At 42.5% G+C, this 68,344-nt stretch overlaps 7 protein-coding genes across 8 annotated transcripts in view; 2 read left to right on the forward strand and 5 right to left on the reverse strand.

Moving 5' to 3' along the window:
* Window positions 1-732: 732 nt before the first annotated feature.
* On the reverse strand, window positions 733-24,396 carry creb3l1 (cAMP responsive element binding protein 3-like 1). The gene is made up of 13 exons (XM_070855769.1): window positions 24,025-24,396; window positions 14,424-14,556; window positions 13,311-13,397; window positions 7,986-8,140; window positions 7,802-7,883; window positions 7,309-7,517; window positions 6,599-6,745; window positions 6,207-6,265; window positions 4,051-4,119; window positions 2,207-2,309; window positions 1,909-2,065; window positions 1,447-1,612; window positions 733-1,356 (listed from the first exon to the last, which is right to left on the reverse strand). Exons 1-13 carry the CDS (start codon window positions 24,133-24,135, stop codon window positions 1,320-1,322), a joined length of 1,515 nt encoding a protein of 504 aa, XP_070711870.1. The 5' UTR covers window positions 24,136-24,396; the 3' UTR covers window positions 733-1,319.
* Window positions 24,397-29,333: 4,937 nt separating this feature from the next.
* On the reverse strand, window positions 29,334-32,547 carry LOC139223867 (ras-related and estrogen-regulated growth inhibitor). Its single transcript, XM_070855872.1, has 8 exons — window positions 32,440-32,547; window positions 32,178-32,279; window positions 31,303-31,359; window positions 31,143-31,216; window positions 30,711-30,849; window positions 30,134-30,227; window positions 29,875-29,946; window positions 29,334-29,525 (listed from the first exon to the last, which is right to left on the reverse strand). The coding sequence occupies exons 2-8, from the start codon at window positions 32,227-32,229 to the stop codon at window positions 29,417-29,419; spliced, it is 597 nt and encodes a 198-aa protein (XP_070711973.1). The 5' UTR covers window positions 32,230-32,279; window positions 32,440-32,547; the 3' UTR covers window positions 29,334-29,416.
* Window positions 32,548-33,372: 825 nt separating this feature from the next.
* On the reverse strand, window positions 33,373-39,228 carry LOC139223745 (NADH-ubiquinone oxidoreductase 75 kDa subunit, mitochondrial-like). The gene is made up of 19 exons (XM_070855732.1): window positions 39,156-39,228; window positions 38,134-38,210; window positions 37,595-37,686; window positions 37,269-37,376; window positions 37,097-37,173; window positions 36,924-37,005; window positions 36,594-36,724; window positions 36,298-36,483; window positions 36,081-36,215; window positions 35,869-35,983; window positions 35,634-35,779; window positions 35,410-35,538; window positions 35,001-35,130; window positions 34,722-34,882; window positions 34,468-34,622; window positions 34,210-34,385; window positions 33,980-34,114; window positions 33,775-33,847; window positions 33,373-33,672 (listed from the first exon to the last, which is right to left on the reverse strand). The coding sequence occupies exons 2-19, from the start codon at window positions 38,204-38,206 to the stop codon at window positions 33,581-33,583; spliced, it is 2,196 nt and encodes a 731-aa protein (XP_070711833.1). The 5' UTR covers window positions 38,207-38,210; window positions 39,156-39,228; the 3' UTR covers window positions 33,373-33,580.
* A 753-nt stretch (window positions 39,229-39,981) lies between these two features.
* Window positions 39,982-43,580, forward strand: unc50 (unc-50 homolog (C. elegans)). The gene is made up of 6 exons (XM_070855712.1): window positions 39,982-40,067; window positions 41,251-41,522; window positions 41,701-41,821; window positions 41,926-42,065; window positions 42,285-42,392; window positions 42,974-43,580. The coding sequence occupies exons 2-6, from the start codon at window positions 41,255-41,257 to the stop codon at window positions 43,108-43,110; spliced, it is 774 nt and encodes a 257-aa protein (XP_070711813.1). The 5' UTR covers window positions 39,982-40,067; window positions 41,251-41,254; the 3' UTR covers window positions 43,111-43,580.
* Window positions 43,581-45,018: 1,438 nt separating this feature from the next.
* LOC139223808 (inosine-uridine preferring nucleoside hydrolase-like) lies at window positions 45,019-47,153 on the reverse strand. The gene is made up of 8 exons (XM_070855808.1): window positions 47,103-47,153; window positions 46,570-46,759; window positions 46,318-46,497; window positions 46,123-46,234; window positions 45,895-46,031; window positions 45,715-45,792; window positions 45,346-45,462; window positions 45,019-45,270 (listed from the first exon to the last, which is right to left on the reverse strand). The coding sequence occupies exons 2-8, from the start codon at window positions 46,753-46,755 to the stop codon at window positions 45,118-45,120; spliced, it is 963 nt and encodes a 320-aa protein (XP_070711909.1). The 5' UTR covers window positions 46,756-46,759; window positions 47,103-47,153; the 3' UTR covers window positions 45,019-45,117.
* A 628-nt stretch (window positions 47,154-47,781) lies between these two features.
* LOC139223753 (protein-tyrosine kinase 2-beta-like) lies at window positions 47,782-57,674 on the reverse strand. Of its 2 annotated transcripts, XM_070855742.1 has the most exons (30): window positions 57,654-57,674; window positions 57,214-57,562; window positions 56,136-56,314; window positions 55,959-56,046; window positions 55,771-55,850; window positions 55,599-55,661; window positions 55,411-55,465; window positions 55,175-55,315; window positions 55,013-55,084; window positions 54,736-54,837; window positions 54,314-54,431; window positions 54,065-54,104; window positions 53,736-53,767; window positions 53,595-53,642; window positions 52,760-52,854; window positions 52,586-52,667; window positions 51,772-51,872; window positions 51,565-51,680; window positions 51,263-51,363; window positions 50,910-50,999; window positions 50,606-50,810; window positions 50,402-50,507; window positions 50,059-50,106; window positions 49,627-49,743; window positions 49,445-49,477; window positions 49,048-49,072; window positions 48,841-48,881; window positions 48,572-48,706; window positions 48,392-48,472; window positions 47,782-48,308 (listed from the first exon to the last, which is right to left on the reverse strand). In XM_070855742.1, exons 2-30 carry the CDS (start codon window positions 57,415-57,417, stop codon window positions 48,066-48,068), a joined length of 2,841 nt encoding a protein of 946 aa, XP_070711843.1. In that variant the 5' UTR covers window positions 57,418-57,562; window positions 57,654-57,674; the 3' UTR covers window positions 47,782-48,065. The 2 variants fall into 2 exon arrangements, with proteins under 2 accessions (XP_070711843.1, XP_070711842.1); XM_070855741.1 differs by lacking the exon at window positions 57,654-57,674 and having other exon boundaries at window positions 57,214-57,410.
* A 3,027-nt stretch (window positions 57,675-60,701) lies between these two features.
* Window positions 60,702-68,344, forward strand: part of LOC139223754 (rho guanine nucleotide exchange factor 7-like) — a 13,378-nt gene continuing 5,735 nt past the window's right edge. The window contains exons 1-6 of the mRNA XM_070855743.1: window positions 60,702-60,866; window positions 62,118-62,201; window positions 65,444-65,528; window positions 65,790-65,914; window positions 66,107-66,311; window positions 67,428-67,519. Of these exons, the coding sequence (XP_070711844.1) occupies window positions 60,702-60,866; window positions 62,118-62,201; window positions 65,444-65,528; window positions 65,790-65,914; window positions 66,107-66,311; window positions 67,428-67,519 (756 nt within the window). The remainder of the gene's footprint in view (window positions 60,867-62,117; window positions 62,202-65,443; window positions 65,529-65,789; window positions 65,915-66,106; window positions 66,312-67,427; window positions 67,520-68,344) is intronic.

Below are 68,344 nucleotides of genomic sequence, written 5' to 3' on the forward strand. Positions count from 1 at the left end.
CAGAATATATTATACGCTGTATTTTTGTGTTATTTTTGTAAACATTATTTAGAAAAACAAGACAAAACTAACTTTAAAAACAAGCTCAGTATTTTTTTTTTGTTGCATAAATTAAATATGCTCTTTTTTGATGCTGCAAATATATTACATATACCATTATTAATTAAAAAAAAAGACATTTATATCATGTTTCCTGACCTCCAATCGGGACCCCTTTATAGTCCCTTGATAAGAAAATATGGTTCCCCCCCTAAAGTGATGCAGAATATTGGACAGAAAGTTAAATACTGACTTCAGAGATTAATTCAAAAAGTGGACAATAAAACATCTTTCACTGGAATCTTGACTGTAAACTGTGTGTGTGGGCTTTAGGTGTAAGGCCGAGTTGGTCATATTTGAGTGAAGTAGGTGGAAGGCACTTTAATAAATGGCAGAGCTTCCTTTTAAAAAGGACACCAGCATGTCTAGTTTTGTTATATACCGTTATAAACATAGAGCTGAAATGATTAGAGTTCATCAGCAACAATCAATTAATGACCCAAGTCAGCTATCAAGCACTTTTTCTCTGGTTCCAGCTTCTCTAAGGCTGCTTTTTTGTTTTATATCATCATGAAATAAATAGTTTTTAAGTTGTGGGCTGTTTGTCATCTGGCAAGTTGGTTGATTAATCAAACAAATCACCGATAGTTTAACCGAAAATAATCAGAATTTGCAGCCCTATATCTATATATGGTAGGTAACACTGATCTGATAAAGTGCATCTAAAACGTTAACAGTGGAGGTCCATCAAGTTTCCGTATGCATTCATGTGCGTGAGCTCTTAAAGGTGCAACATTAAGACCACATTTCCCATAAGGCTCTTTGTTTTACTCTTTGAAAAGGGATGCTACTTTGCCTCTTATTGGTGAGATTGGGCTGACTAGTTAGTGGTGCTAAATTATTTTTTGCTGAGATGCATGAAAAGTTATAATTAATACTAATTAATTAATTAATAGATTTGTTTGGCATTTAAAATGATGCTATATTTCAATGCATAAATTGCAATAAGATGGTGCTTTTGAAGTCAAGGCGTAGCAGAATGTGTTAAAGCAGAGAAGTGAAGCACCATAGACAGGTGTTACACCAGCTGTAGGCGGTGGGGGGGGGGGCCTCAGGGTCTGAAGTCTTAAAGCTTGACAAAAGATAATGGTGAGGTGACTGACTGACTTTGGTCCACTTGGATGTTGATATGAAGCCCGCTGAGTTCAGGAATCTGCAGGTTTGGGCTTTTTAGGGGTCAGAGGTGAGGAGTCATGGGAGTGGGGGGGGGGCAAGCTGTGTCAGAAGAACTCTGTGACTCCGTCTGGTTTTGTTTCTCTGAGGAGAGAAGACGCACTCAGTTAATATTGATTTAAGACAATAAAAGGTTTCAGACATTAAAATTAAACATTAAAATACTTTTCCAACCTCTGGTCTAACTTGGGCCCAGATGTGTGGTTGCTGTGTGCCTCCGCTGTGTATCGGCTTGTCTGGATGTGGGAATGGCCCTCTGACTGTAGCCTCTCCCCCTCTGTCTCTGCTCGCTCCTCCAGTGGAGCCTCTTCATTGTAGAAGAGGAGGCTTCGGGAACGGACTGCAACACAAACACAGTCATTTGTACTGCGGTGACTTGTAGAGGCTTTCCAAACACTAGAAATATCAAACTGATGCACACGTTGCTAAGAAATTGTCCAATAACTGTATTTTATTAGTCATGTTTTAGGTTGTAATGAACATTGAAGCCTCTAGGGGCCCCCAGCTGTGAAGAATTTGCCCCCAATTTGCCACTCAGAGGCAGAAAGATGTTTGAGGGAAATAACTTTGCAAAAAAGCTTTTTATTTTGGATTATAGATCGATAATAGATCGTTTTCACATATTCGTACGCCTACCCTGACTGGTGGTGTAGAGGTCCGCTGGCGGAGGAGAGGAAGAGGGATGGGAGGATGAGGGGGATGAGGACAAAGAGGAGGTGTCGGCGAGGAAGGAGAGGGGAGAGAGGCAGGGAGAGAAGGAGCCCAACACCAGGACAAAACATAAGGCCATCATCTGCACAGAGGGAGAAACAAAACACCCCCGTTAATGAATAATCACTATACAGCTGAAGGACAAAACAGAGAGGAGTAAGATTCCATTCATAACCTTTAAACAACTTCCACAATCTCATTTAGAACAGAAAACACCATTTACCATGAGGCATGTCCCTGTTTGAGTTGAGGCCATTTTACAAGAACGGGGGACGACTTTCCCCGAAATCAGTGACTGAAGCTTCTGGAGCTGCTGTAGGAGAGACCTAAAGAGAGAGAGAGAGAGAGAGAGAGAGAGAGAGAGGAATTAAAGATCAGCACACAGGAAGACAAGATTCAGGGCAAAACCATGTTTGGTTGAGGATCTTTTCTTCTTATTCTGCTCACCCTGTGTATTTCAATATTGTCTTATAGTTGGGAGTCAAGACTATGAAGACCCTGATGGATTTACTTCTTGTGTGGTTCTCTATATTGGGTTAACTATGCTTTAAAGTCAACTTCATCCACCTGATTTACTGTTGCTTTGTCAATCAGCCACAGTAGGTAAAGAGAACAGCAGAGCTGGGCAGAGAACACCGGGACAACCGCTAGATTACAGTACATCAGAGGGATCTGGAGAGCAGGGTGCTGATGGTATGAGCCCTCGGTGGCTGTGAGGACACACTGTGACCACTAAGCGGAGACAGAGAACCAGTTACCGGACAGCAAACGGGCCAATCAGGCAGTCAGATATTCAGGTGGAAAACTAAACAGTCTGTCTGTTGGTACATCTAAAGTTTCAAATTTAAGTCACGCACCAGAATGAAGCATTTAACTGCCAGTTGTACTTAACTTATATGGGATGATACTGACCTGCATCACTCACACAGGACTTTCATGTAAAACCTGCTACAGTTCTTGCTACTTTAAATATGCAGCGCTTCCAAAGGTCACGCTTGGCGGCTGGGCGAACAGCTGCGTGTCTAAATATTCAGCATTCAGCAATACGCTTTTTTGTTTTACCTGGAGGTGAAATAGGCAACTAGTGCTTGTGCTAAACATCCTCTATCCACACTGGACAGAGGTGAAATTATTAGCAATCTTCTCTGGCCGAGATCACATATAAACATCTGCGGAAAAAGTCCGGCTTGTGCAACCAATAAACCAACAACAGTAGTTCTGCATGAATCAAAGTGGACCTGAAAAGAAGAGCAGCCATCGCCCAGAGAACAAAATAACCACTAATAACTGCATTCGGGCATTTTTAGGAACGACAAGCTTAAATTTAGCTCATTCGTTTTGCAAACTTTTTTTTAGACCTGCACGTACTCTGCACTTGTGTGAGAGTGAGCGTGCTGACTCATGTCTCCCAGTTTGTGCCAACTCATTGTTCCTCTGTGCGGTGGTTTAACATTCATCAGTATGTGTGTGTGTGTGTGTGTGTGTGTGGTGAGAAGAGAGGGGGTTGCCTTCCATGATGAAAGCTACTGTTAAGTCACAGCTTTAATGACAGGCTAAGGCCACCACAGACAGACAAACATAGAGACAGACCCCCACCACCACCACTCGACCCTCAGCCCTCTATCCCACCCACTCAAAGGATAATAGCAGATTGGTTTCATATTGTTATAATAACAGTGGAGACAAACTGAGCTGGGCGAGTCTACACTCCTAACATACAGGGCAGAAAGACTGGTGCTGCATCTCAGTCAAAGCTTTTCCTATTCAAAGTTATAATAATTATTATTTGAACGATTAAAGGAAAATGGCACCAGAGTCTCCGGCCCTGCTGCAGATCGTTCAGCTCTCATCTAATCAAGCTGCATTCTTCGTCCTCTTGTTTCTGCTTTCAGTGATGATAATCCAAACATCATTACAAGAATGCTGGGGCTGTGTTATTAGAGTCTGGAGCCGGCGCACAACAGCTTCAGTCTGTTCCCAGTCACAACGGCAACGCTGCTGTCAGCCAGTGTGTGTGTGTGTGTGTGTGTGTGCGTGCGTGTGTGCGTGTGTGTGTGTGAGCCTCACCTGTTGGCGGTCTCCAGGTTTTCTACTTTTCTCCACAGGTCGCTGTTTTCCGACGTGTAGCTCTCCACCCTGACGCGAACACAGACAGACGAACGTGGTCAACAGGAGCTTCAGTGCGTGTTAACGAGCTTTTACTCTGACCAGAAATAATATCGCTCATCAAGGCAACTGCCACAGGGCCCCAGACCGCCTCTCTGCCCAAGGGCTTCACTGTGTGTCAGTTAGATTCACATCACTCGATTCATTTCAGTTTATGGGAACGTGCACCACTGAAGTTCGATATGAAACAAGCCGTTTCAGTTAAATACCGGTCTCTGATATTCCCTCTGTCCATTTATGTTTGATCAAATAGCACAAAAGGACTGAGCCAGGTAGCACTGGTTGGTTTATGGGTCGCTGGGTATTAAATGAAGCTCCCATGTGTAATTTGCTGTGTGCACTGAACTTTACTGGGGTCAACAGAGGGCCACCCGCAATGTTTTCGCCTCGTAACAGGTTCATCTGGCCACTTTTTTCATTTGCGGACCCTCTCGCAAAAAAAAGGAGAATCAGAGTTTGTGGCTGGTTTGACTTTTACAGCGCTGATTTACATTGATTAGTCATGAATGCACAATTCTTCCCCTTCAACTAGTATGAGTCATATTTAATGCTTTTCATTGTTTGCATGGACCAATATGTGAATTTTGTTCATTATGACAGATTCACTTTGACATTTGAATTCCTCTATAGATCATTGTTGCACAAAATACACAAATGCAGGATGAATGTTCTTCTCTTCATTCGCTTCTTTTCTATTTTTCTCCCTCCATCATCCCCTGCTAATCCTGCTGATCTCTATTATCAATTGAACATCTTGTTAATCTTGCGCTCTGTTGCTCATAATCCTCCTGATCTCCTCCTAGGTTTGGTTTGAATACGGCTCATTCATGCACATTCCTTTCAGCAAGTCATCCCGCTGTTTTCTTTCTGAGGGATCCTGCAATAATCCCATCCTTAGGTCCAAAAACGAAACATAAACACAAAGAGGATACGAAGAGAAGGATTTCTTGTTACTTCTCTGTTGTCAAAGAAGTTAAAAGAACTTGCACGGGGACACATCTCTCTATCAGGAATTATGTTACCACTTGTATGTATTGTAATATCTGACAACACCGATGTAGTTTTTGCCAATGAAAACACGAGCAGGCCCGTAGTTTCACCTCTCCTTCACTCTCCCTGCCAATGACTCTGACCCATGTGTTCAGCAGGTTATTGGAGTCCGGCCATAGCGAGGGATGGTCAGAATAACAAAGGAAAGAAGAGAGGATGGAGTGTCTGTTAACATTTTATGATGAAATACATTCTGTAAGTATTATGTGTTCATCTGGATATTTGTAACTGACCCCACAAGGACCTGAGAGTTTTTGCTGATGTGCAGTTAAATCCCCTGCAGAGCTCCTGTGTCTGTTACTCCAAAGCACCTCTAAATGGGTTTTTTTTTTCTGTGCCAAAATACAGAGCTCATAATTATGTACAGCTCAGAGAAGAGGAGGAGAAATGACTCCATGATTTAGTTCTAATTCAACGAGGACTGGCTGGTAATATTGTACAATTTTGTTATTGTTCAAAAACGATTAAAAACATATTTATGAGCCACGGGGTCACACTGGCTGACATTTCCCATCATTATGATGAACACACTGTAGTTAAGTTCCAGGCAATCCCACAAACGCCACCTTGCTGCTGTAAGTACTCACTAGAGCGCCGAATGTGTATCAATCTGCATCTTAAAATAGTCCCTGACAAATAAACTGTTTTCTCCCGTTTGAGGAGTATTTGCTGAAAACTACAGCACCCAGCTGTGTAAGGAAAAGTAACTATATATGTTTGTGTTTTTATAGATTTATGTCTTCAGTGGGAACTTTAGAGTCACAGACAGAGTAGGGAAGTCAGAAAGTAAAAAGTATAAAAGCATAAATCTGTTCACCAATAATGTTGATTTGTTCCAAACAATGAAGAGCTCTAAATATTCTGTGAATCTGAGTTGACAGCTCTGATTGAACTAAATAGTTATGGCCAATGGGCCAATGGTTTGGACATCACCAAACAACAGAGAGATAAAAAGGTAAACCAAAAGGAATGGAAAAGAAATGGAAAGTGGTTTCTCCGAGTCTTACTTTTTCTCCAGACATTCCACGTACTCTTTCTTCTTCCTCCGACTCTCCTGAGCTGAGATCTAAAAAAAAAAAAAAGAAGAGAAAAATATTCTTCTTAAGTTGCTGAGATGTTTGTGTAGTGATTTCTATTTCTTAGTGTCAGGCACATAAATATATTTGCTCGAATGGAGATGATTTGCAGCCTTGGTAAATGCTTTGAATCCTGTTTGCTCGTCAATAATTGTATTTCTGAATCATCATTATTTTCATTTCTTGTCCAAGCTGCTGATAAGCCAGACAAATGCCAAAACTCAACAGATGTTTTTTAGCTGTTCTTCACTCTCAACTCAACAGAGAGTGTCTGAGTCACAAATTTTTTGTTTCAAGTCATATGTACAAAACGAAGCATTCACCTTATTTTTAATCTTCCGCCGGACCCTCTTTAGTGCCTTCTCTTCGCTCTTAGTGAGAGGAAGTTTGTTAGGTACTGGGTAGCCCTCAGCAACCAGAGTCCTCTTCTCTTCTTCCGTCAGCATGAGGGGTCCTGAACCCTGCAGCTTCTGCACAATGAAACAAGCAGCGCTGTTTACATCCATTATCAACAGTTTATGTTGAAATAAAGGAGCAAGACATGAGAACGATTTGGTAAAATTCCTGCTATGATTTTAAAGCAGTTCAGTTGTTCCAATGTATGATTACCAAGTCAAATATTTTTGCTGGAATTGGACAATTCAAGGCATTACATTATGGCTTTAGTACAAATGTGATTCATTTGTTCAGCGAAAAGCTGCTGAATCAGACAGACGACGGCCAGAAATTCAATCAATAGGCCCCATTTTGTCGACAAATTGTCTGACTGATTTAACTCCATGATACCAGCTGGTTCACACACCGATTCCCCACTATACACTCATTAGCAGCGAGGAAAAAACTACTTATCTACTTTCACAGACATGTAAAGAAAGAATGTATGCAACAGCCTCCCCTTAACATCACAACCCAGATTTCAAGCTTAACATGGTGATGAAAAATTGATACCTTTAACCACTTGTCACATCAGTTTGGGGAAAAAAAGAGTTAAGAAGAGGAGCAGAAAGACGTGAAGTGGTGTCCTCTTACTCACATGTGGCGCAGTGAGGAGAGGGGAAGAAGAGATGGCCGTGGAGGAGGAGGAGGAGGAGGAGGAAGAGGAGGAGGCACGACCTCCCGGCCTCTGTTGAGGTTGAGGGGAGGACGGTGGCAGAGGGAGGTGAGGGGAGGAAGGAGGGAGGGATCCGTCACTGTCGCCATGGTTACTGCTGGGAGGGGTGGGCGGGAGCTGGAGCGCGTCGTCTGAAGAAGAGGAGGGCGTTGAGTGAGTGCTTCTGCTTTAAACTGAGATATGTAAAGTGGGTTTTATTCATCCTCGGCTTGCGACACATGTATTTTAAATGGAAAAGGTGCGGATTGGTTGATTTGGCCATATCTTTTTTTTTTTTATTTTGCAGAAATTAGACAAAAAGTACAAGCTTTGTGATGATGGATACATTTGCGTCACTTCCTATGACTAAGACAAAGTGTCGCTGAATTGAATTGTGACACCATGGCAACATGTGGGTGTGTTTGTGCATCTGTACCACTGGGCAAGCTGAGGTACTGTCCAATCTCTCTGGGTTCATCTTTTATGGCTACTGGCTTCACTTCGTCTTGACTGCACTCCTACAGAAACACATGAGACGGCAGCAATGGCGATGAGCACTGCTTTTGAACAATAACATTTTTACAGTACAATAACAGATGATGATTACAGGTGATGCTAACCATGTGTTTCCATGGCGATCCTCTGTGTGGGGGGGCAGGGCTTAATATGAGGGACGGGCCTTCCAGAGGCTGAGGATCTAACCTTTGACCCACATCAGGCTCCTCCTGTTTCACCAAGATGGCAGAAAGGTCCTGACTGAAGCTCCATTCAAATTCTAATGGAAAGACAAAATACAACATCAAATCATCATACGTTTACTTTTGAAGTCAGTTCCTAAAACTAACCCTATTTAACAGTTTGTTTTCAAGGTCAGGAATAAACTTAGAACTTAAGAATAGAGATAACAATATCTCACATTCATATTACAGTAAAAAACACCTTAACTTCAGCCGAGCATAATGAATAAACAGTGAAACTTTATTCCTCTTCAGGGAGGCTTTGCTGTAGGTCCTCCAATGGGAAGTAACTAGTAGCTTATAAATCACACTTTCAAAGAGCTTCCCCAAAACATTTGAGCACTTCCTGACAAAGCTAGTCATTATAGACTGCAGGACAACGTCGCTCTGGCAACTCTGGTGCATAATTTGTCTCCAGCGAGTGTGTATCTACCCTGAAATAAAAGATGGGCTGAACCAGCAACTCGTCCTCAGTGTCCTCCCTGTGAGAAGAAACGGTTTAAGCGCAAATTACTCAAAATTATGTGATCCAACGATGAGGTCAAAGTACCGTTTCACGAAAACACAATGAGGATATATTTCTTAAGAGCATCTCACAGGTGCTGTATTGTTTAGTCTACTGTGAGCTGCAGAACGTATTTTTAGGGATATAAGTGCCACTGCAGGAACGTTAGTCACTCCTGGTATATTCGATGTCCTAGTGGGCAAGATGATGAAGAAGCTCCGGTCCTCCCTGCCAGCACCAGCTCTGACAAATCAAACCAAAACAAGCAGCACAGCCCCTTGTGTTGCTTTAGTGCACAGCCTGTCTCTGAGCTCCAGATTTGGTTATCTCCAGGTTTGACTCCACACCCTCGCAGCTAACTTGATTCCTCTTTGTGAAACAGGATCCAGATGCCGCGATCAACAGAGTTGCATATTCAGAAGTTACCTGAAGTTACCGTCTGCCAGCTCAACTCTGATCTTCCCATTGGATGTCTCATTATGTGACTTTAAAGGAGCAGTCCACCAATTTGAACCCTGATCAGTTTACTTTTTTCATTTTCTGCTTTATTTGATAGAACAGTAGAGAGAGAGAGACGGGAAAGGGCCGGTCCAGGCTGCTGCAGTAAGGACTCAGCCTTTGTGGTACACACTCTGAAAGGTGAGCTACCGGAGCGCCCCTAATTGTCCAATTTTAATGTAGAATAGAAAGCTGGGGAAGTAGAGTTTGAAAAATGTGGAGGTTTATCAGGTAGGCAATTTAGTGTCATTCTGGGAACTGTAGGAGTTTCTTCTTGGCCCTTACTTAAAAAATACATTATCTTATCTTACATTATCTGCCTCTTGCATGTCTGCCAACCTCTTGAAAGTGAAATTCTAAATTGCTACTGTAAAGTTAATAATTAACAATTAAAACACTGTCCTCCGCCAACATTGTTTTTTATGGCGGCCCCAATACATCAAAATGAAAATGTTTCTTCTAGACCTGCTAATGGGGCTGCCAGCATTGATTGTCAAATATGCATGCTTTCAATTAAGGCCCTTTTAAAGGTGAGCTGATTAGCCAATGTTCCTCAGGGAACCTTATTAGGCAAAAGTCTGAGTCTGCATGAAAGTTCTTTAACTTTACATTTAACTTAAAATTGAAAAATAAAACTATTTTCTGGGCCATGACATAACTTTGAAGAGGCAAAGAGAAACAAAAATATCTACAGGTAGTGAAGGAGGAGGGTGTGATGTTTTTGAATCAGCATTTCTTCCAGGACAGACTCTTTGATGTCTAAAAGGTTCCTGTGGTGTACAGAAAGACAGCAGTAGCGGTTTAACAAGACATGGGCTGCTGTGAGTGTGTGTGTGTGTGTGTGTCAACGTCATTTTAATCACCTCCTGGTTTCCTAGCAACACTGCGCTGGTAAAATGCTCTGAAGTTTACAAGCTGCGTGTGCTGGGTGGAAACAGAGGGAGATGTAGGTATGTGTCTGTCAGAGAGCTGGTGGCTCGTCTCTTTATTCTGTCCATCAGAACAGCAGGGGTCAGCACGCAGAGAGTCCGTCCTAACAACGAACCCCCGTGGCTTCTCTCTGCTGTCTCACACCACCTGAAGTCCGTAGATGCAACACTAGAATCTGTGGTATCAATAAGCATCAGAGCCAGTCGCTTTTTAACCCATTAATCGGAGCACAATGGACATAATATGACACCTGCTATTCTGTTAAAATCAAAAAGGTCAGAACACTTCACTGAAATGTGTGTGTCTTCTGTCAGGGATCAGCATGGTGACTCTGAGATCAAGAAAACCACGGACTGCATATTAAAAGAGATTAGAGGTAGCATGTGAGTTCAGTTTTGGGGTGGATCCACCATTTACCTATTCCCCACTTCCTCTCTGTAAGACCTTCAGAAGCCTTTGCTAATGAGGCCGGGTCCTGCTGCTAGCCTGAGCCTCGTTAAGCCTCCTGCCCTTGTTAAGCCAGCGCTTGATTGGAAGTCCTGTTGGACAATTTTTTAATGAATACCAAAAGCTGTTAGCTGTTAGTTAAGCTTGGCAAATTTGTGGAAGTTTCGTTGGGTGGATGTTTGAGTATTTTCTGCATTATTTTAACGTTGCACATGATTGTCAACTGTCTTCTAAATATTAATCACTGAAATAATATAGTTGATACAACATATTTTATATTTTTTAGTATTAATATGTGTAGTTCCGATGTAAAAGATGCTGTGGATAGAAGTAATACGGTAAAACCTGATCCTCTCCCCTACCACTTTATGGAATGTCTTTGCGTAATAAAAGAAAGTCTGCTTGTGCGGCTAGTAAACCCAGATAAGAAATCCTATGACAGAGCAGTGGCTAATGACCAAAGGCTCCTTGCAGTCTTCACAGGGGGTTAACAGAGGAGAGGTGGTGGCTGTGTTTGATCTCAGTGGGGCAGCAGAAGTATTAAAACAATACATGAAGCAGCGCGGTGGGAGATGCAGTAAAAACGCACAGCTTCTCTTTGGCTGAATAACAGCGACGAGAGCTGAAGCGACAGACTGAAGGAGAACGAGAGGGTGAGACACCATCAAAGTATCTCACCTACATCCTGCATTATTACGTAACATCTTGTCAAGGGGCCCTTTGTCAAAATCTAGTTCTAACTTTCCCTGAATGATGTAGTGTTTCATTTAATTACTACAAACCATCTTTCAGACATACAGAAAACCTGGTGGAAGTACACAAGTACTGGTTGGTTTCTGCGTCTCTACAACTTCGGGCGTCCCTCGGAGGCTGATCACCCTGGCCCGTGTGGCGCTTTCACTGGATGGCGAGGCACAAAAGACAAGTGTGCACTCTGCCAGAGAGTTCTGCTCCATGCTTTGCTGGAGATTAGTGTAAAGTACTAGGAACCAAAATCCTGGTATTTGTGGACAATTCTTACCAGACCCTACTACCTTTTCTGCATGCGAGCTATATATATTGTACATGTGCAGAAACAAAGTGCCTTCTCCTGAACTCAGCGCAGCTATCGTAGGTAAATACTAAATCCAAGGCAAACCTTGAAATGCCATTATTTTGGTAATGGATCAACTTTTCAGCTGTAGCAGTCTTGCCAACACAGTGCTCATGCCAAAATGGCAGCGAACAGTCCAGCTGTGTGACAAAATATTTGTCAAAGCGCAGAGCAGCATTCAGCAAATGGAGCGTCAAGTGCAAAAGATCATCACAAATCGGCACAATGCACACAGTTATCTAACAAATCTGACATCATCATATACCAGCAAAGTAGATTAACAACTGTACACATGGTATATTTGCTTTGCAGCACTCTGCCTGTCATGACAGATTCGAATAATATACTGAGTCAATACATTGTGCAGTGGATACAATAAAAAACAAAGTAAGTATCCCAAAGTTTATGGTCCGACTTTATGGAGCACATGCAGGTTGTAAAATGCATTGTAGATTATTTTCAATACTAAATAGCCTGGAATATATTATTATATTATATTACACTGATTTATTCTCTCTGAAGAGCAAAATATTATCTAAATAAATAATCCAGTTCACAGCATTTAGATGAAAACAATACATAAAGCAGACAATCGTTTGTGCTCAACGTGGTATTTTATAATACAGCTAATCTGGTATTCATACCAATAAAGTGGATTAATTGGATTAAGGGAGACAGAGAGGGTGAGAAAGATAGAAAACAGGAGAGTCAGAGAGAGGTAGAGAGATACAGGCAGGAAGGAGAGAGAGAGAGAGAGAGATAACCTGACAGAAGAGAGAAAGAGAGTTTCCGCTGGCTTAGGCTAAAGCTGCAGACTCAAAACCATATGCTTGTCATAGTGTTGTGTGTGTGTGTGTGTGTGTGTGTGTGTGTGTGTGTGTGTGTGTGTGTGTTAGGTGGGCAGGGCTTAGCTGGAGGAAAACTCGCTCAGACTAGGATCCTGCTCCTCAGACAGCAGGATCCCCGGGACAAATGGAGAATAGACAGACAGACAGACAGTGTGAGACAGACAGATACAGGCAGACAGGGGAAGAGGAAGACAGCCAGAGAAGAAGACGGGAGGAGATAATGAGTTAGAAAGAGAAAGAAAGACGAGCACAGGAGGATCTGAAGTACACAGTATTTCTATGTTACACTGCAGCAGACACTTGCTTACATTCACACTGTAACAGACAACAGACCTATCAATCCCAGAGGAATGCTGGCATCCTGCCATCTGTATACATGAGGCTTGCAAACACTCCCATTGGTTTACTTTGCTGTCAATCAACATATCAATAGCCCTGGTCCTGAACTATCACGCTTGCTTGTAACTTTGTAATTATTGTCATGATTTATTGGACACGTGAGCATGACGGTTTGGCCGTAAAGAGCTCACTGTACGGTTGCCCGTTTCAAACATGACTGATTGAAAATTCTGAGAAAGAAAATGTGCAATGAGATTTTCAGAGGCAAACAAACCATCACGTATATTATATGGCACCGTGGATTCAACCCGTTGGAGTTCATACTATCTGACAGGCAGCAGACAGGGTCAGGCTGCGTATTAAATATAATATCAGACAGAAAACGGAGCCAACCAGAGAAGCAGAGGAAAGCCAGGATGATAAAGAACCAGACTAAACATCAACAGCAGAGTTTTGGTTGGCTGAGCATTTTTCCAAGTATCGACTAAAATACAACACCGAACAAATGAATAGAAACTGTAGTCTCTTTAATGAATGGGATGACCTACCAGACTCTTGGTCCATTTTGACTGACAGGGCTGGACTCTGCGGGGCCGAGTCTTCACTCAAAGAGTAGCTGTGCTCTGCTTGGATATCTGTAAGATTCAAAAGCCATTTTCAAACAAGGAAAGGTTTTCTTTCTTCTATTAGTATGGGGAGTTTTGACATCACTGTAACGCAGATCTCAGCTCTCTGTATGCATATTGAAGCTTGTGCTGCTGCGGCCTTTATGTTAATTACAGAATTCAGTTCGGACTTGAGCTGTGTTGAAATGGTTGTAGAGACGTGACAGCGACTGCTCAGATTGGCTTTTATATTGCATTCAATGAGGTGCATTCAAATATTTTGTACATGATGAAGAAAATGACATGTATTATCGTCTAAAACAACAAACAAAGCCTTCCTCCAATCATTTTGTTGAAGTCTTAGTGACCATGGCAACGTGTGACAGAGACACTGCGCTGCAAGTTGGTCCATCTAACAGCTGTGACAGACTGAAAGAACCTACAGAACAATTACTCTGAGCAGGGATAGCAAGCTTCATTCGTGCAGCTCTGGCACTTTGGTTTGTAAGCTCACTGCCTGGACGTATCTCATCCAGTCCCAACAGCATGGTGTCTCCTCCTCACAGACCCAGCACCTGCTAAGTGAGGGGTAAACGTCTTTCTTGATAAAAACAGGAGTTTTGGAAGTCACAGACCTTGGCAACAGAAACTGGCTCCCATATGGTGGAGCTTTCTCGAAAGGGCTGATGTCAGTGGTTAAGAAGTTACAGCTTGATACAGTTGGTCTCCGTGCACAGTTTTGGCTTTCGTTTTCAAACCATATAACGGGATTGGGGTCTTTTCCACCCAGACGTTGGCTGAGAAGTGGAGCAATTGGCTGCTGCACTACTTCAGGTTATCCGAGGAAACAAAAAGGTCATCTAGATGTGACTCACAGTTGTGGAGAGGAAAACTTTGGTATTTTTGGGCCTAAAGGCATTTTGAGGCAAAAGACTTCAAAAAAAACTTCACCTACCTGCTGTGAGATTTGAACTGTTACTGTGGAAACAACTCTGAACGCTGTAGAAATGTTATTAGACCGTGATATATTTTTTTTATAATGAAAGAGGAGCTGACCTGGGCTGCTGTCCATGTCCATGTGTAAAGGGGAAGGTCTGTCTGCCAGTAGGGGCCGCTCTAATAGATGGTCGTCAAAGAAACTGCTGAATAATTCACTGCTGAAGTCTTCAATCTGGTCACCTGAGAAAGGCTGGAAAGAGACAAACATGGAAAAATGAATACTTCCTTTGAATGAATGCTGAATACTATTTTAAAGTCATATACTGTGGTACTCTTGGGAATTCTTTACAGACTGTGTTGTGCATACTTTGAGCTCATATTTCAATGAAAACCATGAAAAGTTGTGATCTGATTTACCTTTGAAGCTAAATAAACCATTTAAAAACCCTATTAGATTATCTGAAAGAATGCACTGTGACTGGTTTAGAGGTACATGATACAGCAAGAAGACGTGAGGCGAGAAGAAGAAGATTTCATGCAATGTGGGGTTTGATTATTTGGTCCACATGTATTACAACCAGCAGTGCATCACAGTTAACGCTGACATCAGTTGGTATTATTGGTATTATTATTGTTGGAATAATTTTCTCAATTAATCAATAATTGTTTTGTCCATTAAAAGTCAGTGCACCCAAATGGTGACCGCTTTAAATGTCTTGTTTTGTCTCAGTCATATATCCAAAAACATTCATTTTACAATGATATGACAGCAAATCTTTGCTATTTTTGGTTGAAAAAATACATTTTCTGTTTATTAACTGAATAAATAGAAGCTTTTCTCTTTTAATGCTACTACAGGCTATTTCTCAGAGTCAAAAACCAGACAACCCAGACTATCCTGATGGCATGGAGAATCAGTCAATGGGAAACAGCATCAATAGATTCATCCTCAGTCTGGATGAATGAGTCACTGAGTTGAGAGATGATGTTCTGGAAGCCTGGGACAGCATGGTGCTCTGATTTTACTGGTTTACACACTCACAGATGCACATACACAGTTCCACACAACATGAGTCACCCTGGTCGTCTTGAGTGAAATATGCACAAAGCAGTACTAAAGCACAAACACATACAGATGGATTGGTTGGAACCAATCAACAGCACAAATCAGCTCTGCCCGGAGGCTTTTTCGGACAGCCACAGTGACAGAAATAACAAAAACTAATTAACATGCTTTGTTCTTGGAAATTAGCTTAAGCTCTTCTCCAAAAGAAAACTGCCAGAAGTGCCACAAAAGATTAAATCAGGCCAGCAGCGAAAACAAACACACAACTGGGATAATAATACTAACAATGGAGGAATTAAAGTCTGGCCTATAGTGACCAAAAACCAACAGAATCCTCGCCCAAGTATGTCGTTCCCCCTCAGCTCTTTATAGTTTTGGCCTCTTTCAGCTCATTGTTTCGGTTTTCCATCCCACAAACTCTGCTCTCATCACGCATCATGCAGCTCTTTTACTTCTTCTGCGTTCCATTGTATACGAACATAAAAGCTCCAACGCTTGTGGCAGTGGCTGAAGTGCAGAGAGTAGATGCAAATCGTGCTTTGTCATATAGGTATGAGTCATGGCTGTTAATTTTTATTGATATATTAGTGGCATGTGCTGCAATATTCTTTAAATACTGCATTATCTCAGAGTGTGTGTGTGGATTTGTGACTGTTTAGAAGGTCAAATGTGTGTGAAGGGAAACTCTGGGACACATACAGCTGTCTAATGAAACCATGTGGTGCAAGCGCACACTGATACACACATACACGCAGAGGGTTGACATACAGATGGTGGGTAAAATAACAGAAGCACATGACACATGAAGAACTGCTGATGTTCTAAAACTCAACTGTTAACTGTGTTGAGTTAAGAACGCCAGGGAGGAAAGTTTGGGAGCATAATGGAGTGTACTTTGAAAGAAAATGCTTTACAAACCATCACATTTTTTTATCCTTTTCGCAAAATCAGAAATACTTTTTGATGCCATTTATGGTTGGTATGCTTTAAGCGACTAGTAGTTTTCATTTATAGCGCTACTAGAGTTATATCACACTGAATTCAGACACACATCTGATTAACAGGAAATGACACACATTACATTACTTCCTGATATTGTATCAGAGCTATATTATGTTACTTTTAACGCAAAAATGAATGTTTCCTACTGTTGCTACTTCAAGTTACAAGTAATGTAATTGTCTCGGAGGTTAGAACTGAAAGTGCTATCGTTCATCGAGCGTGCGTCTACAAGACAAGACATGGTTACTCTCAGCATTTTTTTACTGAGAGCTGCAGGCGACAGGCTGCACACCTCCGACTGCCCAAAAAAGTTACATATTCTTCACTTGGCCTGCTCAGGGCGTGATGGAAAAAAGAAATGTATTGATTGGCTGAGTTTGTTTAGCTGCACTACAAACAGATGACTGCCATCAGGTCATTTCATAGTCAGTCAAGGAACCATATTAAGACATAGTAGACAAGACACTCGTTCATAAACAAAACACACACTATAAGGACTATTAACACTGACAGAGCAGCCTTGTTCCCCTGCTCCACTAATTGCTGGAACAATATCCCTTTAAATAACCATGCCACTGCCTCTTTAACTCGCTCCATTAGGGAATATAGGTCACATTTAAACCGGACTCCTTAAAAATAAACAGTGACAAGTTTCCGTATGTGGCTGAAGCTGGGAGAGGAGCAGAGAAAGGTCCATAATAGAAGTAATTTACTACCATCTAAAATTAGCTCTAGTAGCTGCATTAGACCGACAGTGTTAGTCTTAATGTTGCTTAAGGCTTAAACCCGGAGACAGTTTTCAGATGGGATACAAGGCTCTGAATGAGCTGCAAGGAGACAGATGGATGATGGAGTGCGCCGTCATTTAAACATTGATAAATGTTTGTGTAATTACAGTTTCTGTTTTGGGATCTCTCATCAAATCTGCTTTCATGAATCAAACCATATGATGAAGCTCCAAACATTCCTCACGGCCTAAAATGAATGCTGCAGCAACAAAGTCCTCCTCTGCAGCCATCCATCTCTGCAGTATGTACGACCTGTGAAACACATCAATCACACCAGCGAAGAATGCTTAGAAAAATACAAAATATTAATCATCAGTCAGATTTACTCCACCTGGCAAATAGATTGAAGTATTTAATACACAAATGATCTAGATTTGTTTTCTATTTTTATACTAGATAGAGAGACATGAGGTGAGAGAGGTTAGCCTCTTAAACCCTAAGCCATGGGGAGCCTGACTTAGTCTAAGAAGACAATAAAAATAGCATAGTGCATGAATTTCCAACATCAGCTTGTTACTGTGACACCTGCAGTGTTTATCAGGCACCCTGAGAATTTCAGTCTACTTATGTATACTGATGATCAGATGTTATTTTGTCCTTACATGGTGATAGGAATAGAAAAGGTCAACATTTAGTGGAATATTCTCCCTTCATGCATCACAGCTGCATCACCTGACGTTCATCAGCGGCAAATGTTAAGTTGCATTTGTAAATGTTTTGTCTTACTGGTCTGTGGCACAGCTTTGAGACAGAGATAAACATACAGTGTTACTGTTGTTATTCGGACAGGAAGCTTAATGAGCATTGGTCGGTCGGTGGAACAGCTGCAGTCTGTGTGAACGGAGGAACCTGACGCCTGGACCTTTCATTACCTGAGCCCTCTCTGCTGGGAAAACAATCACATTAGGGAGGAAAGCAGTGTTAAAAAGAAGTTGACAGTTTTTACAGCTTATTTCAGCGGTGGTGTGTCATTAGGGGGGGTTGGAGCAGAGATGTAAACCACACAGGGAAAGAGCTGGGAAAGACAGACACAAGGTGTAATTATAAAAGCAGAGAACGACTCCGTTATGTCTGTAATTAACAGTGTTGAGTCTCGGCATATTTCTCGCCTCTCCTTTCATTTGGATGCTCCACCGCTTCAGGTGAAGCAGGCAGAAAAAGATCAAATCACCATTGTTAGCCTGCATGTCAAGCTCCATGGGGTTTGTCGGAATTAGAGCCAAATTGATCAGCTGTGTCAATCATCCCCTTTACCGCAGTAAGGAAGAGGAATCATCTCCTGCACTGCAGCAATCATAAAGCAAAGCACATGCTCACAGAAAGAGTATTTACTAACTCTGATGCAGTGATGAAGGAAAGCCCGAGGAGCGACTGGACTGAGAGCCAGGCTGAAACATTTGTGTCAGTGTGGCGAGGCTACTGCAGCGGAAAGCACTGTAAATCCTACGGAACATCATGGAAAGGGAACAGGAAAATAAGCTGAAAAACTCAAAAATACTTCTGACTTATGTAGTGGTTTTCAGAGACGGAGGGTTAGCTGGGAAAGGCAACATTGTGGAGAAGGTGTTTTTGATGATGACAGTATGGGGGCGTAAAGAGTGGCAACTGAAAACGCCCTGTCACCTCAGGTTTGCCGCTCAGTCCTGGAGATTTGCACAAGGATGGCATCAACCAACCCCGAGGCCCTGGGGTGGTGGGGGGGATCTAGTGGAGGAGTGCAGAGAGGTAGAAGGAGCAAAGGTTGCTCGAGGTGGAGAATAGGAGCTTGAATCGTTTAAAGAAAACATCCCGTGACATCTTAAACCAGGTTGCAGGAAATGCTCATGTTAGACACACTTCCTCCCTGCATGAAATTATTTTCACACAGTGATTATATTTTGCTGCGTCACCACTGCCTTGGCCACAGTGTTTAGCAATAGCTCAGTTTCCAACATTACACGCACATACTTTGCAGGAATCAGGACAGAAAGGCAACCCAACCATACTTAAAACTTGTTTTTACAAAAGGTTTTTATTATCTAAAGTTCTTCCAGCAATAAATTTCTTCTAGTGATGTGTTTTTCTGGACTTTTCCATTCTTGCACTCAATCAAACAATAAATGCTGATTGAACTCTCCATCAGTCAATTGGTTCACTTCATTTTTCAAGACGAAATGCCAAAACTTTTCCGCTTCCAGCTTCTCAGATTTGAGGAGCTGATGCTTGCCTTGGTCCCACATGAATGTAAGCTGAATATCTTTAGGTTTGGGACTGTGGGAAAGTGATTAATTGAGAAAAATGATCAGCAGATTCTTCAAAAATGAAAATAGTCATTAGCTGCGGCCCTTCATTCAATCATCTGACATGCTTCACAGACAGGTGAAGTAATCGTACTGGTACACTTTTCAACTGGTGGATAAAAGGTCATTAAAAGACGATGAGATGGGGATTTTTTGCAGTGTAAAATGAAATTGTGAGAGTCCTGAAAACATTGTGTCATTATGCTATAATCCTGGCTGCCACAGATAAGAAAATGGCAATGTTCTCTACTGTATTTGGCTTCATGTGGTGATGTGTGGCTGCAGTGGGTTAAGTCTGTGTGTGTGTGTGTGTGTGTGTGTGTGTGTGTGTGTGTGTGCTGGCTGAGGCAGAAGTGGATTCAGCTATAGTTCTCAGTAAAACAGTAGAGGAGTATTTTTCCGTCACACACACACACACACACACACACACACACACACACACACACACACACACACACACACACACACACACACACACACACACACACACACACACACACACACAGCTGCATGCCTGCTCACATTCCATCTGGGAGCTCAGCGGCCAATCAGCTACAGCCATGCAAATGAGATGGGTGTGTCTTTTGAAAGCTGGAGTACAAGGCCTGAATGGAGAGTAGAATAGAACATGATAGAATACAGTGTGGATGAAAAATACACCAAAATATAGATATCTAGAAAAATATGTGTTTATGTGAGTGTTTATCAGTGGAAAGCTCTTGAAGAGATTGAATTTATAGCCTTTTATAACAGTGAAAAAGAAGGAAATCCACACATTTGAGAAGCTGGAATCAGAGAATGTTTGGTGCTTTTACATGAAAAATGACTTGAGCAATTAATCGATTATCAAAATAGCTGTCCATTCATTTGAATCTTCTGGCCAATCAATCAAAACACAAATTGCTTCCGCTCTGTAATGAACACACTAAAATCAGTGCACCTGTTTTGTAGGCTTCATATTTTTTGTTCCAATCATACAATTGCATCAACATGTTTTGAAATTCGCCCTCACATGTGTTCCACAAGAACTCTGGCAGAAAGTTCATGAAATGTCAATGCAGTGTGTTGCGGTTACCGTGGTTACCACGGCATTTACCCCTGCAAAAATCCCAGTCTGGGCCTGCAGTTATCCAACATCTCAGAATAGAAAATCAGTCATAACTGGACTAAAAAAGTCTCAGACTGACACGTTTGTTCCTTCGTCTAGACTTTAAGCTGTCTCACCTTGGATTAGTCTTATCTAGAGCAAAACAAGTACTCGATTAATTAATTAGTTGATTGGCAAAAAAATAATTGTTTTTTTTTAAATTATGTGTGGGTGAACTGGTGGCGAAGGGGTGCCTTGGACCTAACACATGTTTCACAATTTTCTAACGAATAAATGATTAATGAAAATAACCGTCATCTGCAGCCCCGCTCATTTCTCCTCCAGGGTTCAGGAGACACACACAGAGCTGCTCTAACTTGTTAGGAGTTCCCAGTAAGTGGCAAACGATGCTATCCATGCATGATCCTTGTTATTGCGGTAAAATGGCTCAGTGCACATGATGCACAAACACAGTGGGACCATTACAGCAGGCCAGTGGTGGTGCTGATCATCGCTGATCATTCAGTTCTAACTGTAACAAAAGTGTGCTCCCCTGCATGTCTGTACCTGCTCATTATCTTAAAACTGAAATGGAAGTAGAGCATATCTTTTTTCCTATCTCTTTTTCTTCAGCAGTCTCTTCTTCAGCTTTGTAATGCCCACTCCTATTTCTAATCTACAGGGAGTTTTTCTGCCTGGTTATCAGCGGGGCACACAGTGTACTAGCAGAGGTAAACATAATACAGAGCAGGAAGTGTGTGAATCCCTGCTGTGCTGCATCACAGAGAGCACCATATTAAACACCACTGAGCTAACATCTCCATGTGTCCATTCACTTTGTCAGCTAGTTTTTAAGAAAAGACATTATGAAAGACTGGTGTCCACAAAAAAAATTTAACAGACTAGTCTAAATTTTACCCAAAATTATATTGGTTGCACTGCTTGAAATTCTCCCTACTCTTTTCCCTACATTATTGCTGCTATAATCAATATTTCTCTGTTAACAATGAATGAAATGCCACTCTTTGGAGCTTTATAGCTTATGGTTTTATGCCCCACAGCTTTACTGTTTTGGCTCCCTTGGTTCACTGTACTTTTTGTGGACGATGCAAGGTTAATTAGAGGAGGAGGAGGGTGGGAGGAGTAAGTGAAATGCACCTTTAAAATTAAAAACATTAAAATGTGGCCCATGCACTGCACTAAAATATGTAGAAAGCGTGACATCCTGCAGCAGCAGCACAGCTAATCAGCCGTCCTTTCCCATGTCCTCAGTGGTACAGCCCAGCCTTGTGGCTTCACAGCAGAGTGGACTACTTTATTTAGAACAGGGATGGGGGGGGCATAAACCACAAGCAGACTGCTCGACTGACTCATTGACTAGAATAGAGGTCTGCCTTAAAAAAACAAAAGACGGAATGACACAGAGTTAAAAAGAGTGCGTCCTGTTAACACAGTTACTATATCTAATGAAATATCATGAAACTTGCACTGTGCCACAGTGAAATAGTTCTCGGTCTGTTTCCTCAAAGTAAGAGTGCAAAGCTTGGTCAAGCATGGCTACAAAGAGGGCTTGGCAATGTACTTCTGGCGTTTTGTGTATGGCACACACGCAGTATACTTGAAAACAGGGTGGAATGAGAAGGAATACATTATCTTACATGAAGGGCAGATGATAATGCCGTTATTACAATTAGATCTGACAACATGCGACAGTCCAGTTTAACCTATTGCTTCAACCAACGTGGTGATTTTTTTTGTATTGACGAACAAGCATGAATCAAAGAGGCTCAGCTGCTGCAGGAGATGATTCATGCAGCTGTGGTCCCCAGGAAGCCTTGTTTTTGGATGAGGATAAGGAGAGAGGATTGATGACAACAGGTGGGTTTAAAGTGGGCCCAGAGATTTAATTGTCCTCTGGTTTTGCTGCAGCATCGAGCTGATTGTAAAAGATTTAATGTAAAGATTTTAATGAATTAACAACTGGATAACTGGAGGATGATAAATGCTAGGGGAGGGAGAAATCCAGCAAAGGCCTCCTGGAGCTCTCCCCTCTCCCCTCGCTGTCCTAAGCTCCTCCACGCAGGTAATGCTTCCATCATCTCGACCCTGACTATGATCTCACATATGTACATTTAAGCCCTTTGAGATGATATATTATGATTCAAGGCTCTAACGTTAGCTAGTGTTAGCTGCATAAACATGAGCTGGAATCGGCGGCAGCCTTAGGCTACAGTTAGCAGAACTATTAGCAATATTCAACATAGATCACCTGCTTTCACGGTAAGTCTGCATACACAATCTAACAAACAATGTAACACATCTAGGTGTTACAGGAAAATTAAGTTAGCAGCTTCGTCGCTCTCTATCTCTTCATCTCTGAGCCGCTTCACAGATATTGTCTGTTTATTGTCAGCCTCTCTTTTAGATTCTCTGTTTGATAAATCCGCCCTCCTTTGTTTGGGTTGCTTTGCAGTGAAGACAGATGTTCTAATGCCAGGATAGTACATCTGCAGGACTTTCCTCAATTGAGTCTTTCAGCTACATCTGAAAGGACCAGAGATGGAAGACACGTGCATCTGCATTTGTAGAACGGCCAATAGGAACGCTCTCTTTCCGTACGGAGCTGTGATTGGTCAAAGTCTCTCATCACAATCTATATTTTCTAAAGCCTGAAAACTGAGCCAAGAGGTAGTAAAATAAACTGTCTATGCCAGCTTTACCACATCACTTAGGGTCACAACTAAAGTTTATTCTAATAATCAACAAATATACCAAATATCTTCCCAATTCATTGATTTAAAATGCTGGTCACAAGTTGTGTCTTACTCTGACTAACACTCCAAAACCCCCCAAAAATGTTTCAGCTCTATTAGTAAGAATTCTATGTGAGACTAAGTGACAGTCATCAAGGTTTATTATTATCATATCAACTAACTGGAAGTTAACTAGGAAACGTGATTGGTTCCAATTAAGGTTTAATTAAGACAAACACTCAGAGAGTTAATTGAAAACTAATGGAGAGCAATATGCACAGTACACACAAACACAGCAGCTGTCCAGGTCACACACACACACACACACACACACACACACACACACACACACACACACACACACACACACACACACACACACACACACACACTAATAGCCAGGTGTGCTGCAACCCTGCCTACTTAACACACACACACACACACACACACACAAGTTAACCAGTAACTCGCCAACCTCACATATTGATTTAAATAATCACACACACACACGCAGGGTAGGAGCCCCGGATGTCAGTCAGGATCTAATGACTACACCGCCCTCCTGAGGTCCGGCTCCGGGCGGAACAGGCAGCAGAGGTGCGTTTGATTCACGGGACTTTAAATGCGGACAGCTGACTTTGAGGAGAAAGAAACAAGCGCGGCTGCGGACTTTAGGGCTCATGAATGTGAAGACTCACACAGGTGACACACACGAGAAGTCGAGGAAAGTCAAGCTAACTCACCACATTAGTGAGGAAATCTCCGTCGCTGAGTTCCTCCAGGTCCAACAGGTTGCCCCCCCCGGGCGGGTAGAGCTTCTCTGCCGTTAAACTGTCTAAGATAGACTCCATCATGACTGTGTGAGTCTGTCTATCTGCGCTGCTGCAAACCGTCAAATCAACTCATTAAAACGCAGCAGTTTGATTTTTCTAACGGCTGCCGCGTGCTCTTTTTTTTTTTTTTTTTTTTTAGCATCCAGCTCCTTCACAACTAGTGAACGTGAAACGCGGTGAGTCGAGTCGAGCCGAGTCCAGCCGCTGCTTTCAGTTAGTGACAAACTTGAAAAAATGTCACATCCATTCACATCCTCCTCCTCCTCCTCCTCCTCTTCCTCCTGCTGCTGCTGCTGCTGTGTTGGAGCCTCTGCCGTCCATCCAGCTGCGTGCGTGCGTGCGTGCGTGCAGCCCAACGTCGCTCCGCGTGCGCTCCTTCTCCCACGAGCAAATGAATATTCATCAGAGCCCCGCCCCGCGACGTCACACGGCGACCACGCCCCCCAAAACAGCAACAAGGTGTGATGTGTGATCTGTTAAAGGAAGTACATCTACACTGTTAATCTATAAGATTAAGTGATTTTAAGGTATTTGTACACATTTTCAAATTTGTTCTTCTACTGTACTTTAAACTCTGCTACATTTAAGCTATACTGCCCTATTTTGCACCTCTATTTTTCTATTATCTATTTAGCTGTACATTTTATTTTATTTTCTTTTAGTTGTATATACCTTATTTTATATTACTTACTGGTGGTGTGTTTTTCTTGATACTGTTAGCAGTGTTACCGGGAACCAGAGACACAAGAACTTCACTGCCAGTGATTGCTTCATGTAACTGCTGAGCATGTGACAATAAAGTCTTTGATTTGATTTGATTGATTTGACTTTACATATTAAGATTTTCTACACAAACATATACATAAATGGTTCATGGTAATGGTTTTGTGATCATAAAGCGTATAATTGAATCTAAATAAATATCAAAATAAAAAATATAGATAGTATAACAGTAATAGCCTACTTTTCCTTCACGTCAATTTTGCTCATAATACTTCGGTGCACATATGTAAGTAAAAGTTTGAATCTTGCATAAGTAAAGCAGCAAAAAGCATTTGAGTGTAGTAAAGTACTAAAGTTGGTGACAAAATACAGAATAGAATACAGTGGACAATGAACACTCAGCTTGTGTTGTGTTTTTACTGTTTCTGATGTTTTATTGTCACTACAGCAATTTTTGAGGTGTGGATTTTGAGAATCATCTTTGCATTAAAGGCCCTGCACACCCACGATACACTCTGATCCTGATGTCCTGTCAGGACCATGTGGGCATCTACAGACTGGCTGATTGACATCTCGGAGAGACAGTTAGTCAGAAGTTTGATTAATTTGTTGCTAGAACAGCTGAATAAGTAAAAACACCTTTCAGGTTGATGCACGGGGTGTAATATGAGTTTATGAGTTTATGTTGAATAATGTATGTTACTTCCTGCAGCTACTATACACACACACACACACTGCAAAGTGGAAAGGAAACTTTAGAAGATATTTTTTTCTCTTCTTCCATGATCGCTCAAGGTCACCTCCCCAGATTATTTCTCCTGTGAAAGACAGAGATGGCGGTGCCATGTGAGTTCTGCACCTCTGACCTGTTACATAATCTGGGTAGATTTCAGTGAAAGAGACAAGTAAGAAGAGCCTTACTAAGTGTCACCGGATGAAATATCTCAAAAACCATTGGAGGGATTGCAATGGAATTTGTTGCAGACGTTTGTGGTCCCCAGAGGATAAATCTCAGTGACTTTGGTGATACTATTCCTAGACTATTCCTCTAGTGCCACCATGAAAAACCAATGACATTCCCATCAATCAAAAGTACTTTGTGTTCAATGCTTCTTAGTAAATGTTGCCATGCTAGTTCAAAGCAATGCTGTGTCTCGTAGAGCTTCATGGCTGTTGTCTAGGTCTAATATTGTCATGGATTTACCCCTAAGGATGTGGAAGAGGACCGAATCCCTTTGTCATACAGGACTACAATGCGTTACATCAGGTATTTGTCTGTTTTATGATCCTATTCAAACAATAGTTACTATCTGTTATGCAATGATCTCCTGTTACTCTACAACCTTTTCATCCCATTTCACCTTATTTTCTTTCTCCTTATCACTCATTCCTCCTCTCCCTGCTCTCATCCGTCCTCTTTTTTCCTTTCTCCTTCCAGATATCAGTTTACGGAGGTGTCCCACCCCAAGGGACAGGGTGTCTCTGTTTTTCTCTCACACACATTGGTGTTGTATAACCATGACAACCTTCCACTGGCTGCAGTAGTTTTCCTAACTACTTCTAATTCAAGTTTAAAGGCACCCTGTGGAGTCTTCAGCCACCGGTGGCACTGCGGAGCAATGTCTTCTATTCCTTGTTTCACCAGTACAAGCACAGGAAGGCAATAATGTACCAGTTAAAGAGGAGAAGAAGACAATATGATGACGTATACAAAGTACAAAACATTTAAAAACACTTTATTGCTTACAGGAAATGCATTCAACATGATAATTACAATGAGATATGTGACAGTGAGAGATGTTGAATTTAAGTAAAACTGTGGTTGTTTCTTATGAAACCCCAAACTTATATAATGTTAGTTATAATTCTTAAGATTTGTTCACATCAAATGCATTTTTTGATTGCTAATTCTTTCTAAACACAGTTCTGATCAGCTCTAGATTGTATTTTTTTTTGTTTTAAGCAGCCATGGGTTTGTTTTTTCGTTTCATGAAATCAATTTAATTTTCAAACTGCGGTGTAATGAATGGGAACAAATGGCTTGCCTGCAAGGTAGGAGGAAATCAATTTTAAACTGGCATCTAAACAGCAGTCAGTTTATACCACACGCTGTCCAGGATTCAGAGTGAGAGCAGGACACACTGAGTGTATGAAACAGATGAATCCTCATCATTCTTACAAGCTTAACACACATATATCAACAGTTAACCTTATCTTATATATATTATTTTGTGTGTTTGAATCCAGTAGTTTTCTGATTGGTTGGGCAGCTGTTGATGCAGGTCATGACAGGCGCCTCTCCGATTGGCTGTTGGTGCAATGATGCAGGCATGACTCATCTTCTATTCTGAGCTCAAGGGGTGACTTGGTGTGTGACCTTTTGTCTCCTTGGTGACCACTGTGATATCATCATCCCTCCAAACATCCATTGTTGTTGTCATCCTCTTCCTTCTGCCTCCATCTGTCTCTCAGGTTTATTGGCATCACACGGCAAATGGGGTGGAGAACACACGGTTTATGTGTCTGTGTGAGTCAATGATAGATTCAGTCTCCACCACATTATCACTACCACACAATTACCATTGGTCCTCATACAATCTCTCTTTCTCCCTCCTTGTGCTGACCCTGTTAAGAGGCTTGAGTGTATTCACTGTAACACCCACCCATGTTGGTGAATATAAATTCATACTTCAATATTAATAACTTAAATTTTCCTGCAGCCTGTTAACCAAACTAGGTATCAGGGCTGGCACAAGACTTTTTAGAGCTCCAAAGCAGCTACAACCATCCAGCAAACACACCTCAAGAAGCTACAATGTCCAAAAACACAACAGAAGAAGAGAAAGTCATTCATCTGTTTACAGTGCAGCCAACCAAATCGCAGGCTAAGAGGATTCATCGTGTCACGCTTTTGACTTCTTCTCTTGGGTGCATGGGCGAGCAATTTAAATCTTTATACTCTTTATACACGTGAACAAAATCCAAATACATTGATGAAAACATGCTGGGCATAAATAGTCTCAGAAATGGGGTCTGATATAATGTAAATCTTGAGTATTGTAACTTAAAAGCCAAAATCTGTAAGTACTTTTTCATCTTTTGGGGGTCTGTGGTTGGTTGGCTGGTTGGTGGTAGCTGGGTGGAGTACTAGATGTATAATGAATGGTGGTGGGGGTGGGCAGAGTGGTGGGAAGGAGTATAAGCACACACTCAATCTTCCCATAATACCTTTATGAGTTGGTAGAGAGCAGTGTGTATAAACAGTGTAGTCAGACTCTTTTTTTCCTTTCTCTGCTCCTTACAGACAAAAAAAGATGCCAAAAAGCCCAATGTTTTCTCTCCCCGTTATAGTCTGTTTTATTTTCTATCGTTCGCTGAGCTGCTTTTTCCTGTCTCTCTTTTTTCAGATGTCTCTCGCAAGATCATAAAGTTCACAAGTTCAGAGTGAGCAATGAGGAGGGAGAGATACATGGAAAGGAACACAGAGATTTAGCCGAATGATGCCAAAACTGTAATCAAAGCCAGTCGCATTCTTTACACACTGTTACATCATCTACATACTCCTACAACAAGGGAAAATTAAATTGTTTTACTCAACAAACTCAACAACCGATGGCCTGCAGTGGTTCACTGATTGTCTGGTTAGATTCTAGTGTTTCAAAATCATAGAAACGACCTTAAGTTGACAGTAAAAGTGTGCAGACACCTGAATATTACACTAATATCATCTTATTCCAAAACCATGGGTAATAATCTGCTGCCACAACAGCTCTGGGAAGGATTTTGGATGTGACTGTATGAGTGATGTGGCCTGGCTCTCTGTGAACACATTAATTTATCCCACCAGTGTTTGATGGGGTTCAGATCAGGACTCTGCAAGCAACTTCTCCTGCACTTAATTGGACAAGGGGTGTTTATACACCTTTGGCTAATTACTGTATTTGAAATTGTGGCGAGTCTGCAGCAGTTTAAATGACAATACTGCCCTCTGCTGGAGAATGGAACTGAACAAACTAAGAAACTAACCCCTCACAGCATTTTCTGTCATGTAAATTGCAGCTGTCATGGAGTTTCAGCATGCATATGGCTTAAACAGACTGCTCTTGCAGCAGTGATGTTATTGTGCACACACGGACATGCACAGTAAATATTCCTAAAAGTAAGTAACTGAGTTCTGTTCTGTTATTTCTGCCCTAACTGCACAGATATTACTGTCCTTTAAAATAACAGGGTCTCTATCTACAATTCTACTGACAGAAGGACATCATCTGTCCTTGGACCCTGTTATTCCCAGAGAAAAAAGCAGTTTTCTCCTCTAATTAAATGCCCAGGCCCATTAAACTGCTTTTCAGAGAGGTTCAGATTTCTCCCTCTAATATTTTATGCATCCAGATCCAGCCTGTCCTTCCAGATGTGCAGAGAGTTTACATGTTCTACAGTGATGTGATTTGAGTGCCAAAACATTTGGACATTTTTGTGATGTTGCACTTGTCCTGCACAATCCTTCTGGTCATTAGAACACAGTTTTCCTCAGATGTCCCACTGTGTAATAACCAGTGGATTGTTGTACTTGCTGTGGTCACCACTGCATGGTCTTGGATCGGGTCAGCTTCCTGGTCAGAGCGTGGCGAACAGTCAGCATGTAGGAGCGGCGGTCAGGCAGAGGGCGCTGCTGATCCAACACCAGCCTGTCACACACACACACACACACACAGGAGGGAGAAAACATCTCCATCAGCTGTGATTTAAACATCAGTGAAGAATGTAAAGCATGGCATCTCCTGCTGGACAGTACATGTGTAAAACTGTGTCCCAATTCCATTCTATTACTATATTACTACTTTTTTTACAGTTTTTGCAGTTTTATTAACAGGAAACTAGACATAATGAAACTGTGTCTCTAAATTTGCCAATTAAACTTCAGCAAATGTGTATTTCACTGCAGGAGAACAGTGTCTAGAAACAGATCAGATATGGTGTCGTTAAAAACTGACCACGCTGTCAACTGTGTGAAGTTATAAAACAGCCGAACCAAACCTGATGAGCTGAAACACTGCTGCTTCCACGGCTAAAATAGCCTCTGCCACTGACAGCTCCCTGAAAACACACCTACACACACACACACACACACACACACACACACGAATCATTACAGTTTCACTTAATTAGCAAATATGACCACAAGCCACCAGTATTTATCCGCTGACTAAATTAGGCCTGTACTTTACGAAAAGATTCACAAATAACATTTAATTTACTTTTTAAGATAATTGAACACACACACACACACAGAAACCTTAAATCCTTGGCCAGTCTCTGTCCTTCCTCTGTGGTGACCTCCCTGCCGATTTCCAAGTCTGCCTTATTGGCTACCAGCACTGTAGGAACAACTGACACACACACACACACACACACACACACACACACACACACACACACACACACACAAAGTGACGATAAACTGGCAGGATGATGCTGTGGCATGCAGAGTTTGTGTCGTTAACGTGTTACCTACAGAGCACAGGATGGCCCACCAAATATGGAGTGTATGTCAGCCTCATCTGTGTGTGTGTGTGTGTGTGTGTGTGTGTGTGTGTGAAGGTGACAATAGACAGACGTCAGACAGAGCTAGAACAGAGACTCGCTGAACTTAAAGAGCAAACACAGTGAACACAGTGTTCCTGCAGAGATCTGTTTGATCGTCTACGTTCAGTCTCTTTACACACACGCACGGTCGTCGCTAGCGATGCTGATGATCATATTTTGTGGGAAAAGAAACGAGAGCAAAAGGAGTTCACATAAGTGGCCTGATCTCCTGCCAAAACCTTGCAAAAGACAGAAAGCTCAGCGTGTCCTGACAGTTAGTCACCTACCCAGGCTCTGTTTGGTTTGGTCGATGAGTTTCTTGATTTGAGACACCTCCAGGAAAGTGAGGCGCTGTGTGATGGAGTAGAGCAGCAGGAAACCATCTGCCCAGCGGATGGAGGACTCCAGAGAAGCCACAGAGCTCTCCTGGAGGACACAGTGTCATATATTATAAAGCTACATTAGTGTATTTTATTGTTTATTGATTATTCTAGTTATTTCATATAGTTTATATAGCTTTAAGTATTATACACATAATTTATCTTTTCTAATTGTGTATCATTTGTAGTTTATTTTGAAAGGTGCTATATGATTTATAAAAGATAAAATGTATTATCATGTTTTTTTTAATGATTTGATTGGTTTTGGTTGTGGCTAAATACACAAACTTTCATTGCCAGCACATATTATTATGTAAAAATAAATGAATAAGAATTTACCTTACAAGCTATATCCAATATCTCCAGATCAACAGTTTCCTGGTCGACCACCCGACTGCATCTGTAGGTCACCTCTGAAGTAACACACACACTTATCCAGTCAGTGAATAGCGTAGGGTAAGTGTGGTCCAGTTATATTTCCCATGCGATAAATATTTACCCTTCTTATGGTCGTATTCACCAATGAAGCGCTTGGTGATGAAACGCACACACAGGGCTGGAGACACAAACACACACCAGAGTGAGCTCCTGCATTCACACACCTGAGGGCTGATTTGTCCTGTGTCACTGTCGCCTCCTGATGATTCTCCCGTTAGTAATGTCTTATTTAAACAGATACAGAAGTGCTTTCTGTGGGTGCGTTTATGTTTGTTTGACGTCTGCGTCTGCTGTTTGAGGGCTCACTGTATTTCCTCTTGGCAGGACACACTAAAAGGTTATTTAGGCTCGGCCAAGCTGTTATTCGACGCTTAACAGATGAGAAATTACGGCGCTGCATGAATTAAAGCTTGGTTTTAGCTGAGTTTTCTGAGGATATGCTTAAAACTTCAGGTCTTGGAATGATGTTACGAGCCTGTAAGGGTATCCAACTACATTTCCTCTCTAGATTTTTGGCAAATTAGAGAAGCATTCTGCATCTTTCCCTTTTCAAAATACAATAAAACTCACACATAAACTAAAATAAATCTGCTGTATACATGCTCACAGCATTTAAACGAATGTCAAACTTGGTTCTAATTGTCTGTGTAATATAATAAACTATATATTCTTTGAGGCTTTAAGGTTTTTTATAACATTAGAGGTCATTTAATGGTCTCTCTTCCTAAATTATGGTCATGCCACCATGAAACGGCTGGAAACATTTACGCTTCGATGCTCAGGAAGAGGGGTCAACGCTAGACCTGTGTCAGTTTTCCATATTTAGCAAAACGTCCTAAACCGTGACCAAAATGCACCCCTGCTTAAAGTAGAGCTTTTCACATGATGCTGCTGTTTCTCTGTGCAGAATGCTTCCTCCTGTCGTCTGTAATCTACCTGTTTTCCCAGTGTTCTGAGCCCCCAGGACGAGGAGTTTAACTGGGACCATTTTCCTGTTGGGTCCAGCGTCAGTCCTCTGCCTGTTCCTTCATGAAAACCCTACAGGGAAGAAGAGAGGAGGCACAGTCAGCTATAACCCTTTACAAAACTGAACTACATGCAGAACGCAAGAGCAACTTTATGTAACACAATCTACACGTACATAAGGAGAAATCCATAGGTATGACTGAACTACTTTATATGCCGCAGTAATACTGACCTTTAAGTAGAAATGAATTCCTGATATGGAGAAAGGTGCAATAATGAAGTCTGTGTTCAGACTCAGACAGTGAGCAGACAGGGAATGAAGAGATGGGACTGTCTTCTCTCTTTTTCTGTGTGTGTGTGTGTGTGTGTGTGTGTGTGTGTGTGTGTGTGTCTCTGCTTCTGTTTGGTTATAAGAGCTCTCCTCTCCTTCTCTTTCAGGGAACAGCGTATGACAAGAGCTATTTGTCTGGAGGAACAGTGTCCAACTCCAGACACTGGTATACCACTCTGTATCTATTCAAGACACATAAAAGCACTCAATTTAGTGACTTCAGAGTCATTCCCCAAAGATTTGCCCTTCTCCTGAACTAAAGATAAACTTACTGACATCCAGCTTCTTCCCCAAATACAAAATGTTCCTTCCAATTCACTATAATGGTTGTCAGACTGTCTCATAATGATTATAGGAAGTTTGGTATTATCTTTTAAGTGTTTTTGAAAGAATAGAACTTCTCCAACTGTATAAGTACTTTTAAATTTAAAAGGGCCAGTTCATAATTTCAGAAATTGCATTTGTTTGATTTCAAGATTCATACCACTCTGAGTGAAATCGATTTTCTCTGCAAGAATGAAGCTTATTTCCCAAAATGTCAAGCTCATTTCATGCAGTGACCTGTGGATTTTTTTGCAAAGACTGCCATCTGTCTTGTGCAAAAAGCCGGATTCGACCATATTTCATGGGGAAGTATTTGGCAAAGGCTGCCAGGAAAGTTCAAAAATAGCCGATGTTTTAATGTTTGAGGTGTAACTGTTTGTTGGTACGATTTAGACAAGTTAGACTTTTAAAACAGAAGGGGTGGAAGTTAGAGTCGCAACTTTAAGATACAATAAGGACGTGATGAGCCGACTTCAAACCAAAAATGCAACCAATGAAAACCAATCAAAGTAAAGACAATTTGTACGTTTTTATTTATATATGTTTCTCAGTTATATTCAACAACGATCGCTCTCGGGTGTGAAAACGATTTAACTGTATACAACAAGCATCAAGGACAACTTTAAGTTAAGGAGCGACGCCGAGTTCGTTCAGAGAGCTGTTTTTCGGTTCAGCAGAGGAGAGAGAGAGTTTACTGTGTGCCAGTGTTTTTGGGTGCTCAGCAAACTGAGGGCTCTTCGACTGCGGCTGCGCCTTCCGTCAGGGCTTTGACGCATTTGGCCATCGTCTGGGAGGCCCTGCTGATGGAGTCTGAACACAGAGAGGGATTAAGGAGGTTATTTCACATTTTTAGATTCATATTTTTGCCTGTGCAAAAAAAAAAAAAGACCACACTATACACTAAATACCAACCTGTCATGTAGAAGTCCTTTGCTGTGAGTTGAGGTGGTACCAAAGGAGCCGCTATGAGGTCCTGGTTCACAGTCTGAGTGAGGATACAGAGACGGATGCTCAAAACATATTCACAGCTGTAGCGATTATTTGGCGAGCCACTGTAACCTCCTACGCTTCTAAACCTGGCATTTTTCATACACAAAAACGAATAATGTGTACATACCGTGGCAAGTTCATTCGCCTGTTTGAAGTAGTTCGCCTCCTCTACATCGTCGTACCGGACCAGATTAGGGGAGACCTCAGCTAGTCTGGATCGGACCTCGTCCAGAGAGTCGTAAGGCAGCGCCACGCCGGACAGCTGCAAACACACAAAGATTATTAAAGTTTCTCTTTAATAAATGCTAACTAACAGCATGAATTCCAGATGTGCTGCGTGAGCGGGATCCTGCCTACTTCAGATATGGCCCTGATGATCTTCCAGTCCTCTCTGGCCATTCCAGGAGCGGTGACAGCCACTCGTGTGTGTTGGCTCCTGCCTTCAGTGTTGACGTAGGTGCTGTTTTTCTCTGTGTACGCTGCTCCGGGGAGGATGACGTCCGCCATTGGTGCTCCTACGTCACCATGGTGACCTGGCAGGGTTGAAAATGACTTTACTAACTGAAATCTTTACTCTCATGGTAGCAGCTAAATGTGTGTGTGTTCTGTGTGTACCCTGGTAGATGATGAGGCTGTTTTTAGGAAGGTCAGCTCTGGTGATGCAGCCGGCATCAGCACCCAGCAGGAACAGGACTTTGGGTGGGTTATTTCTGATGGCATCCACACCAGCCTTGTAGCCCAGGTCCAACGCAGCCACCTGACTGGCCACTCTGCACACACACACACACACACACACACACAAGCATGAAGCATCTACTGTGCTTTGATCAATCAATGTCTTAAAATGAGTCCACACCCTTGAGTTGTACCTGTGCAGGATGTTGAGGACTTTCCACCCCTCTTCCACTCCACTGCTGGTTCTGGCGTTCTGAGCGATGGTGGAAACGTTGCTCAAAATGGCAGCTCCGTCTTCTCTCTGCAGGGCGCTGCTGCCCACAACCACTACGGGACGTTTAGCAGCCGAAAGGACCTAAAGATGTTGAAAAGAGACATTCATGCGAGAGCTGCCAGAAGAAGAAGAACAGGTCACACCACTTCATAAATCAGAACCAGAGTTCCCTCCACGGCAGACTGAGTGTGCCGATTACCTGGCAGAAGGGGTGTGTGCCGTCAGCCAGCTCCTTCAGGACTGAAGTCTCCTCTCCCAGATGGTCGTACGAGAAGCTCAGATCGACTTCGCGTCCCACCATGGCGACGCGCAGCTCGTTGTGAAGCCAACTGACAGGGGGAGAGGAACCCAGATACATAGACAGTTACGGACAAACTCAAATGAAAATGACAACAACACGAGCAAAAAGTGTTTCACAATTAAAGGAACAGTTCAACAACTTATAAAATAAAGTTCTCTGATTAACACATTATATCCTATATGTTTAAAGTAGCAGTTTATTAACTTATACAAATCCACAAAGAGTAAAACCGACTAGTCCTCGGCTCTGAGCAGCTACCACACAGCCAGCAGAGATCGCAGAAGTCGCTCCTCGCGCTTGGGTTTACCTTTTGCGGATTCGGGCGTTGAAGAGTGGGGCTTCATAGCGTGGGTTAGTTCCGATGAGCAGCAGCAGGTCGCAGTCCTCGATGCCGGCGATGCGAGAGTTCAGCAGGTAGTTGGAGCGCAGGTCAGTGCTGCAGGGAGAGAAAGGAAAAAAGTCAGCTACTAAAAAGACTGCGTGAACCCTTTTATGTGTTTTATTCAAACCATCACAGCAGCACAGTCTCACCCTGCTCCTGCCATCGGGAAGAGCTCCTCAGTGCAGAGGCTTTCTGAGTTGAGTCTGTTGAGGAGGTCTTTGAGGGCGACCAGAGCTTCAGCGTCGGCCATCCCTCCTGCGATGGCTGCGACGTCGCTGCCCTGCACGCTCTGCAGCTACACACACACACACACACAGATTTATGCATTCAGAAACAGGAAGAAGAGTAAACACAGGTTGGTTGTAGAAGCAAACACACACTTACTGCTCCGGCAACACGAGTGAGAGCGTCCTCCCAGGTGGTCGGGATCAGCTGACCTGAATCATCCTTCACCAATGGCTGGGTCAACCTCTGCCTCTTCAGGCCATCATATGCAAACCTGAGGACACACATTTAGCAACATGTATTTCTTAAGTGGATTAAGTTAAAGACTTATGCTAAGACTTAGGCACCTCTTAGGCGTGTTTGTATTTTACCTGGTCTTGTCCGAGATCCATTCTTCGTTTACGTCTTCGTTCAGTCTAGGCATCACCCTCATCACCTCGCCGCCTCTTGTGCTCACCACGATGTTACTGCCCACAGCATCCAGCACATCAATCGACTCGGTTTTCCTGCAAAGGCGACAATGATGGAGCTAAAGCTGAAACAAACAGCTTCAGGGTCTTCAAAATGAAACACAAGACGCTTCCCTACCTGGTCTCCCACGGCCGTGCGGTGAAAGCATAGGGTTTCGAGGTGAGCGCGCCGACGGGGCAGATGTCGATGACGTTGCCCGACAGCTCTGACATGAACATCTTCTCCACGTACGTCCCGATCTGCAGGTTGTTTCCTCTTCCTGTCGTTCCCAGGTCCTCGACACCTGCGATCTCACTGGCAAAACTACATTTAAAAAAAACAACAACACAGGAATGCATGAGTGTGAGTATTATAATATTATATTAATATATCATTGTTGGATATATATATATGAATATTTATGATGTATTCACCGGACACAGCGTGTGCACTGGATACAGCGGGTCATGATGGTTTTAATGAGCGGCCCGATGTTTTTGTCCTCCACTGCTCTCTTTCCCTCTAAGAACCGACTACGGTCTGAACCAAACTGCATGGACTGATCCTGAGAACACAGCAGGCAGAGTGTAAACAGGGTAAAGCAGTGAAAATGCTCTAAAACGTCAAATAATACCAAAAGTATCTGCATGACTAGTGTGGTATGTTTTTGCAATTTGGGTGAACTGACCCTTAAAACTAAGGGGACACATGGGAATGAATATCGAGTCCCAGATTTGAGGTGTTATAAACTAATCCGTGGTTACCTGTAGGTCACACTCTCCTCCCTGATCACAGATGGGGCAGTCAAGCGGGTGGTTGGCCAAAAGAAACTCCATCACTCCCTCTCTGATGAGACACACACATGCAAGCATCCATCAAGCCTCTTAACCAACTCTTAACTTTAGTTTGAATCATATTTGGGTGTTTGAATTTGTACCTGGCTTTGCGGGTCTTCTCTGAGTTAGTGAGGATGTTCCAGCCCTTCATGACGGGCATGGCACAGGCTGCTACCGGCTGAGGAATACAATTAGACAAGAGCAGAGTACGCACTTTTAGTCAAGTGGCCCCTAAAAGAATTTGCCTGCAGACAATCAGATGGACTCCGTTACCTTTGGAGCTTTCTCGATCTCCACCAGACACATACGACAGTTTCCTGCCACTGACAGACGCTCATGGTAACAGAACCTGGGGATCTGGATTCCTGCCTTCTCACAGGCCTGATGGAGAAAGAAACCAACCAGGAAACAACAGAAGCTTTCTTAGGTTTGTAGTCTTTAAATCACACTCTGCAAACTACAAAAACTAAGTTTGAGAAATATGTGAGCATGTCAGCTTGTTATTTCTTGCAGTCTGTTTGTGACCCAAGATTTAAAGCTTACCTTTACTATAATGAAATGAAATATCTGTATTAGTTTGCAGTGAAAAGGTTTCTTACCTGCAGCACAGTGGTTCCAGGCTCCACCTCCAATGGTTTCCCATCCACAAACACTTCTACCATGTTGCTGGCAGCACGCACTGAAGTGCGCACTGGAAGTAGATACACAAAAGGTCAGATTCTCAGATTTTAATGACCAAGTTCAGTTTAATTTCAACCTAAAAATACATTTTGCTTTGCTAAAAAGGAAATCAGGGGGAATAGATTATAGGACAGACACTGCTTTGAATGATCCATCTTACATGGTATTAAAGTGTAAAAGCTCTCTTCAAAAATACTACAATACTACTTTTGATTTTAAATACACGTGCGCTAAATAAAGTATTGTATTAAAATGTTGCAACTGACAAATTTCACAATATTAAAACAATATTGCTTGAAAAGAAATCATTACAAGCATACAAACAGGTTACTAAATTGCAGTGAGGAGAATAAATGTTAGTTACCTTAACCTTGACACGTGCACAAACACAGATGTTTATACAGACACACACTCTCACTCTCACTCTCACACACACAGACACACACACAGGTCTTACCAGTGTTGGAGGGAGTCAGGCTGCCCTTGGCGGCTCCAGCCAGAGCTCGGCCTACAGTCGGCAGTCGCAGCATGACGCTGTGAGAGGAAAACGGAGAGAAAGCATCCAAACTATGAGCCCACCTTATTCTCATGTGATGCTTAATCGATTGTTTCGGGTCAAACCACAATTTGTTCAACATTTATTGATAAGATTGCCTGACTATTTTAAGTGAGGCTGCCTGTACTGCCGGGAACATACAGCACAGCGATCTTTAAAAAGATCTGTACTTGTTGTTTTGTAAAAAATAAAATGTCTGTGATTCATAATATGTATTCTGTTTCGATTAAGTACTTTTAAAAAAAATTATATTATATTAGTATATTATTATATTTCAGATGTCAAGCAAGGCACAGCTGCATATTTTGAACATTAATAATGTCTATTAAAAGTTGAATTAATTCTGCTTTTCAGCCCAATGATATTAAATGATGATGATGATGATTTTCAGACAGACAAAATAAATAATCCTGTCCCATATTTAAAAAAAAATCATATTGGTGAACTTTCACTGAAGTTTATTATTCATATAAACTTATTAAACAGTCTCATAAATGCCTACAGGGTCATTTGTATATAAGCAGAGCCACTACAGCTACTGCTAGTTAGCTCAATAGCTATCACTGTCAACAATAACAAGTCATACTCTCACTCAAACACGCATTTAAAGTTTCAGGGGGAAAAAATGCATTTATAGCTAAGTCTAAATTTCCGGAACACACAGAGTTAGTAAGATGCTAAACATGTTTGCATACAATTTGTGAGTAAGGTGGACAGAAGTAGCCTAAACCTCCCCAATGAGGACTCCTTGCTTGCAGGCTAACGGCGCTAGCTACGAGCTACTCAAGGACAAGGACATTGCAATTGTGTAAAAGGGTTACTGGAGGTAATAACGTCAAATATTTCATTTTTCTCTTGTTAGCTGATTAAATGACATGTATATGCAAATGTCTGTAGGCGCATAATGTGTTTCTGGATCTTACCTTTCGCTATTTGGCCTTCTTGACCAGAACAGCGGTTATCTGAATTTTACCAGTCAGAGAGCTATGGCGTTGTTAGCGGAAGTGACGTGTTGTCCCACTTCCGTTAGGAGATTTACACAATAAAAGTAACATGACTGTAACGTTTACTCAACCTTTGTCAACATGTCACTGAAAATAACTAATGGTTGAATTTAACCAAGTGTATTTACCCAAGTATTGTACTTAATGCAACTTTGAGGTTCTTGTGCTTTACTTGAGTATTTCCATTTTTACTAATATATCCTTATTCTCCTCTACGATTCAGAGGAAAATGTTGCACTATTTACTTAGCATTTATTTAATTTAGTTAGTATTTGCTATACACATTATAAACCAAGTAATAAATTATATATTATTATTGATTAATCGACGAAGCAGTATATAAAGTAAAATGAGAGCCATCTTTACCAGCAGCAAAATCAAAGTTTTTAAATTAATTAGTGTTAATATTATTATCAATGATTAGAATCTAATGACATAAGCTTCAGTATATAATCCTGAAATAGGCCATTCTGCACAATGAGTACATTTACCTCTGCCCTTTAAACTACATTTTGATGCTAATGCTTTTGCACCTTTAGTTAAGATTAACATTTTGAATGCACGACTATTACTCGTAGTATATCATTATATCACAGCTTATTTTCATGCTGTGGTTTCGCTACTTTTACCTAACTGCTTTCTTTCCTCCCCTTTATTCTAGGTGTAGGAGAATTTGGCTTTTACCTTCGACTACATTTCCCACGATGCACCGTTCGCTACCGGAAGTATCTACGTGTTCATTTTCGCGACAGTTCAGGAAGCGTCTATAAACAGCTACAGAAAGGAGCAGGAGTCGGTGCTTTCTCCTGCGAAGGAGTGCAGCAAAAAGAGGTGAATATAATTAAGAGAGAAGATGTTTAGCTATTTAATAAATACCAAACGCTCACCGCTACGTTTACGCTACATTTATCAGAAAAAAGACTGACTGGGCCTTGTCATCTTAAACTACTTAGCTACAAGCTAACTGCGTCTGCTAGCAAACACAACGTCAGCTAGCAAGGAAATTAAACAAACCAATGCCTGTGCGGGCTGAAACTGAAGTATGAATTATTAAATGGGTTACACATGAATATATTTGTATAATGTCGAGCTTCTTGGTGTATTTTAGTCCATATGTAGCGTAGGTTTGCACCAGCATTCTCTGTTTCTCCATTGTCATTGTTTTTAAAGCAGTTTTTATTAGATAACGCCAGCAGTGTGTGAGACAGGTCATGCTATGGTTCATATTTATAACACATTTATTATAATATAGAAATCTGAGGCACACTGCTGTGTGTGTTTCTGCAAACCAAACTGCAGGACTGGTAGGATAGGAAGGGTCTAACTTTAAGGCAGCTTAACAAAGTGTTACTGCTTTACTTATTCTTAATATACTGGCATCCTAGAATCCTGTATTTCTAATGTCCCAGTACATGGATGTAGCCCCAACGCATCGTACATAGAATATCAGGTGCTTTAAAAGATTGAAAATGGCATTATTACCTTCCTTTTATATCTGTGACTGGAGATAAGGTTGTTCGTCTACAGAGTATAAGATAAAAAACAGAATAAAAACAAAATCACAAATGAAACACTGCAGAAAGTGGGTGTCTGCGTGCATTTCTACCTTGGAGGAGATCACATAACATGCAGCAAAAAGAAACTTGCACTGCATTATCCAGTATTTGAATGATTTTTATCTGGAAATTCTAAATCACGTCGCCTCTCTTTACCTAACGACAGCAAAAGAGACGAAGAGGAAGTTCTAATGTCAAATACATAGAGGTGCATGTCCATCATCAGTCTGGACATGTTATTATATAACTAAGCATGCACAGACTACGTTTCCAGAAAAGAAATATTAAATTATTAGATAATGCGGTGTAATTATTTGGCTTGTCTGCGTTTCAGTAGGGTTTGAGTGCTGAGCTTCCTCGGGTTGTGTCCACTAATCTTTTTTTCTCCTTCCTCTCTCTTCTTTCCCCACTTCTCCTCCATTCCCACTTTTCACGCGCTCCTCTAATCTGATATCCAGCGCCATGTTGCCGACCACCACGCCGCACAGCAACGGTGCCCTCGGTTCGAGAGACGCTGCGCGTCACACCGCAGGTGCCAAACGCTACAAGTACCTGCGACGGCTGCTCCATTTCAGACAGATGGACTTTGAGTTTGCCCTGTGGCAGATGCTTTACTTGTTTACGTCGCCGCAGAGAGTCTACCGCAACTTCCACTACAGGAAACAGACCAAGGACCAGTGGGCCAGGGACGATCCTGCTTTCCTGGTCCTGCTCAGCATCTGGCTGTGTGGTAAGCAAGGGCCTGTTCATTTCCACCTCCTTTTTTGGTACTCCCTGCCTACTTTGCCTGTTTGATTACATTTAAACACGCCGTGCGGTTTAGTTTGAATCGGTCCGATGGCTGTCAGCCGAATCCTGACGTCAGCACTGTATTGTGCCAACTGAGCATCCTGTCTGTTCCTCTGCAGTGTCAACAGTAGGCTTTGGTCTGGTGCTGGACATGGGAGTTCTGGACACGCTGAAGCTGCTGCTGTGGGTGGTCTTTGTTGACTGTATAGGGGTCGGTCTGCTCATATCAACCCTCATGTGGTGAGTAGTGAGCTTTGCCTGGTTGATTATATGAATCAGATGGAAGTAATGAAGGACATTTACACCCTTTACTACATGTGAAATACTGTTTGTGTCTTTTCCAGGGTTGTCACCAACAAGTACCTGCTGAAACAGCCCAGCAGAAACTTTGATGTTGAGTGGGGCTACGCATTTGATGTTCACCTCAATGCTTTCTACCCGCTCCTCGTCATTCTGCATTTCCTGCAGCTCTTCTTCATCAATCGTGAGTGGACTGTGACTCTGAAATGTGTCAGATGCAGATTTAGCGCATGACTGATATTAGATTAAATCACACAAAATGTTTATTCTAACTGAAATTAGATGAAAAGAGAAAAGCTGCGACCTCGACCATGTTAAAAAAGTTAAAATCAACATCAGGTGTAGTAGTGAAGATGTCACCTGCCTCCTGCATCACTTACGCTGGTTGTTTCGTGTCTTTCAGATGTTGTGGTAATAAACTCAGACTGGTTCCTGGGATACTTCGTGGGGAACACTTTGTGGCTGGTCGCCATCGGTTATTATCTCTACATCACGTTCTTAGGGTACAACGGTAAGGCCCACTCACTTTTCAGTACACAGGGAGATTGTTCATATGTTTCTGGATGTGTGTCACAGGTTTCCAGATTGGGTTAGACTAATAAAAGGGCTGCTTATATGTTTGTGATCCAAGTTCCAGCTTCTTTGTTGTGAGGATTTGCTGTTTTTCTTGGTTGTATGTAACAGTTACTTGATCATTTTTAGGCTGATAATTGGACAAAACAGGCTTTTTAAAGACAATAACTTTGCGTTTGGGAATTTGATATTTTATAGTCCGAGCTATTCATTGATTCATTGAGAATGTAATCTGCAGATTAAATGATGAATATTCTAGAAATTGTTATTAGAAATTGTGATTTTGCTGCCATCTAATTATAGAAACAAACGAATCCACCACCAGAGGGTGTTATAAACTTACTCATCAGTGTTTTGCACACACTGCCTGTGATTTACTGGCATAAATGATTGAGATTAAGGAGGAGCGATATATTTCCTGCTGAAACAGGAAGTTGGAGTAGGACATAAAACAGAGAGGGCTCATTCAAGTTCACGTTTCGGTGTGACTGACGTGTTCGTCTGGTGTCGTCCACACAGCTCTACCCTTCCTGAAGAACACCGTAGTGCTACTCTACCCCTTCGCTCTGCTCGGCCTCGTCTACGTCCTCTCCGTCTCTCTAGGCTGGAACTTCACAAGGGGTCTCTGCTGGTTTTACAAGTACAGAGTTCAGTAGGACCAGGTTGGACATTAGTTGGCTCCTGTCCGACTCGAAGTCTGTCAGCGTGCGGTTGAGAAGGACTCGTGCTGGTTTGTTGTCAGTAAACCGGGACTCTGGGTTGATTGACGCTGAGCTGGTTGACTGTTTAACTCTCGATTGACTCTAAATTTTTGTTTGGCTCTTATGTTGAGCTCCAAAGTCATTGGGATGAAATAGAGGTTTTATTGCTATTCTTTTGTATGACTTGTAAATAGTATTCTGGCAGGTTGTAATATATAAAGCGATGGTTGTTTCTGAAGAGGAAAAACTTCATTTGTTTCTTTGAGTTTTCTTAAAAAAAAAAAAAAAAAGACAGAAAAAAATCTGCTTATTGAAGAGAAAAAAAGGAAAGCGGAGGAACATGGGATGCAAATGTTTTTTCCATTTCTTTTTTTCTTAAAGTGTACATTCCAAAGCACTTTCAATAAAAAGGTTTATTAACTTAAGTTGCGTCAGTTTTAAACGCTGGAGGAATAAACCCACACTTGGATCCGTGCTTTTACTTCTCTGTTACTTTATCTAGGAAATGAGACTTTTATGTGGAGTGAAAATACATTTATAATGTGATCTTTTGTCTTTATATAACAGTAATTCAGCTTTTGGGAAAATAGAGACAATCTGGGACAGTTTGCATCGTAACAAACAGCTGATTTGAGATTTAAGAAAGAACCCATATACAATAGAAAGTCTATAGAATCAATCCATCTTCTTTATGATGAAGGCTTTTGTGTGTCTTCATCGGCCGTTCCAAATAGCCCAGCACCATCGTGTCTCAGGTGTGGGTGCCCTCCAACTCCTCCCGTCACTACAACCTGCAGGAGGAGGACAAAATGCACTACTGGGATGAGTAGATACACATGACATGTTAAATTGGCTCTGTGCTAATTACAGACCCACGGCGGGCTGTTCCTGCAGCTGAACCCACAGGAGGTGGTGTAGGTGGGACACACACACACACACACACTCCCATACATGTTTATTCTAGAAAACAATGACACCTACAGCTGCTATTAACACAGGTAATGTGCATTCAGTGTTTCCTCCCGTGACGGAGAGCACGGCCATGTTGATGAGGGGCGCCGTGGCAACCAGACTCACCTGCAACAGTGAAGTGATGTAAGATTTACTAGATTAACACTATTGGGGAAAACATGATAAACCATGAAACATTTGTCAGCTGCTGAAAACACCCACATAGATGGAACCGGTGTGCTTTAATGCCACTGAGGGGTTTGCATGTTCTTGATCAGTGCAGCTCTTTCAATCATGAATCAAGGAAGGAATCCTGCAGAGTAGATGTGGAGAGTTACATTTTAGTTGCTTTTTAACTCAAACAAACATTTTAAATCAAGTTAAAGGAAGGTAACATCATTTATTGAGGCTACAAACAACGTTTAAACTCCTCCTACTACCAGAACTACTGTTATTGAAGGCTTTAAAACTTTATCATATATGCTGATTCCATTCTTCTGTCATGCACAAACGAATGGAAAGTATTTTACCGTTCCTGTAGTTTAACTACACGGCAGCAGTCAGTTCCTGTGCAGCAGCAACTTCTCCGACAGAGCTTTGAACTTTAATAAAATAAAAGGCACGTCTTTATTCTGTTTTTTATTATTAAAAGCCTCAGTAATGTGCTGGAAATGTACTTTACTTTAATTGGTGTCTCTTGACTTCTAAATCAGTGGTAATTTGAACTTTAACTTGATAACAATGTGCCTTTTGCTGTTTGCCATTTAACACACAATGAATGTGTTCATCATAAAATAATGAATGTCCATGAAAAGTAAAAACAAAAAAACACCCCAGCACAAATTTTGTATTCTTTATTTGAAGATGCAAGTCAGATAAGTGCCAATATGGTAATTCTCACTGTATTTATATTTTATATCCCTCTATCCCTGAAGACATTTGTTGCTTTTTTCATAACAAAAGCTTCTTTTTAAAATCAATTTGAGCCTTTTGCTCGATGCAGTAATGATTCTACTTCAGCGAATTCATGAACATTTGCTTCAGCTTCTCCAAGTCAGCTTTCTTCACGATGACGGCCTTGTGTTTCTTCCCCAGCTGCTCCTCGTAGTCCAGCACCATCGCGCCTCGGGTGTAGGTCCCCACCAGCTCCACCGTAACAGCAGCCTGGAGGAGGAACGCGACAAGTTGCTGGACGGCGATTTATACTGAAGTGTGTTGATAGAAACGGCGGTTGCTCACCTCGTCGCTCTCCGTTACGAACGTGTCGTCGATGGCAGCAGCCACGGTGCAGGTGTCACAGGAGTGAAACCCATTTTCAGCTGTGACACCCGTTTGGTGGTCTGCTGACCGAGCGCTCTGTGGAGGCGACACAACAAATCTGTTGCTGTGTTTTCTGTTTGTTATTTACTTTAATATCTTCACTTTTGGATGATTTTAGTCGTAATAAATTAGAGTTTTGGAGTGCTGGGGCATTTATTCAGGGGCACTCTGAGGAAGGAGAGGCTTGTGAACATAATTCTAAATGGTGTAGCATCTCTCAAAACATTTGGGTAACACCTACAACACAATACTCTGCTTAACTTAACCTTATGGCGTGCACGCTCTTACCGTCATCGAAAGGCATGTGATCTTTTTCATGAAGGCAGCCTTCTCAGTGTCCTGGGCCAGCCACTGCTCACAGAAGGACTGAGGGAGGAAAACTAAGATCGCTCACTGTGCACTTTCCACTCTTTCCACAGTTGCCTGTGACTATATCTAAAGCGTGGAATGAACATGAAGGGTGCCCACCCACGGCAGGCTGTTCCTGCAGCTGAACTCCTGGGAGGTGATGTAGGTGGGACAGGTGTAGCGGTCTAACACAACGTATGCAGCCTCTGGGTCGGCCGCGAAGCCGAAGCGTCCACATGCTGCGGCCTTCCCGCCGACTACACACACACACACACGAATGCACAGGAGAAGAATTCAAACATGCAATAGAACGAATGAATGTCTCAAAATGAATGACAGATGATGTACATTCAGTGTGTCCACCCGTGATGTAGAGAGCCTTCAGTTTCTTAGGGAGGGAGGGGTCCAGTTGGACTGCGACAGCCAGGTTGGTGAGAGGTGCCATGGCTACTAGAGTCACCTGTAGACAGCACATTTTGAGCTCAACTGGCTCTCAGGAGCAAATGTTCAACGATCCAGTGAATATCTCCTGATTTGTCTCACCTCTCCGGGGTTCTCTTTCACCATCCTGACAATAGCCTGCACAGCTTTCCTCTTCTGCAGCAGCTCCAGGCCCGGAGCATCTGGATCTGGGACGTCACCCAGCCCGTCCTTCCCATGGAGATCTCCAGCACGTTGCTTACGGGCCAGCAGGGGCGTTGGGCAGCCGCGATACACTGGGATCTGTAGGGTATGACATGCAAGGCTTATGTAGGTGAGAAGCAAACACTGAGCCCTTAGTTACTCTCAACTTACATCCAGCCTGTTGCAGATTTTCAGGACTCGCAGTGTGTTTCTGAGAACGTTCTCGAGGGTTGTGTTGCCGTGGCAGCAGGTGATCGCCAAAACCTCTGCGTCAGGGTCCGCGAGGGCCACCATGATGGCCTGAGCGTCATCCACCCCTGTGTCCACGTCCAGGATCAGCTTCTTCTTCTTCATCATCAAGCTGCGTACGTTTTATTGAATAGCACTTGTCACAACTTTCCCCTCAGTCAGCAAGACATAAATGACTTTAAGAGGTGTGGCATCCCAGGCTATTAGTTTGAACAAGTCTGTTTATGAGTTTAAACAAGTTAGTCCGGGCAACCTGAGTGTGTAATATGATCGATGCAGGAGTGGCACCTGGCAAGGTTTTAAGCTATTTCATGCAAAACCTTTTAAACAATCAAAAGCTGCAGTTAACGTGTAGGATTGCGATATCATGCACTTGACTTGTACTTGACTAAAACCCTTTAAATGTCTGTGGTTTGGGAATAGTCTGGCATTACAGTACAGAGTAAAGTCCTCACCCGGTGAGCAGATCTTGACAGATGTTCTCCACAGTCTCCTTTGGGAGCAGAGAGGCTCAGGCTGCTCAGTGCCCTGACCTGAAGAACCGCCTTTTAAAGGTAAACCTCTGTAGCCTGGATAGGCTGTGATTTAAATAGTTCATTCTAGTAATGTATGAACTACACATTTATCCTATCCTCAGTTAACAGAAGTTAAAAACACACCTTCAAGTATAAATTTGTACTGATGCTACTGAGGCTAAAATTAAAATTTAGAGAGTTAAAATTAAAAATGTTGTCTCCTTACAACTTGGATCTCACAGAGTTCCTGTTTCCCCTTCTCCTTTACCATTCTGGTAAGTTCAGCTTCACTTGGGACCAAACTTGCGATTATGATTATTATTGAAAAATTCGATCAGATATCATAACTTGCAGGGTGGGGCAGGAAAATTCTGGCATTCATCCTTTATCTTTTCACACTTTCTCAGACTCACAGTAAAGGAAATGAAGCAGAACCAGGAAGCTGCCGTTGCCTGGCACTTACACCGTTACACTAGTTGGCATGTCTTTTCCCCGTTATGTCTGAGCGCGAACATCAAGGAAATCTAACAGAGCGTGCGGTTAAGTTCGCAGCGAGGGACCTCGAATTTCCAGCCGTGATCGAGTCGTCTGATGACACAAAAGGACAGAAACAAGGACAGAAAAACATTATAAACTTTATTGCATTTATACACTGTGACCTATCCATCCATTGTCTGTACCGCTGATCCTTAAGGGTCGTGGAGGAGGGCGGTGGAGCCAATCCCAGCTGACACTGGAAGAGAGGCGGGGTAAACCCTGGACTGGTCCCCACTGAACCACCGTGCTGCCCTATACACTGTGATAGTTTGATTTATTCATTATACTGAGAGAAAATACAAATATGCAATCTGTCAATAGCACTGAGGGCGGGAACAGAGTTTTCCATTCGGTCAACAGGGTACTTCATTCCCCAGAATCCTCTGCGTCCTGTGAGGCAGGTCTGGGTTTTGCCAGGTTGGCCCTGACTCGAGCCTGGTCCACAGCATCCAGCAGGTTTTTGGAGTCCAGCGCCAGAGTGTGAGCGGCCGCCAGCATCTGCCGCTGACATTCCTCCTTCAGCGACGTGATGGAGTTCTGCTGGGCCAGTCGCATCTTATTGATCAGCTCTCCCAAATCCTTGTTCAGAAGTTTCTTAGTGCCCTCGATCTGTGACGGAGAGGAGAGACAGTTTTGGTGAAATTTCAAGCTTCATGCAAGACGCTGATCGAGAGAGACGAGGTGAGGCCTACCTCTGTTGTGACCGAGCTGTGCAGAGAGGGAAGGATCTCGTCAACACTTTGAATCAGGCTGCGGAGAGTGATACCCACCACCTGGAGGAGGGCGGGGAGGGAAGAGCGGTGTCGTTAATGTAGGCGTGACAGGATGTCTGCCGTCTGGATGCACACGGAAACCAGGAGTGGTGGACCTACTTTAACAGCGTTGGGATACTCGGACGCGGGCAGCGCGTTGACGTCATTCTTCAGCTGGACCACTTGTTTCACCATCGCCATGACGCCTGTGTAAACCTGATCACCGGTTCGGTCCAGCTCAGCCGTGGGCCGAGGCTGCGACAGCACAACACTTACTTTTAAATGACCAAAATTGTCAGATGTGGAAAATATTTCAACTTCTGATGTCATAATTACACCTTTCATGTCTCTTTCCACCAAATGTATACTAGAGGGTGACTTTTTCATACCTGTGTGAGTGTGGGAGGCATTGGGGGCTTCTCTGGAGGACCTGACAGAGACAGAAAAAGCTCATGTTGTTGTTTTCTGCACATACATAGGACATACTAGAGTTCTAATGTGAACACAACACTATTTTGTACATTCTGTATACGATATCTGGTAGAAATAACGTCACATCAGAGCTGCCGGCTGCTTTGTTTCAAGTCTGGACTCACCATTTCCTGGGTTTTTTTCAGGAGGCTGCAAAACAACAGAAGGAAGAGGATGTGAATTTATCGTTTTTAGTAGGTTTGAGAGGTCAGATTATTGCTCTACGCATTAATTGGAGATGCAGAATTGGTTTAGTTCTCCGTCTTTTTTCATTCTTTACTGCGACTGCGTAGAGAACTGGGAGAATCAGTCGTGTGTCAGTAGCTTCTGTAGCATAACAGGGCTGCAGAGCGCGTTAAATGCTGTAAATGACTTGGAGTTGGCGGACCAAGAGACAACCCAAAATGCTTGTGTGTACGTTAACAGGTGTGTTTCTGCCTCCAAGTGGTCAAAAAGTGCGTACTGCAGCTTTAATATACATCAGATGTTTGCATCAGAGAAAGTAAAATCAAGATGTTGCACCTTGACGTGTGATTCCACTCGCACGGTGGGATCCTGCAGAAAAACAGAAGCAAACGAGTGTAAGAGAAGACAAGCCACTCTGCCTCTTCCATCGTTTCGTCACGCCGTCGAGGCGACAGACTACTTCCTGTGCTATGCTTCGCCAAGCAGTGCGACCTCATGACCCGGACTGTCTCTCTCACCAGCTGTCTCTCCTCCTGCTCCAGCCACTGTCTGTCCATCAGCATCTCTCTTCTTTGTCTTTGCAGAGTGTCCTCCACTTGCTCTCTCTCTTTCTCCCAAACCGGCCTGCCTGTGCCCTACACACACACACACACACACACACACACACACACACACACACACACGCGCGTCATATTTAACTATTTCCACACTGCTACAGATGAGACAGTTCAACTTGTTTGTATGATCCAGTCATCTGCTGACTCATCTGGTTCCTTCACTGTGGCCTAAAGAGCTGAGCAGCAGCTGTCATTGCAGAACGTGACTCAACAACAAACTTCCTTCTTGCATTTGATGTCATTTGGTAGTTTCAGCCATTGTATGTGCAATATATTGACATTAACCCTTTCATGCATGAATTATGATAACCTGAGAAGTGTTTGTATTCACACCTGTGTGTGTGTGGCCCGAGGAAGGGTGTTGCCTTGTATTCTGGATGGCTGGTGAGAGACAGAAAGAGAGAACATGCAATTAGGGCTCTGATGATCACATCGCCATGAGCTTTTAGCCACTTGTCATTCGTTATTCTTTAATTGGATTCCCTTTAACTGCCATAAAAGTGCCAGAAAATAAGTGGGTGCAAATGACAATGTAGACCTTAAAATAAAAACCAACCATCATTTCATTATAACAAGTTCTGAATGAAATTAACTTATGATGTTGGCTCTCTACTATTTAGAGATGATTAGCAGATTTTTCCCATTCATTAAGGATCTGGTGACCATGTAGTGGTACCTTGGGAGGAGCCTCTGCCTGGTTAGGGTCAAATACTGACGGGATGGAGCGTGATCTTTCTCGCCTCACAGTCACCTCCTGCTCCAACTCCATCCTGTGGACGTCGCTACCAAACACACGAATGCAGGCGTCAGTTAGAGTGCCTTCGGGTGTCCTAGTCTCAAATGATAATCAGCTCATGCATTGATTCCATGTGGTGTGTACCTCAGCAAGCAGACGAGCTGGCTGAAGCTGGGCCGGCCGTGCGGCTCGTAGTCCCAGCAGCGGGTGAGCATGGAGTAGATGGTGGGCGGGCAGAGATGCGGTTTGGGGAGTCGAAATCCTAACTCCAGCTGGTTGATCACCTGCCCGTTCTCCAGCCAGGAGAACGGCTGTTTGGCCATGGAGAAGATCTCCCACACACACACGCCTGGTTTAACACATAATGACAATACAATAATATATATATATATATATATATATATAAAATATGATGATACACAAGTATGCAGTTGAGCGTGTTTCTCACCAAACATCCAGACATCACTAGCTGCGGTGAAGCGTCTGAAGTTGATCGACTCAGGTGCCATCCATTTGATCGGTAATCTGCAAATTGAGGCTGCACAAAGAGGAAAATATGTATGTGTATATATATATATATATATATATATATATATATATATATTATATATTATATAGACTGGACATGTACGTATGTTTACTGTAACAAAAAGTGAAACAATGTGACCGCAGAAGAAGAGGAAGGACCACTGAAGAAGAGAGGAACTTTAATACAGTTTCCTCGACTCACTGAAATGTTGACCACAGACATCTGTGTGGAAGTGTGTGTGCATGTGTGTGCATGTGTGTGTGTGTGTGTACCTTTATAATACTCTTGTTCTTCAACATAGCGAGACAAGCCGAAGTCACCAAGCTTGACACACTCAGGAGTTGCCACCAAGACGTTTCTCACCGCTATATCTCTACAAGAGACAACGGACAGGAAGCGAAACGTGAGTTCAGCAACGGTTCACACCAAACTATCACATAATTAGATCAAGTAATAAGGGTTTACATGAATAGTTTCAGAAAATAGACACATCCTGTTTCAGCAAAGCGATGCAAGTGTGACAGCACGACCAACCAAATGTATGTTAGAGTGAAGCTACTTGAGGCCATGTTACCTGTGCACCATATTGAATCCCTCCAGGTAAGCCAAGGCTTTGCAGATTTGTAGACAGTATAGAATTAACGTCGCAGCAGTCAGGATGTCCTGCTCCTTCACCAGATATTTGCCCAGCTGTTGAGGAAACAAAAACAGCCACTTTTTACTTCTACTTACTCAAACGCAAAATCAGCCGTTCAAACCCACAAAAAAAAAAAACACAAACCTCTCCGAGTTCGTAGAGCTCCATGACGATCCAGACGGGATCGGTCTCGATCACTCCGATCAGACGCACAATGTGGGGGTGGTCCAAATTTTTCATCAAGCCTGCGAGAGGAAGAGCCCCCCCACACTTTCCACGATTAAAGATTTGGTTTTATGCCCACAACTTTACTGTTTCGCTTCGTTTTCAATTAAAAAGCCATAAATAAACTCATAAACTCAAACAAACACGGTGGAGCGTTTAGCAAGTAAGGAGAGTAATATTTTTGTCAGATGGTGGAGACCAAACCGGAGGTAATAAGAAAGTGAATATTGGGTTTACATTCAGCAGGAACAGCATTCAAAAATACACAAAAAATACAAAATTAAAAAATGTACAAGAATAAAATATAGTGCAAATCTACAAAAATGAGCTATTGATTGATTTGAGAGACTTATTGTTACCGTGTGTCTTGTTAAAGAGCAAACATCTGCAAGATCACCAGGAAATGTAGTTAGTTAGTTGTTTTTTTTAAAGCTACATGTTGAGTCAGCTCATGAGCACAAATCAAAGGTCTCTTCTCTCCCCCTGAGGTTTGCTCTGCCTCCACCTTCACACAACCACAACCAGGCAACAGGAAGTCGATGCAAAAACCCAGAAATGTTCCATACTCGCACTCTCTGCTCTTCTGTCATGACATTTAACTTTACTTTAACTTAAACAGCTTCCTTCTACTTTACGTCACATCACAAACCACACACGAGCTGAATGTGTGACTTCAGTGTGAAAGTGCACGAGTTTTTAGAGGAAACCATCACTGCGACAGCCACATACTCACTAGCTTCACTGAGAAACTTCTCCTTCACGTCAGCTGAACAGTCCTTACATGTTTTGATGGCCACACAGATCCTCTCACCTGCCTACAAACACACACAAGCATAGATTACTTTCAGGTGACCAATAGATTTCCTTATGATCCTCAGTGGGATGTTTGGGTCGTGATCATACTCACCAGGCTTTTGTAAACTCCATTGTGAACCTCTCCGAAGAATCCTTCACCCAGGATCCGACCCACGACAACGTCATCTCTGGAGATTCTGTACTTCTCTGAACACACAAACAATAAGAAACAGGGGCAAAGATTCATAAAACACCAGTTTAATACATAGATAATATATTTCTAACATATTTTGACCTGTCTGTGCTGCATTCAGGGACCAGGACCGGGACCAGGAAGTACTTAAATTACCAGATATAAACGTAGCTGTACAAGTCTGTTAGGTTAAAGCTTGTGCGTGTATTTTAGGGAAGAGAGAGTCCAGACATGTGGAAATCTAAACCAACAGAAGGAAGAAGATGCCTCCCACTCCTTTTAGAGGGTAGCTAGCCACCGTAGGAGTGATTGGCAGGACAGGGTTTTATCCTCTGCATCATGAGTGTGAGTCATTTTCAGTATTTCTGCATAAGGGTTAACCTACTGCAGGTTTAGTGGGTTCAATAATATTAGCTGCTCACTGCTTTTAGTAGCAGTACCACTTAAAGCGTTTCTACGTGTTTCTTGAATGTGTTGGTTGGGTCATTTTGAACGTTTCGACTTTCCATCGCCGTTCGTTTTAAAGATTCCAACTTTTCTGAGTTTGTTGTAATGATTTTTTTGTCCTGAACATGTTATTTGTGTTTCAGAGAGGAAGGCAGCAGCGTGAAGGACATGATTTAGTTAGTTTTTTTTCTGTTATCCCTTCAGTTTACAGTCAAAATACCATAAAGAGTGACATTTGCACGCTGACTGCCTGATTTTGGGGCATTGATAGCAATGCAATACAAGTAAATATCATTAAAACACTCACCACTAGAGTCGACTGTGTCCTCTGGAATCTCAGCGTAAATATCCGAACCTAAAATTAAGGAAACATGTTAAAATAACCGCTTCTGCGTTAGGCACAACCAAACTGAAGAAGCTTCTGAAGAATCACAGCTATTAGACTTACTCAAACATCTATCAGGACCATCAGGACCTCCACTAGACGACAGAGAGACATTTTAGTTCAGTTTATTCCTCTAAAGGAAGCAGTCAATAACATTACAGCCACCAATTAAATCTAAATCTATTTGAGCAGCAATGCTTGTGCATCTGTGACTTTTTGTTCCAGCAGAGAGACACGAATAAGAAAAAAAAAAGAAAAGACCAGAACATGAAAAGTCACCCGCCAGAACACCCACACAGTTCCACCGACTACACCACAGTGGGGAAAAGCACACTGTCCACTTTAACGACGTTTAAGAGACATCCCAGTCCGACATGATTCATCACACTCACTGTTTTGGGATGTCAGGCAGTTTCTGTCTTGTGTCTCTCCCTGGATGAAGCAGATATTGGGTTCAGCTGTAGTTGTCAGTCTAACATGATTTATCTCAGAGGTTTAGAAAAGCAATATGATAACAAACTGTTGGATTAAAGAACAATTTAATCATATTAATTAAACCGTGTGCATAATTTCATGGTAAATGAGAGCTTTAGCTTGACATTTCAGAGTAGCGTTTTTATTTCAGGCTGGGTGAAGTGTACCTCTGCTGGGCCGGATAATGAGCGAGCTCTCTGAGCTGCCTTCCAGCCGACAGTAGCCGTCGATCAGGTCGGCCATGTTTTCTGCCACAGCCAGGGAAGAGGTGTTCACTGACAGCGGCTGGAGGCGTGAAGGAAGAAAGATATTCGAAATGGACTCAGAGGCCAGAGCACATTTACATGTGTACATACATAAGTGTCCCGACAAAGACTCCAGGATGTCACTGCATCTCTCCAAGAAGTACGTCCAGCCCTTATCTCCCCTAAAAACCACAGCTTGTGATTTATACATGCTGTTTTTTTTCTAACAAATGCTTGTCGCTGTAGATTCACATCACCACACAGGCACCAAAGTGGGACCAATCATCTCATCTCACTTTCAGCGAGTTTCCCCAAAATGTGGGACTGTTCCTTTAGGGTGTTACCTGTTTGGCTCCCTCTGTGTGTACAGTGAGCAGAGCCTGACCGTCACTCTCTGCAGAGCAGGAGATGCTGCGCACCTGAGAGAACGTGGCCAAACAGATGGGCTGCAAACGAGACAGGTGATTATTTTCATATTATACATATATATTTATGAGCATTTACATATTTCCACAAATGTTCTACTAAAAATCAGCACTTTCTTTCACTGTCGTCTTGTATTTTGAATGAATATTACAAATAGCCTCTGAGTAAATGATTTAGAACAAAGTGCAAGCTCACCGTTGAGTTCTCAGTTTGCTGGCTGACGCCTTCGGGCCCGATGACCAGGTCTATTGTCAGCCTCCAGCCATGCTACAGAGACAGGACATCCACACAAACGCTAAATGCTTAAAAGACACAACATGTAGCTTGAAACGTGAGCTGTCTTTCACAAACTCTCACCACTAGCTGGCAGGCGAAGCTCTCCTGTGTGTAGCTGTAGCATTGAGCCAAAGTGGTGAAGAACCTGGTCATGCACTGGTCCTGCCTCAGAGTGGAGTAGCCCTGGAAGGTCTGCTGGACCAGCCGACGAAACTGCTTGGGCTGACACAGACGAAGAGCGGCCGTCGGACATTAAGATTTGTGGAATTTCATTGTGTTTTGGAGCTTCGACGTGATGAGTAGTTTCAGCAATCTACCTTCATGCTGCTGATCAGCTCCCTGGGAAAGAACAAGTCCAGCCCCACATCCTTCCTAGTAGAGGTCAGAACGCAGAATTCACAAGATGATCGAAGGTTTGCTCGAAACAGAAATGCGATATCTTATAAGAGATATTTGCAGAGAGGAGGAGAATGATGCACACGTGCAACAATCCCTCTTGACTTACTCTAACAGCTCAAAGTTGGACTTTTTCTCCAGCCCGTTTGGATTCATGTCTTTGTAGAATCTCCTGCATGATGAATTTCAGAATGATAAATGGGCACAATTAAGTTTTTTGAATTTCTAACTAACTTGTTGGCCTGTTTTCTTAGATGCTGACAGGAGGACACTCTTCTTACCTGATTTCCAGGCAGCCGAGCTGTAGAGCCATTCCATCGCTCACTTTTGAGGCGTACTGCAGCATGTAGTCACTTCTAACCTGTACAAAACACAGACTAAAACTAGTCCTGATCCTGTAACAGGAAGAGGCAGTAAAATGACCTCACTAACGGTAAGCATACAAAAATAGATCATGTTAAGCACTAACCTGCTGGTAAAAGTAGAGCATCGTGGTTCTGTCATCTGTGAATTTCTCCATGAAGTCTGATGGGATGTATCTGATCCTCAAATCATATCTGGACAAACAAACATCACAGTTAGATTTTTCAAGTCTGCCTTTTCCTTTAGAAGATACGCTGCGCCATGTTAGCACTGAGGTACTGGCCTCCACTCAGCCTCGAGGTGCTGCTGTTCGTAGCGCTGGGTGATCTCGGACACCGTCAGGTCCGGGTGCAGCCAGTGTATCTCTGACGACTTGAGGTGTTTCAGGAGGAGGCCGTAGCAGAGGCTGAATTTTATGTCGGGACCCACGCAGCCACTGGACAGAACCACGTTTATGATATTCTGGGATAGAAGTAGTCATACAGTCATGTCTCCTGGATTCTGGCTTTTTACTAATCTTAGTAGTGTAATGTTATTCATTGTTATCACATTGCTCATTATTGTCATATTCCTGTTGTCATAATGATAACAGCAACTATATTGCTGTTATCATTATGGTTGTTTGTTGTTAATAAAATACAGTGAAGTATAGTAAAATACAGTGGAGTATAGTAAAATACAGTGAAGTATAGTAAAATACAGTGGAGTATAGTAAAATACAGTGAAGTATAGTAGAATATAGTGAAGTATAGTAAAATACAGTGAAGTATAGTAGAATATAGTGAAGTATAGTAAAATACAGTGAAGTATAGTAGAATACAGTGAAGTATAGTAAAATACAGTGGAGTATAGTAAAGATGAGAACAGAGGAGTACATTTGAATAAAGAATAGCTGAGTTCAGTGTTGTACAGACAAGAACAGCACAATGCTGTGGAGTGTGTAGCAGCTGAACACATGAGAACCCAGTAAAGTAGAGAACGTCACTGTGGAGTACAGTAGAGTACAGAGGAGCGCAGTGTGGTAGTTGTACAGGAAATAATATAAAGGGTACGAGGGAGTACACTGAAGAACAGTGCAGCTACGTAGAAAGCTGTTTAGCTGAGTACAGTAAGGTGTGATGGAGTGGCCTAGACTACAGCGCTGCAGTAAAGTACAGTGACTTGGAGTATAGAAGTACAATAGTGTATAGTCCAGTGAAGTGAAGTAAATCACAGTGCAGAATAGTGGAGTTCAATAGAGTACAGTGCAGTGAGGTGAAAGGGTTGTTAAGTAAAGCTGTGGGTTCATTAAAGTAGAAGTAGAGTACAGTGTTGAGTAGAGTAAAGAACAGTACAGTAGAGTAGAGTACAGTAGAGTTTACCCTGACAGTCCATCCCTCCTCACAGCGGACCAGTTTGAAGTTCTTGCCCAGGTTGGAGCTGTTGCTAAGGAAACACACTTTGATGATCTTCACCGGGAAGACGCTGTCCCTGGCGACGTTCACCGTGGGAGACAGATCGGAGGAATCTGACTGGCTGGTGGGAGACATGCTCCTCCAGGACAGGGTGCTGGTGTCTCCTGACATCACACACACACACACACACACACACACACACACACGGCGTGTATACTACTGCATATGGCCACACTTGGCTGTCACGCCTACACACACCATTTCACCCTCTTCCACACAAACATGTGAAGCACACACATGAGGCGCTGCATCGAGGCTGGAGACACACGGGAAACAACGATGATCATGCTGTAGAACCTGAAGAACATTCGCTTCTCAGTAAACGATACAACTTCTGCTGTACTCACCAGCCCAGCACAAGCTCTGTCACTCTTTAAAACTGAAGACGAGTCAATGCCACCAACCGACTACTTTCATATTTTTTCTATTAAGCAGCAGATTTAAACGTCTTTGTCAAGTTAAACAGAGCAGACTTATCCGAAGCTGTGCCCCGAAGAAGAACCGCATCAGTGTGTGAAAGAGGAAACGGCACTCATATAAGGAAGTTGAAGAACAGAAAAACTGACAGGACTGATGAAATTGCTCTGCCAACCCCCACCTCACATGCAATGGCACAGTCCAGCACCAAACCACAACCCACCCTCAGGGTGCAGGAAATGTGACCGGCCAACATTTCCTCTTCTAAAGGTTTTGATGAGCAAAGCGCAGGTGGACTCAGTATCTCATCATATGTGGCACAGATGCAGACACTCACGGTCCTCAGAGGGTGAGCCTCATGAGGTTTTGAGTGAAATGTCTCCACAATTATTGGATAGATCGTCATGAAATTTGGTACAGATATCCAAGCCCCCTGTTATGTCTCGTCAAGTTTGTAAAGTTTAGCTCGTGTGTTGTGTATTTCCTGTTTTATTGTGGCGTTCAACTCTTCCCTCCTGATTCAGGCCCCACTTGTGTGTGTGTGTGTGTGTGTGTGTGTCACTCCTGATTGAGTCCACCTGCGTCCTTATTATTGAAATTTTCCATTTTAGATTAAAAAAAAAAGTCCCCTGTTTTGTTTTGTTTCTGCTGTTTGTTCCTGTGTATTTCCTGCTTTATTTCACTTCAGTTTAGGTGCAGCGGTCAGGTTAGCGTGTGGCAAGTTGAAGCAAAGCGTGCACGATGGTGACCATGAGGGTGATGATGGAAAATTCTTCGGACCTCTGGTTTCAAATTCAACCTCAGTGGGTTTTGTTGTGGCTTGGTTGACTCATAAGCAGAATTAGATGGCTCTCTTTGAGTGTGTGCGTGTGATTTGGATGACATAAGTAGAAAAACTGTGACCTCTGAGTTGTATTTCCTCTGTAAAACACAATCTGGTGCAACATTTATATAATTTATAACATGGTGATGCTATAGTACTACTAACCTAGCATCATGACAGTGGTGTTCTTGCTTGGGTGGAAATGATCAGTTCTATTCTGATGTGAGGCTTTGAATATGCAAAATGTAGATGTTCACACCCAATAAGTTCTCTCCTAACTACATTGTATTTATGAAGCATAGATGACACCTAAAACTCAAAAAATACTTCAAATCATTCGAGAAAGCCCTGACACTGTGGTGCATTATGGGTATCACTGCAAGCTTTTTTTTTTGTTTTTTATGCACATGTGGCTTAGAACTCATTATTTACATCAGCTGCATTTGATGAAATCCCTCAGCTGTAATCGTATGTTGTGAGCAGGCGCTGTTTTGGGTGAAATTTACCAGATTTTTGGGAGAATTTTTTGAATTAGACTGAATTTGTCATCCCTGCACTTGGTCTCCGTGTAGGATGGGATGTTTAAAAGTTAGCTTTCTGCATAAAGGTCCCTGTCTAGTCTGGAAGTGTTTGCACAACTGTGCTAATGCATCATACAACGTATAGGCATGGATGTTTAGTAATTTATAGGGTTTATAGTGAATCTTGTTACCAAAAGTGAAAATATAATACTGCCCAACACTTGTTCTACTTTTAAGTTGTCCTTTATTATTTCCCAGTGTTCCTGGGAGGCATTTTACTGGATTAAAATGTCCGATATGTTACTGTCACAGGGTCAGTTATTATCTAACAAACTACCTGAACGTGAAAACTGTTATATCAGCAAAACCTTTACACTCAACTGTCCGACAGAGGGAGATACAGGCCACAGTTAGTGAATGAAGTAATGATGTCAAGCCCCTGCAGTCACAGGAAGAAATCGACTTTACAAGCAAAGTTATGGTTCATTGAATAAATCATTGCATTAACACAACTTATGCCCACTGCTTTTCCGAGCTGTAACTCTTATTTAAGCAATTTTAATGATGAATATGCTTCTTACCAAAAAAATCATCCACCAAAAGTTTAGACTTATTGTAAGCAATGTGGAGAATAAATGTCAACGAAATAGCTTCAGTGCTACATTAATAAATCAGCCCCGTATTTTAAATGTGTAGATTTTTGAATGGAGTTTGGTGCAGCGAACGAATCTGTCCAATGTAATGAGGAATACCTTTCATCCACATGCATTTGGGCTGTCTGCGCTGTGTGGTTCAGTTAGAGTGATGGTCACCAGTGGGACGGTCCTGCGTGATGCTCTGCTGTCACGCTCATCAAAGACAGCGAGGGGCAAAACGGTAGAACCGCGGTTTTTCCTTCAAAGTAAAAGCTCAGATTTTCTGAGGCGCACAAAAACAAAAGTGCCAACAGTAGCCTGTATGTCATTCAGTTCAATTTGCAGAGAAGCGGGTTTAAGATAAAATATGCATCATATTCAGTATTGTAGCCTGAGCAATAGAACTTCTGTGAGCCGTATAGATGGTGATCTTTAACACAGACCCTTTCCTTTTATAAATTTCTTATTTTCCCTTTCTAGCCCATGCTATTGATAATTACTTTATATTGCATTTTATGAGCTCAATTACAATACTCGTTATTACGTTTTCTGATCCGGAGAAACAGCCAGGATAGATGAACACAGGAAGATCACGGCAGCAAAACACTTACCGCGTATGCATGCGTGCTTTTAATTTGAAGTGCCACAGGAAGTCTGCGTGTCACAGCGGCTGACTTGACGCGGCTGCTGCTGCTACAGTTGTGCACACAAGCAAAAGTGATGCCAACATCCGCTGAGAGGGAGGGAGAGAGGGAGGAGAGGGGGAGAGAGAGAGAGAGAGAGAGAGCAGTGTGGACAAAAAGAAGCTGTTAAAGGAAGGAACCACCTTTATTTCTCATTTCCTCGTCTATTTCCTTCTGTTTTGGTGATCCAAGCCTGTGCGATCCAGCCGGACTGTAATGCTCCAGCAAGGCGGGGCTGACCCTCCTGTCTCAGATCGGACGAACCAGATCCAGAAGAGTGCCGCTGCTGTTCTGGTCGCCAAACGGAGACCCAGGCATGAATTCGGCCGAGCAGACGGTAACGTGGCTCATAACGCTGGGGGTCCTGGAGTCTCCCAAGAAGAGCATCTCGGATCCGGAGGCTTTTCTCCAGACGTCCCTGCAGGATGGAGCGGTGCTGTGCCGGCTGCTGGAGCGGCTCAGACCCGGGACGGTGGACAAAGTGAGTGGATGGAATAAAAGAGCCCATTAGATATAGATATATATGGTGTATAGAGATAACTCAGATCAGCTCCAGGATGAATAAATAAACCTAAATAGCCAGTTATAGACTTCTATTGTAGGCATAATTAAATATTCAGCGTTTTGTTCTCACTTTGACATAAAAGTGTCTTTCTGAGAATAATAAAGAATCAAATATATATATTTTAAATTGTAGTGATGTTACTGATACTCTTGAACACTACTTATCTAATAAACAGGCTGAAGATCACAGTGATAATTTGTTTATTTCCATTCTGTCCTCACCTTCATGTGCTTTTATTTTGGGGTTTTTATTTTCTTCTTCAAATCTAACTAAGTTTATGACTAATTTTTTTGGTTTTTGCTGTTATTTCTATTACTCTCAGGAGGGAGGGGGAGATAAAAACGGAGGAATGTATGTGCATAAATGTGATGCCTGCATATTGCTGTAATTCTAATAATGCTAATATAACACATGTACTTATACTGAATATGGACATATGTCACACACACACACACACACACACACACACACACACACACACACACACACACACACACACACACACACACACACTTCTCGTCATATCCTCCTCTGGCTTATCCCACCTCCCTGGGAGGCTGGAGATCTTAATCAAAGCAGCGTCTGTCCGCATAGAGTGTGGGCAGTGCGTCTTTCAAAATAAAGGCATAAAAGCAGCTGCGGATCACCTCCTGTTACATTTATTTCACCCCTTTTTTAGGAGCACCTTTGCTACACCTTGTCCAGTTTTGTGACGTTATCAGACTTCGTTTCAAAGTTATATAATATATGTTTTGTAATAGAGTTGCTTCTTCATTCGCTTTTGGCAGATGTGATAAATAATGCAGGCTAGGGCGACAAAAAAAAAACAGTAACTGAAAAAATAAAGCCACACCACACTACAACAACTAGATTATTAATTACGAACTGCAGTAAAATAATGGGGGGTGTATTATTTACTTTTAGTTCCAAAATGTGTGAAAACGTCACTCAAGCGATGCTTTACTTTGAAAGTTCAAACCGGATGTTGGACTTATTAGCTAGCTTGATGCTGGTGAGCAGCAAGTGGCAAGTGCACCAGCAACGCCTGGAATAAGATTGTTTCCATGCGGGGAAAAATAAATAAAAAAACCTAAAACACCTCCATTAACAGTTTGCCAACATTTCGTGCCATAATTTGAAGCTAATTTAGCTACTTTCTGTGTGTAGTTTTTCCAGGAACCGAGGGGCGACAGCGACTGTCAGAGGAACATCAGCGAGTTCCTCAAAGGCTGCGGGTCTTTCGGTGTGGAGGTGAGTTATCATACCAGTAATTAACTGTTAATACTCTTAACTCAGTGAGAAGTGTAGAAATCAGGCCGCTACTTACACACACAACTCTGTTTTTCTCTTCAACCGCCATTTAAACCAACATACCGTGCTGTTTGACAGTGACGTCTCTTCTGCCGTTAATGTTCAGCCGTTACTCCCTTTAAAGGCTCCGGGCAGCAACAGCTACTGTTCTCACGGGCCACCTGGACAGGTGTCTTTATGGGTCAATGTAGCTGATTAGTGATGAAAATACTCACACGGTGTGTAGTTTGTTTGATTCATAGTTAGTTACATGACAAAAATGCCCTCTTGGAGGTAGATAAAACATGATAAAGTGCCTTACATGCAGGCACAATGTGCAGGGAAACGTTAGAAGATGCACTCACTGGTGCCCAGTGCAGAATTTATGATACTTATATGTAGGTGTCCTTCCAGAGGAGAAAACATGATCTAGTGCCTTCTAGGGTGGCTTTCAATGGAGAAAATGTGATGCAGGGCCCCTTAGGGTGCCCTTTAATGGAGAAAATGTGATGCAGTGTCCCTTAGGGTGCCCTTTAATGGAGAAAATCTGATTCCAGTGCAGAAAACATGATATAGTGCCTTCTAGGGTGGCTTTCAATGGAGAAAATGTGATGCAGGGCCCCTTAGGGTGCCCTTCCAGTGGAGAAAACGTGACGCAGTGCTGTCTAGGCTGCTCCTCTAGTAGACAAAATGTGATGCAGGGCCCCTTAGGGTGCCCTTTAATGGAGAAAATGTGATGCAGGGCCCCTTAGGGTGCCCTTTAATGGAGAAAATCTGATTCCAGTGCAGAAAACATGATATAGTGCCTTCTAGGGTGGCTTTCAATGGAGAAAATGTGATGCAGGGCCCCTTAGGGTGCCCTTCCAGTGGAGAAAGCGTGACGCAGTGCTGTCTAGGCTGCTCCTCTAGTAGACAAAATGTGATGACATACACTCATATGAAGGTATATTGCTGCGAAAACCTGCCGGCACAGATGAACTCCATGCATGTGAATAAAGAGGAGCCGTGCACGCAGCTCAAACAGCTGCACACAGCAGGTGAAAGTTTTGTGAGAATGAGTAGTTGCCAATACTGTCTTTACTTGAAGCAATATTGATGAGACATGTGGAGGAAGATTATCACATGATAGAGACGATGTAACATCATAATCTGTGTGCAAAATCAACACAGAAAGTTTGGCTGTTGGCTTCTAAGATATCTGTAATGTTATCAGAGTGTGTGCATGTTGTGTGTTTGCACAAGTGTGGGTCAAGCCAGGTCACATCCTGCCCCACAGTGGGTGTGGAGAGAGGGCTAGTGAGAAGTCACACACACACACACACACACACACACACACTATTGATCTTAGCCTAGGAATCCTAATGGAAAAGAGCAGATTATGCAACATAGTCTTGAGCTGCAGACCTATAACAAGGTTTTGCTCCACACTTGGGTCGCCCCTAAAAGCTCAGTCAATAATGAGGGAGGTGGCTCAGGGAAAAAAAAAAACCCCAACCTTGCACACGTGGTAAAGGAGCAATAGAAAGAGAATGAAAAGATGAAATGGAGTCAAGGAGAAGGAGGAGGGTGGGAGGGTGACGTAATGCAACACGCCAGGCAGCCAGTGGATTTTCCAATCAGGTTGATTAGACGCATGTCAGCCATGTTGCTGGAAGCCAAGGCCTCCATTACCAGCAGCCTGGCTGACATCAGCGTAGTAATTCATTGGACAAGCAGAGGACGAGACAGACCGTCTGTCCAATAGAGGAGGATTACAGAGTGGACGGTGCCAGTGGGACTGTGGATGAGTTCTGACTCCATGATTAACCATAAGATCATAAATTTGGCTTCTGCTATTAATTAAACTTCATCGGCTGGGATATTGATTGGGTGCTTTTAGAGTGCTTTTTCTGCAGCATTAAATTAAGCGCTGCCTACTAACAGGTAAGCTCTTAAAGCAGTCGCTGGCTCTTGTTTTAAGCACGCTGTGATTACGTGCACGTCACAGCTACAGGTGAGAGCCTTTTCACTTCAGGCGCAGCATGCAAAGACGAACATGACTGCATGTTCTTTAGTTATTTCTCTTTTATTTGGTTACAAATTGTAACAGCATCAGTTTATATTTATATCCTATCATTTCATTTAATGAAAAGAATATTTATTTGATTTGCACCATCGAAATTCTTTCAGGGATTAATAGTGCGACTTGTATTTCAATATCAAATTCACTTTTTTTTTTTTTTTCCATTAGTGAGGGATAAGAGTGTCTTTGTTGCCGACACCACACATGTCATTCTTAGTGTCAGATTTCAGTATTGATCAAGTGCATTGATACAGCATGGTACTGGAACAAGAGGCAGCTAAATACATAAAATATGTGCAAATGCAACTGTAGCACATTTCCACTGCAGCAGTGTATCCTGGCCCAAAGCCAGTGGGAGGGGTGAAAGTGTGTATCAACTGCTCGGACTACTAATCAGGCCGTGTGTATAAATCAGACCGAGTGGATTCTTGACAGGAGGACTCCATTAAAGAATAGTGGAGCTGCTGCCATTATTAACTTTGGGGTATTTGATTTAAAATAGTTTTAAATTGAGTCTGTAATCAGGATGTCTCAGCTTTGACTTTGACGCCCCAGGTTGCTCCCACCTTCACGCCTTGGGAATGTAGAAGTCAGTCAGTGTGTGCTATACACAAGATTAGGGGCTTCAGAGGTATTTTGATTATGTGTGTGCGCGTGTGTGTGTGTGTGTGTGTGTGATGGGGAGATTACAAGGGGGGAGCTCAGACTTTGAGTAATCCTGCTCCAGACTGCAGTTGGTTCAGAGATGTAAACCCCCACTGAACTTGTGCGTTTCTTCATTTTTAGGCTTGGCGTATGTTTTCTTAGCGCAGATTCTATCTAGTAAAGAGGGCTAAAACAGAGGAGGGTGTATTACAAAGGAACAGGACCACCACACATGTCTAATTCAGTAACCACACGTTACAATGTGCTTTTAAAAACTATATTCGCTCTGTTATTCATCATCACATCTCAGTGTGAGATCCATGCATGGAAATGTCAGTGAGACAGCTGTGTGTCCTCGGTCACGTCATGCTCCATAAATGTATTATGACAGTGTGAATGCGTTGTTTCTTTTCTCTTCTGTCTCATACTCCTCTTCACTTTATTGCTGTTCCAAAGTTCATTTTTAATATTCTTTATTCGGGTTTTCTACTTTTAGCCGTTTGAGGTCAATGACCTTCTGTCGGGGCTGAACTTCTCCAAGGTCCTGAACTGCTTGGTTGCCCTTAATAAAGCTACTGAAGGTAAGATTATTGTGTTTGTGTGTGTGAGAGAGTGTGTTTGTAATATTTCTTTTCTTTTCTTTTTTTTATTGTGTTTATATAAATGCTTTACAGCTTCATATTTTTATTCATATTATTAAAAGTAGTTCTAATAGTGGTATCATATGCTATAATGTCATTTTCTGTTTAGCTGTATAGAATAATTTGATCTTACCAGGATTCACAATGAATGAATTTTAGACACTTTAATAGTTTAAGCATTAATTGAACCATTGTGTGCAGATTTAGGTGTTTCTGAAGACAGCGTGTGCGTGCCACACGCCTCAACATTGAGGATCAAGTCATTTGACTCTCTGAACACTCAGAGTCGCTCCTCTAAAGCGATTCTGCCTCAGTATCGCAGCCTGGTGAGTTACCATAGCAACGACAACAACACATCTCCCGAGTAATGATGGTGGACAAACACTGACTGGGGTTAGATATACAGAGCTGATATTCTGTACAAGAAAAAAAAGCCACGGAGGCTCCTCTCTTACTAGTAAACACACACCTTCCTGATGTTATTCATGCTCTATCTTCCCTGTCCTCCTCTTCCTCAGGACATGTCAGAGGGCAGCGGGTGTGGACACTTGCTGGTCAAGGCACGCTTTCCCTTCGAGCAGACCAATGAGGACGAACTCTCTTTCGCTAAGGGCGACATCATCAACGTGATCCGCCAGGAGGACGGTGGCTGGTGGGAAGGCTCGCTCAACGGCAAGTCCGGGTGGTTCCCCAGTAACTATGTACGGGAGCTGAAAGGAAACGGTGGGTGTGCTTCATTCAAGTCCATGTCATTTGTCAGTTACAAATCTGTGTGTAGGTCTCATATTAACACCAGTAACCTGCACTGCTGCTTTCTTTTAGCTGTAGTATGGTTTCTTATGGAAGCTGACCGACTTAGTTATCCTTGAAACATACGGTAATGAATGCAAATTTATGTGTAGCTAGTATTTCGGTTCATTTAATCAGAAATTCCTAAGGGGTTAAGGATAACTTCAGTGTTTGAAGGCATTCCTTTCAGAGACTTCACATTTTCAGGCCGGTGAGTTTGTCATAGAAATATGAGAACAACATTAAGAATATGGATTAATTTGCACCCATCCTCCCGCGCTTCTCAGAGCTGTATCCTTGTGGCCTGTTTGATTGTGTTGGTTGATTTCTGAGGACGGGAAGCAACAGACGAAGGAAGGAAACCCTGCAAGCACACAAAGACAGGAAGTTCCAAAGTTGCTGTATAGAAAGGAACTTCCTGACTTAAAGTTTTCTGCAGAAAACAAAGACCATGATAACAGAGCACTGAGGAATGGAGGCAGATCCACATGGCCAGTGGGAGTTTGATGTTTGAGGGACCCAAGCTTATGATAGCTGTGGTTGTTTGTCGGGTGAACAGCAGTGAATTGCCTGCCGAACTATAGGTTATATAGCAGTCATTGAACTAATGCAAGGGACAACAGTGAACTGAAGTACATGATGTTATTATAGGCAGCACAAAGCTGAAAAAACAATAACCAGGACGGTGAAATGACATGACATCATGGAGTAAATTGAAGCATTCAATAATGGCCGTCCTACATTTTGCAGCATGTATGGCTACATCATTTCCCTGCTGGAAACTTCAGAAAGGACACATTTTCCTGTGTAATTCTATTGAAGGGGGATATGACTGGTCTGGTTGGGTCCTATGGGATGAGTTTGCACACTTATTATTTTCTGTTCAAGTATGTCGGTTGTCACTGCTCATGCTGACCGCTCATCTCTGTTGTATATATTTTACCAAACAAAAACACGTATGCTACATGAAATGTTCGTAATTTTAAGTATAAATCAATATAAATGCCTGTTTTGTGTGTCCTTCTCCCCCCCCCCACTCTTGCTTTATAGACAAGTCATCAGACAAGCCAAAGTCTGGGACACTGAAAAGCCCCCCCAAAGGTTTTGACACCTCTATCATCAATAAGACCTACTACAACGTGGTGAGCATCATACTTTCAACGGGCTCTGTTTTAAAACTGTCCTCATTCTTTCAGGAGCATACATGTGTGTGTGTGTGTGTGTGTGTGTGTGTCTGTGTGTGTGTGTGTGTGTGTGCTTTCTATCTCTTGTTGTATTTATGGACTGTGAAATCAATTATGCCTCATCCACACATCCAATTAATGATTGTGTAGCTGTGTCTGTGTGTGCATAAGCATGTGATAATTTGGGTGTGTGTGTGTGTGTGTTGTCGTCTGGCTGAGCGTGTGAGTGAGAGTGCCACAGATGTAATGTAGGTTATTTCTTCCATTTCAGTGGTTTCTGGGGCAGCCTTGCCCCAAGGTTGGCTTCTGTCGCTGTGTGTGAGTGCTTGTGTGCGCTTTAATAATGCAACAAGCTGCCACAGTCTCTCCAGACAGCCCATCTTTGGTCGGGGTACCTGACTCTCTCTCTCTCTCTCTATCGCGTGCACACACAGTCACAGACCCTGCCTGAAGTCAAAGCTGTTCCCAGACAGAAATGCTTAACAAAAAGAAGTTATAAATAAAAAAGAAAGTCTTTTTTTTCTCTTTCTTCTAATGGAGCCTCTAAAAAGCTTTACAACGGAGGCTCGTATGAGTAGAAGACGCAGGCTTTGGGTTTTATAGTTTCTCTTTCACATCAGTAAGACATAAAAAAAAATGACTGGAGTTCAATTTTACTACCTGCGGTCCTGAGGGGAGACACAGCAACATGTGTTACTTGTCTAAAATGCAGTAATTCATTACCACAGGGTGGTAGGTGAGCAGGAGTAGGAGTAGGAGCAGAGTAACCTATTACATCTGAAT

The sequence above is a fragment of the Pempheris klunzingeri genome, chromosome 24, assembly GCF_042242105.1.
Source record: "Pempheris klunzingeri isolate RE-2024b chromosome 24, fPemKlu1.hap1, whole genome shotgun sequence".
NCBI lineage: Eukaryota > Metazoa > Chordata > Actinopteri > Acropomatiformes > Pempheridae > Pempheris > Pempheris klunzingeri.

Bases quoted from the DNA above. Each gene is read 5' to 3' on its own strand.
- creb3l1 (XM_070855769.1), bottom strand. From the start codon at position 24,135: ATGATGGAGTCTATCTTAGACAGTTTAACGGCAGAGAAGCTCTACCCG. The intron at 8,141-13,310 runs GTAGGTCATCCC...TCTTTCCATTAG, and splicing joins CAAAATGGACCAAGAGTCTG to AATTTGAATGGAGCTTCAGT. The intron at 1,613-1,908 runs GTAGGCGTACGA...TTTGTGTTGCAG, and splicing joins CCTCTACACCACCAGTCAGG to TCCGTTCCCGAAGCCTCCTC.
- LOC139223867 (XM_070855872.1), bottom strand. From the start codon at position 32,229: ATGGTCCCAGTTAAACTCCTCGTCCTGGGGGCTCAGAACACTGGGAAA. The intron at 30,850-31,142 runs GTAAATTCTTAT...TGTGTCCTCCAG, and splicing joins TATTGGATATAGCTTGTAAG to GAGAGCTCTGTGGCTTCTCT. The intron at 29,526-29,874 runs GTTTGGTTCGGC...TGTGTGTGACAG, and splicing joins GCAGTGTTTCAGCTCATCAG to GCTGGTGTTGGATCAGCAGC.
- LOC139223745 (XM_070855732.1), bottom strand. From the start codon at position 38,206: ATGCTGCGACTGCCGACTGTAGGCCGAGCTCTGGCTGGAGCCGCCAAG. The intron at 37,174-37,268 runs GTAACGGAGTCC...TGTATTCCTCAG, and splicing joins AGATCGAGAAAGCTCCAAAG to CCGGTAGCAGCCTGTGCCAT. The intron at 35,131-35,409 runs GTAAACCCAAGC...TCCCCCTGTCAG, and splicing joins AACGCCCGAATCCGCAAAAG to TTGGCTTCACAACGAGCTGC.
- unc50 (XM_070855712.1), top strand. From the start codon at position 41,255: ATGTTGCCGACCACCACGCCGCACAGCAACGGTGCCCTCGGTTCGAGA. The intron at 42,066-42,284 runs GTGAGTGGACTG...CGTGTCTTTCAG, and splicing joins GCAGCTCTTCTTCATCAATC to ATGTTGTGGTAATAAACTCA. The intron at 42,393-42,973 runs GTAAGGCCCACT...TCGTCCACACAG, and splicing joins CACGTTCTTAGGGTACAACG to CTCTACCCTTCCTGAAGAAC.
- LOC139223808 (XM_070855808.1), bottom strand. From the start codon at position 46,755: ATGATGAAGAAGAAGAAGCTGATCCTGGACGTGGACACAGGGGTGGAT. The intron at 46,235-46,317 runs GTGAGACAAATC...TGCTGTCTACAG, and splicing joins TGAAAGAGAACCCCGGAGAG to GTGACTCTAGTAGCCATGGC. The intron at 45,793-45,894 runs GTGGGCACCCTT...TTCCTCCCTCAG, and splicing joins GCAGGAACAGCCTGCCGTGG to TCCTTCTGTGAGCAGTGGCT.
- LOC139223753 (XM_070855742.1), bottom strand. From the start codon at position 57,417: ATGTCAGGAGACACCAGCACCCTGTCCTGGAGGAGCATGTCTCCCACC. The intron at 50,508-50,605 runs GTACACACCACA...TGTGTTTGGTAG, and splicing joins CAGCTCGTCTGCTTGCTGAG to CGACGTCCACAGGATGGAGT. The intron at 49,478-49,626 runs GTGAGAGAGACA...GTTTTTCTGCAG, and splicing joins AGCAGGAGGAGAGACAGCTG to GATCCCACCGTGCGAGTGGA.